Consider the following 72,089-nt stretch of genomic DNA (forward strand, 5'->3'; position numbering starts at 1 on the left):
GAAACATACGGTATGCACCCTGTCACCTTCACACCGTGGGACAAGGTGTCTCCGGAGATCACATAATAAAATCACTTGAGTAGCATAATAGCTGAAGAATAACATCTACTTATTCAACTAGATTACAAATTAAGCTTATGATCATATAAAGATAATACCATGGGAGAGAGAGATAGACCACATAGCTACCAATAAATCCCTCAGCCTCGGGGGGGAGGGGGAACTACTCCCTCCTCATCATGGGAGTTAGCAACAACAATGAAGATGGCGGTGGAGTCGATGGAGATGGCTTCAGGCGTAATTTCCCATCCCGGCAGGGTGTCGGAGCAGAGACTTCTGTCCCCTGAATCTTTTCTTCAATGGTGGCGGAGCTACAGAACTTTTCGTGGACGGAGGTTGGTTGATTTAGGATTTTTGCGTTGGGAGGCAATTTATAGGTGGAATGGCGAGGTCGGTGGGCGCCAGGGGGGCACACCACCCCTAGGCGCGGCCAGGGGTTGGGCCGCGCCCTGGTATGGTGTGGCCGCCTCCTGGCCCTCCTCTGTCAGCCCTCTGGACTCTGTCTCGTTACAGTAAAATAGGAACTTCGGCTTTTGTTTCGTCCAATTCCGAGAATATTTCCTGTACAACTTTAGCAACTACGTTACAACATGAGAAGTAACTCAAACAAAAGATCATGAATAATAGTGCACTGAAAGCAAATGTTTGTTTTTGAGCATAGAGAAAACATAGAAAAGTGGTATTCAACTTGTCCTTTATGAAGTAGCAAAACATAAATGACAAGACACCTTTAAAGTTCAAAGGGTGACTAGATACAAGTAATTTGAGAACAAGCAATAACATAATTATGAATCAATCAATAATAAATTTTGGGACTATGCACATTATACTCAGAATGATAACTATGCACTCTTAATTGGTGCATAAAGTAAGAAGATGAAGACTCAACATAAAAGTAAAAAAAGGCGTTGCGCAGAGGAAGCAAGATTACTCATGTGCTAGAGCTTTTTATTTTGAATGCAATAGAGGTGTTGAAAATATATTTTGAGAGCTATGTATATCTATGTCAACGAATGACATCAAATGATCTATCATCCTTTCATATTTAATGGCTTCAAGAGCGTCTCCCATAGAGAGAACAATAAAGTTCCTCTTCTCCTTTGTTTAAATAAGCTACGTTCATGATTTCTCAAGTACATAGTGTTAGGAGATTTAGATTATTGGTTCAATTTATATTTAGTGGGTGGGCATCCGCGCCTGCTCTTTTGTAATATTAAGGGCTAGCACATTGTGCATGCTAGTCAAAGTTTGAAGCCATAATAAACATGAAAGAGATGATAAAGCATTCAACACTTTCTCATGAGCTAAAACAAAACACAAAACATGTAATAATTTCTGAAGCTTTAAAGGTAGCACACAAGCAATTCACTTTGGAGTGGCGGTGAAATACCACATATAGGTAGGTATGGTGGAAACAATTGGCAAACTTTGGTTTTAGGGAGTTGGATGCACGAGTAGAGCTCATACTAAGTACAAGCGAAGGCTAGCAAAAGACTGGGAGCGACCAACTAAGAGAGCAATAATTGCCATAATCATGCATAGCGATAAAACATTATTAATCAAAGCGTAAAGTGATATTACAAGTAAAAAACTAAATGACCATAGAGGCTTTAGGTGACTGGTTTGTAGTCATAACATGATGTAAGCATGTGCCAAGTCAACCCAATAAAGCATCAAAGGAGAATACCATAATATTATGCTTTGTATGATGGAAACAACACATGATTCTTTTAATAACACATTAAGCACTCTCAGCTATTTGAGATAAGTCATGCTACAACAATAACTACTAAGCATATGATTAAAATAATATCTAACATGACATGCTAAAGTCTAAGCCAGAGTCTAAACAAGCTTCCTTTTGCATAACCATAAGCATGAAACATTTTACTCGTCTCCAACACCAATCAATTTATTTGAAACAACTCTCATAGATAATCATCAATAAACACTAGAGAGCTAATCATACCTAACTAAATAAAAATAACAAGCTCTGAACAAAATACAAGTGGAAAACCAGAGCTAAACGTAGTACTAACAAAAGAGAACACTCGCAGAGTAATAAGAGCAAAAACTAGATTGTTCTATGCAATGGAACGGAGTGTGTCTCTCTCCCACACAAGAATTCTAGGATCCAACCATATGCTACAGCAAACAAAACAAAAGAAAACTAAAAACAAAAATAAAGACCCTCCAAAAACAACACATAGTATATGAAGCAATAAAGATGACCTGCTATCTTTGTTGATGAAGAAGGGGAAGCCCAAGGCATCCCCAAGCTTTGATGCTTGTACCTCTTGGATATTTCTTGGGGTGACATAGGCATCCCCAAGTTTGAGCTTTTATCCATCCTTCATCTCATCACATCATTCTTCTCTCCCAACACTTGAAAACTTCCTTCATGCAAAACTTCACACAATTTTCATTAGCAGCATTAATGCAACCAAAATAACAAATCCACTTTGGTTCAGTTCTAACATAAGTCAAACATTCTTTAAAACATTAGCTACTGTAGCAACTTCTTTTAAAATCTCTTTCTCTCAAAAGAACTCAAAAATAAAAAGATTAAGAGGCAAATGCAAATAGTAGAAGAAATCTGTCAAAACAGAACAGCGGGTAAGGATCGATTTTTTCGAAAATCCTCTGTTTCTCAAATCGAAAAGTGCAAAATTAACGAAAGTTAGATAATAACTTGGGGCATATGCTCAAACATTATTAGCTCAATATGACGTTCTAGCTGAGAATACAAATGTTTTAGGTAACAGCACATAATCTGTTTCAGGATAGCAACTTCCTCAAATCTTACTTTCTTTCTATTGGAGGTTATTCTTGGCACAAAAACAAAATAAAAAGGATAAGGAGAGGTTATTACAGAGTTAACAATTTTTAAGAATTAAAAAAAATTACAAAAATAAAACATGGTGTATCTTCCAAAAGTGCTTTTTTTAACGTCTTTCAGCTAGGCACAGTAGTTTGAGAAGGTGCTCAGAGAAGAAATATTAATTGAAGTAAAAGAGAGCATCAAAAAGAAAATATAAATCAAATTTAAGTCCAGCCCACTTCCTATGAAAAATAATCTTGTAAATAAACAAGTTATTAAAGCATAAAGCAACAAGCATAGGAAAGCAAAACAAGTGCAACTTCAAAATTTTCAACATAAAGAGGTGAAACTTAATATTGTTGAGATACATAAAACCATGTTTCCCTCTCTCATAATAACTTTCAGTAGCATCATGAATAGAATTAATAATATAAATATCACATAAAACATTCTTATCATGAGCCACATGCATAAAATAATTATTACTCCCCACATAAGCATAGTCATCTTATATCTTATATATATATTTACTAATTGGAGACTTCCAACAAGATACCACGTTAATCCTAGAGATTAAGTAATTACATCCATCCGATAAGCCGATGATCCTTGCCTAGCCATTGGATGGAATCGTGCTTCCGCGCCGCGAGATTCCTGTGTATTTTGTACCCGCAGAAAATATAAGGAAGGAAACGCATCTGCCCTGAAAAAAAAGGGCAGCGCATGTAATCCTCGCGTCCTCGGTAATCTAGCGTTGACATCTTAAGAAAAAAGAACTCAACTAGCAATGGAACCCATTTCTGATCCGCTCGGCGCAACGCCAACATATGCTGGACATCAGCGATGGCCGAAGTGGCCGATGCAACCCCAATATCTACTGGACGGCAGGCTTTGTTCTGAAATCGCCAGTCCAGCGCAACCCTAATATGCGCTGGCGGCGCCGCTGATTTCTCGCTTATTACGGGAAGCGATTTTCTTTACTCTTCAGATGCTCTTTTTATTTTTGCGTGGAATCAGATCGGTTTTTGCTATCACGTTATTTGCAGCAATCAATTGTATTGTGCTTTCAGTGTGAATCGATGTAGAAGAGGCGGATTTAAGGTCCTTTGAATCTCCTCAACTTGCAGGTTGAGACCACAACGGAAATCATGATGGCTGATGCGACTAAAAGGAGGAGGACATCGACTGCAGTTTGAATCAGATTAGTTGTCCTCCATTGTTAGCACTGTTGCATCTACACCCCACTTAATCCTTCTCACACTTAGATTATATAACATCGATCAAGGTCAGTTTTTTTTATACAATACATATTTACTTTTAACATCTATATTAGAACCATAAAGCTTAACTTCTCAGATCGTATTTGTGTTTTAAATCTCAGACCAATCATATATATTAATCCAATGTAGCCTTTCCCTGTGATTGTACATAAAATAATTGGTGGTATCTAATATGACGTCCTAAACTTTTGACTCTTCCAGCTGATTAAAGTTACTGAGTTTAACTTTTAGTATTTGGATGGAAAAAATCATACATTAAATCCTCCATATATGTATTCAGAGAAAGAGTGTATATGTATAAAGTTCTAAATCCCCCTGCAGGCGTGCATATCTTTGAAGTTAGAAGGACAAGCTAATTAGCTCTGTTCTGGATGTTGTTTCTTTCTAATAAAGTTGTACGCTGAGATGGAGAGATATGCATTGAGGAGGTCAAGAAAGCGGCATCTTAGAACTACTAATTTGAAGCAATGAGGGAGATCGAAATGTGATGGTCAAACCAACCTCTTGGTGAGTTTTCTACATTGTTTCTACTTTGTTACCTTTGATGTCCTTCCTTCATTTTCTATTGATTTCCTACAAAATTAAAAACTTATTTGAGTTGATTTCTGTACAATTTATGGTTTCCGCTGCATGCTCAAGTTTTCTTAGTTAGAGCTGGTATTTGATCAACATTGCAACATTGACAATGAAACTTTGTAGAAACTTATATGTACTGACTGATTCCATGATGATTGACTATATGTTGTAGTACTCGATAGATATGTTGTACATGCATGATTACACTTATAATAACGGTACATGATGAGCAAATAAAATAATTTAACCTCTATTTGTTACTCTAAAATAGAAAAGATGGCCTTGGGCACATATATTTCCATTCTCAGATACTGATCTATGTCACACATATGGTAGACTATATACACATCGGTTCAAGAATTAACAATTTCTTATTTGCTAACATACGTGATGTTTGGATACATAGCTTTTGCTTTCACGCTTTGGCCCTTCTTCAGAAATGCAGATTGTATCACAAGGATCCAGCCCTATGTTATGGACTTCTGATAGCTGTTTTGATGTATATTTGCAAATCGAAATATGATGGTCAAACCAATCTCTTGGTGAGTTTTCTACATAGTTTCTATTTTGTTAGCTTTGATGTCCTTCCTTCATTTTCTATTGATTTCCTACAAAATCAAGAACTTATTTGAGTTGATTTATGTACAATTATGGTTTCCGCTGCATGTTCAAGTTTTCTTATTGAGCGCTGCTATTTGATCAACATTGCTCCATTGACGCTGAAACTTTGTAGAAACTTATATGTACTGACTGATTCCATGATGATTGACTATATGTTGTAGTAGTCGATATATATGTTGTACATACATGATTACACTATAATAACGGTACATGATGAGCCGATAAAATAGTTTGACGGTGAATGAGTTTTATTGTATTTGCTCATGTTTTCTGATCTCTCATCGTAGCCGGCAGGAGTGGGCATATTGCCTTAGCAACTTCATCCGTTCTATCTGTCAGATGTCATTCAGTCATGCTATAATATTAACACCATGATCTGAGTGGGTAAATAAAAGTGTACCCTCCGTTCACTGCAATTCTGATTTTTTTTCATGATTACGGTGATGTGAAAGGTGCTATACTGCTATAACAATACATGTCGCTACACCAGAAGCATGCAGTTACTATGCTTGCAAGAGACTAAAACGATGCAATATACACTGCTACATTGTGTGATACAACAACTTTCAAGGTACCTAAATATTTGGTAACTTGGTGTGCGTCTCTATCTTCAGCGTGCATCATAGTGATTCATCCCAAGACCCAGTGTTAATGTAATAGAATCAATCTAGAAGCTGGCATATGCATCGCTGCTGGATATTATTTTTCTAGATGGTTAAGTAAGTAATTCAGTTTTAGCATTAGTTGCACAATGTAAATTTATTCAAATCTCCTAACTTTTCAAAATAAGTAAGTGTTATATCTTTGGTTGATATACTATAATTGTTATGCCTAATTTTGATACAATGTTACGTAAAAGTATTTTATATACATGGTTCAGAACTACACAGATATAGTTTCACTATCCATGACCATTATGGAATACAATCTTTTTTAATTACTTTTTCTGTGATCTCTTTGTGAACCTATTAGCATACACACGAAAAAAATCATAACTAGCCCGTGAGCACCGCACGGGTTGAGGACTAGTTCTTATTAATTGTAGTGGGCGCAAATTCAATAAAATAGCTATCATTATTATTCTCATCACCATAATCATCAAGTATAGGAGGCATATTGTAACCATAATTAATTTTCTCCTCAATAGTAGGTGGACTAACATAATCATTATTGTAATCATCATATATTGGAGGCATAGTATCATCATAGCAAATTACCTCCTCTAAAGCTGGAGAACTAAAAAGATCATTTTCATAAAAGCCTACTGAAAATTGGTACTCTTTATTTATGTATTATTATTCTCTGGTCCATATTGTATTTCATCTCTGAGAGTTATTTCAAATAAGTTGATTGGTGTTGGATACGAGTAAAATATTTCATGACTATAGTGATGCAAATGGAAGCTTGTCTAGACTGTGGCATAGACTTCGGCATGTCATGTTGGTTGTTATTATTATCATATGCTTAGTATTTATTGTTTTAGCATGATTTGTTTCAAATAGCTGAGAATGCATAATGTGTCATTAAAAAAATCATGTGTTCTTTCTATCATAAAAGCATAGTATTGTGGTATTCTCCTGTGAAGCTTTATTGGGTTGACTTGGCGCATGCTTATAACATGTTTGACTATAACCAGTCAACTAAAACCTCTATGATCATTTAATTTTTATTTGTAATATCACTTTATGCTTTGATTGATAATGTTTTGTCATATGCATGATTATGGCCATTATTGCTCTCTTCGTTGGTCGCTTCCAGTCTTTTTGCTAGCCTTCACCTGTACTGATTATGAGCTCTACTCGTGCATCCAACCACCAAAAATCAAAGTTGCCAATTGTGTCCACCATATCTACCTATATGTGGTATTTCATCGCCACTCCAAAGTAAATTGCTTGTGTTCTACCTTTAAACCTTAAAAAATTACACATGTTTTGTGTAAATTATAGCTCATGGGAAAGTATTCTAAAAATATTGTGGCAAGTACTATGTTTTATGCAATTTTAGTTCTTATAAGTTGCTTGTTGTGTGATAACCATGCTGTCATGGGGAATACCATCAATATGCTTTTGTTGAATATCATGTGAATTACTATGGATGCTCATCTTGTTTGAAGTAAGGAAGATTTACCATGAGTTGCAAAGATTTGAGTATGCATATTATTAGAGAGGAACATTGGGCCGCCAACTAAAGCCATGTTCACATGGTGGAAGTTTCAGCTGGGCAAAAGTCCAAATATCTGTTGTCCTTGCTTTTCCTGTATGGATGTCCAAAAAAGTTGAGATTCATCAAAATTGAGAAATCAAATAAGATCCATCTCGTAAGGACATTTGTACAGGAGGCAAGGAGGTACCCCTTTGTGACACTTGGTTAAAACATATGTATGCGATGAAAATCCATGGAAGTCCAAACTAATTAGGACAAGGTGTGAGCACTATTGGTATATTATGCATGAGGCAAGCAAACTTATAGGAAGTAATTATGCATAAGTCATACTATTTATCACTACAGTTGACATAAGTAGCACCTCTCAAAATAAATATTTTAAACACTCTTTTGCTTTCAAAATAAAAAGCTCTAGCACATGGGTAATCTCTGCTTCCCTCTGCGAAGGGTCTTTCTTTTACTTTCATGTTCAGTCTTCATCTTTTACTTTATGCACCAATTAATAGAGCATAGTTGTCATTCTTAGTGCAATGTGATAGTTCCAAAATTATTATTGATTGATTCATGATTGTGATATTGCTTGCTCTCAAATTAGTTGTATCTAGTCACCCTTTAAACTTTGAAGGTGTCCTTGCGTTTATGTTTTGCTATTCCATAAGGACATGTTGAGTACCACTTTATTATGTTTACTCTATGATTATAAACGCACAGTTGCTTTCAATGCACTATTATTCATGATCCTTTGTTTGAATTACTCTTCATGTTATAACAAAGTTTCTAAGTTTCATTGAATTATATCTATCATGAATATGTTAGAGTACTTAGATCCCAACTCATAGTGCTTTACATGCTTGATCAAGATTGTGTTGGCTTCATGTCACCTCAAAAATTATTTTGTTATCACTTTCCTACTCGAGGAAGAGCAGGAGTTAAGCTTGTGGATGCTGATACGTCTCAAACGTATCTATAATTTTTGATGCTCCATGCTTATTTACACTAATTCATATGTGTTTTGTTTACACTTCGTTGCACTTTTACATGATTTCCGGCACTAACCTACTGACAAGATTCCATAGTGTCAGTTTTCTATTTTCTGTTGTTTTTGTATTTCAGAAAAGTTGTACTGGAAATATTCTCGGAATTGGACGAAACAAAAGCCGAGGTTAATATTTTACCGAAACAAAGACGAAGTCCGGAGGGAGGACGAACAGGCTCAACAGGGCGCCAACACACCCCCTAGGTGCGGCCTAGGGCTGGCCCGCGCCTAGGGCAGGTGTGGGGCCCACAGGCGCCCCACTGATCTCAATCCTTCGCCTATTTATACATCTTCTCGGGAAAACCCTGGAGACCGGAGCCAAATTCCACGAAAAGTTTTGTCGCGGCCGCCATCGCCAAACCCATCTCGGGGGGTTCTGAAGCTCTTCCTGGCACCCTGCCGAAGGGGGAAATCATCGTCGGAGGCATCTACATTGACATGCCCGCCTCCGAAGTGATCCTTCAGTAGTTCATCCCTGGACTATGGGTCCATAGCAGTAGCTAGATGGATGTCTTCTCAACTTTTTGCTTCATGTATCGATCTTGTGAGCTTCTCTACACTATCAAGATCATCTTTATGTAATGCTACATGTTGTGTTTGCTGCGACCGATGAATATTGAATACTATGTTGATATCGATTATGTATACTTGTCATGTTATTTGAGATCTTGCATGCTCTCCGGTGCTAGTAGTTGCTCTAGCCAAGTAAATGCTTGTGACTCCAAGAGGGAGTATTTATGCTCGATAGTAGGTTCATGCCTCTAGTTTTCTGGAAGAATGGCAATAAGTTCTAAGATTGTAGATGTGTTGTTGCTACTAGGGAGAAAACAATAATGTTTTATCCAAAATGTTTTATTTGTATCTAGTTTTGTTTTGTTTTGTTTTATGAGAGGACCGACATATTGAGTGTTTATAATGCATATGCATGAGATACTGTACCAAACTATTTATCTCTGAATGTACGAAGTAAAATAAGTTGCATGCTTTTAAAAGAAAAGTAGAAATGCCTAAAAGCTAAAATTTATTTTGTGTATTGTATCTCTAATGCTCTTTTGAGTGATGATTTGTGATATGCCTTATTATTCTTGCTAGTATACATAGATGTTTAAATTTAAGTATCGTTGTTTGATGATGAACGAATAGTCTATGGATACTATTGCATGCTTTTAGACCTCTTGCTAGCCATAAGATTTGAATTCGTACACAAGCATAGACTTGTTTCCAAGATCTACTCAAATCCAATGTCTATCATACCTACCTACCTATCACTTGCTATTCCAAGTATAATATGTATTTTTTTCCTCCAACCTTTTCAAAATTTTCTTTTTGTGTAATTTGAAGCTCATAAGAAAGTAATGTTCGGCAGGAAATACCACAATGCATGTTGTTGGTTTGACTAATTATGAGTAATGAGCTAGACCGTAACCATGTTTACTGGGGAAGTCTTTCAACGTTGCACTTTTGGGGTATTTCACATTGCGTTCATCATCATTTATTTTGTTTTGTTGATGGCTATCTCTTGTGAAATAAGTAAAGGTTATTTAACCAAGTAAACATACATTATTAGAGAAGAGCAATGGGCCGCTAACCGAAGCCATGCTTAATCATGGTCGAAGTTTCAGCAACGAGCATCCTCAATAGGAAGAGTGAAAAAAGAGTTGTGTGAAAAGAGAGTTGCGTGAAAAAAAAGAGTATGAGAAAAGAAACAAAAAAGAGTATGAGAAAAAAGTGAGAGAGAGAGAGAGTTAGAGAGGATGCTCAACGTCTATTGTTCATGTTGTCCCGGTATGGATGGCCTATAGTTGAGATGCACATCTCCTTTGGTCCTTTGTACAGGTGGCATGAAGGTATCCCATTGCGACATTTGGTTAAAACATGTATGTCCAAAGATCTTGGTAACCCGGAGTTGACTAGCAAGAGGTGTAGTCCTTAGCATTCAAGAAAATGAGTCAACACTTACTCATAAGAGGTCAAACTCATGACACATAGACATCTTTATACGTTAGATACTTGGTACCCCATCCTTATTATTATTTTTGACATGTTGCATAGCTTAAAACCATGTTTTATGCTCTCTACTTTTTATTTTGTTGGAGGTTTAGCACATGCATTTCCTGCTTAATTACTTTCTTGAGTTCAAGAGTCAAAAGAAATATTCTTGAAAAGAGAAGACAAAGAATCTTCCAACAATTTCATAGGATTTTCCTAAGCATGCTTTATGATTCATAATACTTGTCATTTATGCATGTTACTTACAATGCTATTTACTTTTATGCATGTTATGTAGAATGTAAGAGTTATCACTTTATGAGTTCATATTACTTATTGTTATTCTCTATTGATTGAACCTTGTGATACTTTGCATGATTATTTAGAAGCTATATATTATAAAACTCCAAAGTTCATGTTAGTTTTATCACCTTCATGCTTGGGAGGAGCATAGGTTAAGCTTGGGGATGTTGATGCATGTAAAACGCATACATGAACTTTGTCCTTTATAATATTGAATTCCAACATATTTGCAGCATATATGATGATAATACCATGTTTTACATTTATTTATGGGGATTTACCAATGATCCCCTTTATTTGGTTTATAACCCTGCAGAACAGGAAAACCCTATTTCGCCTATTTTTCACTTTTAGAGACCTACACGGAGTCAAATTGACCTGAGATTTTTGGAGCATCAATTTTTCATCGGGAGAAACAGCATGGACCCTGGAAGCACACCTGGAGAGGCCCGAGAGACAAACGAGCATAGGTGGTGCGGCCCAGAAGTCTGGCCGCGCCGTCCACCTCCGTTCAATCGTCGATCGCCCGTTTTCCCTAATTCTTTCGTGAACCGACGTATTTTGCCCTAAAAACCCCTATATATATGACCCCGAAGATTTCTCGGGAGAAGAGCGTCGTAGAAAGACAGAAACACCAAAACGGAGCCTACTGTAGAGAAGATTTGAGGGGAAACTCCGTCAGGATCACCGCTGGAGGGATCTCCACCTTCTCCAACGTCTTTATTGTCATCACCATGACCAAGAGGGAGTAGTCCACCTCTGGACTACGGGTTTGTGATAGTAGCTTAATCTATTTCTCTCATGTTCTTCATAGTACTTAGTGACATATGAGCTGCTTATCATGATTGTGGCCATATTTGTAATACCTATGTGGTGGATCCTTGTTCTATGCTATTGTTTTATGAGATCTGATCTTATTATATTGTGAGATGTATTGATAGATGTATATTATTTACCCCGTTCGTAAGTTTATATTCTGATCCAGCATCTATGCAAGAGCGTGTGTGGAGTGATGTGTATGTGTTAGATGGAGTAGCATGGTTTTAGTGATTGGATAGTGATAATATGTTTATTATCTATTATGGCTTTGCCTTTCTTTTGCTACCCCACTAGGGAGTAAGTGAATGCATGTGCTATGTTCATCATGTAACATCAATCATGATCTTGTTTGTTCAAGGTGGCATATTTGATATTTAAACTTCATGCCAAAGTACTTATTGGTATGCTCTGTTAATTCTTAGTACAAGATTGATGAAGTTTCTTTCTTGTGGAGCATAAGAGATGTGTGTTGCATCATCTCTATGTTAGGACGTGATGCTCATATTAATTCTGGTCTTACATATAATATTATTTGTACCTTTATATCTCATTGATGAATTATTTTTTGTCCACCACAACTTTACGAGAGAATAGTCAAGTGAACCCATGAACCCCGGTCCACTTTTTATCATAAGAAACACATTTATATTGCTTTTATATTTTTTTCTATTTGCTGCACTATTTTTTTCCAAAAATACAAAAATATTTACTTTTCTTATTTGCATCCAAAACACCAAAAACAATTAACTTGTTTTACAGTTTTTACTTAGTTGCTTTGTCTAGTTTAGTTTCTACTTGTTTTATTACTACTTGTGTTATTTACTTACGCGAAACCTTGTGCTTGAAAACCACACGGTGGAGTTCGGGATGCAAGGCATTTATTTTCTTTGCAGGATTGCTTGAAGAAGAGAGAAGATGATACTTTTCCATCCAGTTCCCCGAGAGTTCGATATAAACCCTCGAGTCATCCTTGTGGGGAAAATACTTCGCTGACGCAACTCTATGCACTTGGAGTCCCAACATCATCAATTGTCTCACCTAAAGGGACACTAAAGAACTGTAGAAGACATAGCTGCCTCGAGATTTAGGTGGTGTACCCGTGTTCTTATACCTGCACCAGCTAATAAGGGAAATCGTCACCAAGAGAGGATTTGGTTTGTAAATTGTAATTGTGGTTCAATTATTTGCTTATGTTTATCCTTTACTTCGCATTTTAATTTTATTTGGTTCTCCTCATTCTTCATGTTCGTCACCACCTAACAAGTCAATATGTGAATATCGGGCCAAACCATCATCTAGGGTGCGCCAAGATGTCCAAGCCTCACACAATCTAGTTAGGTTGTAATGGTTGAATTTGGCGATTGCGGTGCCTACGGTACACACACAAATTTATTCGTATTTTTTTAATATGTATGTATGCATGTACATAGAAACACTATTTGACACCGTCAGGGTGTAGAAAAGTTACTTTATACCAAACATATATTTATGTTGTTACATTCATAAATTTATGTTTTGTATACTAATAACGATGTTCGTATTGACTCACAAAAAAATGTGTTACAAAAATGCTGTGTATGAGTCATTACAATGTAAATACATAAAATACGTATTTTACGTCGTATTCTTGTATATCATGCAAACAACAAACGTTACTGCATGTAAATTTTTTCTTATGTCTTGCTCGACTACCGAAATAGAAAATTTACGTTCCCTGAAAATCATGTACGGTTAAAAAGATACCGGGTGGGTATGCGTGGATGAATTGAGTGCCGATGAACTAGACTGCATTTGATGAATCTGCGGCATAAACTTATTTTAAATATGCAGTATCGAGTTAGCGTATCTATTCTGCCAGAGCACTTTCGAAACCACAAAAATATTTTGCGGTAAACTGCAAACACTTTTGCGGTTTCATCATATGCAGTCCTTCCTAAGAAAAATGTGATGACTCAATTCATCTCTCCTTCACTGTTTCAAATCTCAGACCTTACATTTGAGAACTTCTTTTCTAGTACTCAGATCTTGTTGATATTTTTGCTGAAAGGTAGAGATCTAGATCTACGACTGTATTGTACCAAAGGATATTTAATTCTCTCCTTGTTTTTATTTTGTGGGTCTTGTTACTCTTGGGTGTTTAGGCAGCCTAGAAAGAAGGAGTTTGCCAAGGATCAATGCCTTGTATGGATTGACCTTTGGGAAAGGTTCGAGAGCCTCCAAGGTGTGTAGTAGCTCCAAACAAGTTTGTAAAGGTTTGGTGATCGCCTTCAAAATTACCACTAGTGGACCGCGGCACTTTCCTTGTGTGGAAGACTTGAGGAGAAGAAGGTGATCTCTCCAACAGAGATTAGCAACTTTTAAAGGTATGAACTTCTGAATACATCTTTGTCTCCCTCACGTGGCCATTTCACATCCTTGATTTTACTTGTTTTTTCACAAGCTTTATCATTTTCTTGTTATTTTTGTGAGCTAGTTGTATATTACCTACAGGTTGTTGTCACCTAGTTGCATATCTAAAAATTCTATATTAGTGTTATCACTATTTTTTTGCAAAAGAGTGTAAATATATTTGACCTCTTCGATCGTATCAAAAGAGGAAGTAATCAATCGAGCATATGGTGAAATCCACGAAATATATTTGTTGCAAGCTCGATATCGGAATTTTCCAAGTTCGGCACATAATATTTGTGAGCAGGTCACTTTTTTTTTTAGATTGAACACTTGCTTTATTCATTCATAATATCATCAGCTCAAGACGCGGGAAGCCCTAGGCGCTCTACGGGTGAAAGCCCAAGCGGAGATCAGTGGAGGTGCATCATGCACATGACATCACAGTTCGTGCATTCTTTAGAGATCAGAAGAACCAAGCATGCAAGATATGTGTGGCAAAACTTCTTTAGAATAATTTGGCGCATGTTTGGCTGCCTACATGAGGGACAAGTGATCCTTTAGAGCATCTCCAGTCGCGTCCCCCAAACCGTCCCCCAAAGCGATTTGGGGCGCGCCGGACAAAAAAAGCGTTCCAGCCGCGTCCCCCAAAGACCTTTTTTGTCCGGCGCGCCCCGATACGGTGTCCGGCGCCCCGAGCCCGTCCCCGTCCCACGGGGACGCTCCGGGGACGCCGGACACAACGAAAGCGAGGCGGGCTCCCACATGTCGGCGACTATTTGCATAAACCGTTGGTTCGCGCCTCTTTTCTCGTCGCTCCTTCCTTCCCGCGCCTCCCACCCCGCCGCCGCCGCTGGATTTCCCGGCCGTTTGGGCGTCTGATCTGTGCTGCGAGTCAGCACCGTTGTCGCGGCTGGGGCTCCCGCCGGTCGTGCCGCCGCCGCCGCGTCGCCAGCGCCTCCCAGAACGCGCCGTCAAATCCGCCCCACCTCCGCGCACAGAAGGTGCTCGACGACTTGCCAGGTAGGCGCGATTGGTCGTTGTTTGTTGCGTCGTCTGCCTCGGCGCAATTTTAACCATCGATTTTGCTTTAGCCATGGACAGCGACGATGAGATGGTTGCCCTGCTGCTGGAGGACGAGCAAGCGTTCGACGACGACCTGCGGGAGCATTTGCTGATCATCGCGTCCCTCCGGGACATGCTTGACGCTGAGGCGGAGAAGAGGAAGAGGCCGCGCCGCGGAGGATCAAGGCCGGGAAGAAGGAAGTCGAAGCCCCGGCAGAGGATGGAGGGGCATGCCATGCTGCACAACGACTACTTCGCCGACGAGGCAACACATGCCGACAATTTTCGGCGCCGGTACAGGATGAGCAAGGGCCTGTTCATGAATATCCTCCACGGCGTTCGAGAGTTCGACCCCTACTTCAAGCTCAAGCTCGACGATGTAGGCGTTCTCGGGTTCTCATCCATTCAGAAGTGCACCGCCGCCATGAGGATGCTTGCATACGGAGCACCTGCCGATACACAGGACGACTACCTTCGCATGAGTGAGTCTACTGCCATTGAGTGCATGTACAAGTTTTGCCGAGCTGTGGTGGGAAAGTTTGGCAAATACTACTTGAGAGGGCCAAGCGAGGAAGAGACTGCAAGGATCATGGCACAAAATGCTGCCGAGAGGATTTCCTGGAATGCTTGGAAGCATCGATTGCATGCACTCTGGGCATGGAAGAACTGCCCGTTTGCTTGGCAAGGTATATACAAAGGGCGTCATGGATATTGCGGTGTGGTGCTTGAAGCTGTGGCAGATTATGACCTGTGGATTTGGCATTCTTTCTTTGGCATGGCGGGATCACACAATGACATCAACGTGTTGCAGCGGTCTCCGGTGTTCAGCGAGACTAGTGGAAGGGCATACTCCACCATGCAACTATGAGATCAATGGCCACCAATATACCAAAGGCTATTATCTAGCCGATGGTATATATCCAAAATGGGCCACTTTTGTCAAAACAATCTCGAATCCATCAGGTCTGAAGAATTCTCACTTTGCTACACGACGGGAGGCTTGCAGGAAGGATGTCGAGCGGGCATTTGGTGTGCTTCAAGCACAATTTGCCATTGTCCGGTACCTGCTCTAAGCTGGTCTCACGACCAAATGTGGGAGGTGATGCAGGCTTGTGTGATCATGCACAACATGATCATCGAGGATGACCGCAAGAATCATGTTAGGTCACATGTTGGTCCCTATGAGTGTCAAGGCCCTCTCGCAGAGGTTGATCATGAGTTGCTCGCAGATTTTGCTGATTTTCTCGCCATGCACGCGAGAGATCCGTGACAGCAATGTGCATGAGCAACTTCAAGCTGATCTCGTTGAGCATTTGTGGAGGATCAAAGGAAATACCGTGGCACCTTGATGTATCATCTAGCCCTTTTTATTATATTTGATTACTTGTTTTATTGTAATTTAATTTGAAAACAATCCTCGAAAACATTTTTTTCATATGCTACATTTGATATAAATGGTTTATGTGTTCAAAAAATTATTTTAAATGTTTGGGGGCGGCGTTTGGGGGACGCGGCTGGGGAGCGACGTCCCCCAAACGCGGCACGAACAAAACACGTCCCCCAAACGCTCAATCCGGCGCGGTTTGGGGGACGGTTTGGGGGACGCGACTGGAGATGCTCTTAGATGAAGTTTATGGAGAATGTGGTACCTATATGACGGTTCGGTCCAATATCTCCCTGCCGAGCGGAGGAGCATATCAATTTGTGAGTATAAATAGTAGAGTAAAATATCTCTATGATATCCATCCATCCCATCTATTGATAAGAATATTGAAAACACATGTGAAATGTCTATTTTTAGCTATAGCCATTTGCGAGTATAAATTGCAAACGACATCCATATAGCAAGAGCACCGTTAAGCTTTTTATAGAAGTCCTACACATATTGTCTATATATACCGATGTACATGTAGTTGTATTCTTTCTCTTTCCTTCACATCACTAAAAGAAATATGTGGTCGACAAACCTTGCAAATAGCTGAGATACACCTATTATACATGCCATGTACCATTGGTTTGCTGCCACATATGTCCATCTCTCTAAGCCAATGGGGTATCTGTATATCCAGGCTCAATACAGATACAGCTGCCCAACCCCGTTCCCCGCCATCAAAAAAATAGGCACGGCGATTGAAGGGGAGAAACGAACTATTGGTTGTAACACATATCTATCAATTTTTCAGTTTTCAAGAAAATATGAAATCTTTGTGCATGCATTCTTTGATAGAAAATCATACGTACAAGCATATGAGGGGCAATACCTAGATTAGACTATACCCGACACCCCCCAAGTGGTAGGCACCACTAGAAGTAGCACTGCGATCTCCACCGTCATCGCCCATGAGCGGGCTTCGACAACTATCCTGTTGAGCGGGCTAGCGATGACAATCTGCTTATTGTCGAAGATGATCATGTTTTGCTGCTTCTAGATCCATCGTGTTTCGACGCTTCCAGATCCACCAATTGGTGAGCATAATCACCAAAGTGGTGCCTCATTGCGACACCGATGATAAAGAGGGTTGTCTGCCAGCCACTAGTCCACAAAATCTTCCCCAACAGAGGGGTAGAAGCTCTGTCATTTATTGTAACTTCGAAAATCAACATGCCCGTTTAATTGTTAGACAATTATATTAAAGGATTTCAAAGACGAAATCAGCTTTCAACACCCATGAAACAAGTGGCCAGGGGTGCTTTGATCATCATGTGGTCCAGCTAGCTAGCTAGCTAGGCCGGTTCAAATTAAAGAAGACCGAAGTACATTTTGCGTGAGCAATATACACATTGTGAGCATGCCTATGCAAATTCAGTCAATGCAAATGGGAAAATATGGTGCATGCGTGTTCAAGGTGCACTAGCAAGAAGAGAAGAGGAAGGCTGGCTGCTTTAACCAACTTTGTTCTAGGTATGCTGGCCACCATGCGTTGCATTTCTACTGATTTTAAGCGGGAAAATTAGGTAGGAACATCAGGTGCCCCTTCCGTGCAATCCAAGGGCCAAAGGTACCTTAGATATTCTCTTCATGGCTCGGGCGCAACCAGGGTCGGCTCCGTACGTGGCCGACTGCACGGCAAACCAGCTCTCTCTCTCTCTCTCTCTCCCTCTGACTCTGACTGACTTTCATTCTCACGCACACGCTCACCTTTTTCTGGAAACATTCTCTCACTCACTTTAGAAAAACAGCAATATATGCACCATGTAAAGCTGGCTAGCTAGAGATCAAAGTGGAATTCTTACAGACCGATATATACATACTCGATCGTGGGCTTTGCAAGGCGAGCTCTAGCCTACTTTTAACCCTTCTTCCATTTCAACCTTTCATGGCCTCCTGAGGCCACTCTGTCCCTGTTAAGTTCGGTCACTAACAATCTAGAATAACCTAGTCGCCACATCTCAGATCGATCATGCTCTCTCCAGCTTATTGGTTTGATACGTCAAACATTGCAGAAAAAGAAGATGGAATCCACTTATATATGTTCCCTCCCTCCATGTTGAGGTGGAACGCATTGATTCCTGTCATCGACTAACTATAGTACGTACCCCTTCAGCATTACCAAGCGGGCATGCATGCATGTATGCATATCAACCAAGCATTAATCTAAACATGCATATGCTAGTACTTATAATTATATTAAACCTTCAGGATATTGATCTCCTTTTTAGCCGCAATATATATACAAGTTCTCTTCAGGACATTGATGTGATCCTTACGTTGATTATCGGTGTTTTGTTTGAAATAAAACGTATACATTACTTCAAATAAATTGAAAAATCATTATGAAAGTGTTTTTTTGTCATGGATTCTATAGTAGAGTAGTAATATGGAAATTTTATGCATTATATTAAAAAAATACGTATAGCTCCACGAATTTATCTCCTCTACGGGAATAAAGATATTCTTAGTTTATTCTCCCTCTATCCCATAGTATAATATGTTATACAACCAATTAAATCGTGTATTGGTTTTTAATAACATTTTATATTATGAGACGGAGGGAGCATATTGCAACACATTTTAATTTTAATTCAAATACTTAACTATATATTACATGATCTGATGTATCACAGTATTAAGATTCACAAACAATCATGACAAATTTTTCCCTGGTGTAAAGCATAATGTAAGCATGATGTGAAGAGATTATTTTGCAATTTCTAAAAAATCACACATTTATTAAGTTAGTAGGTGTGTAATGAAGTATGTCTGACAATCGTAACAGACCAGTTAAACCAATACATATGTATACTTTGTTAATTTGGTTACAATTATATGCTTCTCTGCTAATATTGAGATTCCACCACACAGCATAGAGTTGAGTGGCTGTGGTTGTAAACGAATGGCATCTCAATATGTTAAGCTAATGGTCCCCTAGCTAGGCTGAATTAGTACTAATCATTTCCTCTTCCGTTGTTGAGGACACATATCGCTCCTTATTCAGCCAGTTGAGTCCCAGATCGGGTGTACTATATAGATCTAGTTTAATTAACATTATGTTAGACCTCCGCCATCTCTTTGTTATATATTGATTGTATATGGATTGGCTGTGTTTTCATGCATCACTCTTTCACTCTTTCATATGCGTGGAGATTGAGAATAACTGTACATATGTGATACCCGGTAAGGAGTACAGTGTTAGATCAATTAACCCGTCCGACTATGCAGCCATGTCAATATTGATGTTTTGTTTATATATACCTAACTATGGAGTGTGATGCAAGTTAATCTCATGAATGAACTTTAAGTAATATATGTAAGTATTCATAACTAAGAATTTACCTAGGTTTGAAAAGGAATTTCTCTGTCGCAACTTGAAGGCATCTTCTAGTACATATAGAATTAGGTTCTTTCTTTGGCCTTTCGATCCTGCAATCGAGGGTTCCTTCAATTGATCAGGTGGAAAGGTTTTTCTTGGTGACACTATGCCTAGTATATTTGATTCAAAGGAATACCGCAAGGAAATGGGGGAGAGGGAGACCACTACTATCTGATCTCAGTCATAGATATTTTTCATCCTCGTTGGCACTATTTGATCCGAAAGAAAATGCATGGAGCCAAGGAGAGGGAACACACTTCTCTTTGATCTCAGTTGCACAGAAAAGACATTCTACAATTATTCTCCTGGTCATTTTGCAGAATTCCAATATATATAAATAGTTCTACACGGACCTAATTTGGTGGCACTAGTGACATCTTATTTCATTTTTACGCGTGATTTTATTTTCAATGACTGTTCTTATTAGGAGTCCTATGCTAATTTACCCTGTTTATGCTAACTAAACAGTAAAGTTTGCATGCATGTTTTGTAACATTCTTGTTAAAAAACAACTAATGTCATTGTTTCTAAAATTCTGTGAATCTAGGAGATTCTCATAATGAGGGGATTGGATAGGTTAACTAGAAAAGCTCTCTCTGCTTTATACACATAAATATTAAAAAAAAACTGATTCCGGTTGTAAACCCTTTTGCTTGTATCGGTTTGATGAGAGATAACAAAACTTTTCTTATATAGAAAATAATACTCGCTCTGTTCCATATTAACTAGAGAAGATTTGTGTAGATACACATGTATTTATATATACTCGGTTTAGTGTAGATATGTCCGAATCTAGATAACCTGTAACAGTTTATATATAACGGAGGCAGTATATAAAAGGCTAATTAATTTTCATATTTGACATCACAGTATATCATCCATGCATGTGTCGATCCATGTATACTAGGTAGAAGCATGTGTCACATCAATCGCTGACGTCTCCATACTGAAAGGCGGTGGAGCAACCAGAATGGCCACTAACACCAAGCACCTACTTTGCAGACAATATACAATGACGATAGCACGCATTTTTTTGGTTTGTAGCTATATCTATATAAGCACATGCATACGATCTAGTACTACACCCCAAGCTAGCTCCATCTGTCGTCTTCTCCCGCTTGCATGCGACTGATCAAATCGCGGAACCCTGCATTGATCGAGCATGGGCGTGGCTGCAACCATCAACGACAACGTTAGCGCTATGGCACCGTCGAAGATGAAACCGACGAATACTAGTACGAGCCGACGCTGGCGTTCGTCCCTGGCGTCGGGCCTCCGGGCCGCGCTGGCGTGCACCATCGTCGGCGTTGTCTCCGTCTACGCGCCGCCCGCCCTCCAGCGCCACCTCACCTTCCCGGCTTTCTCCTACGTGGTTACCGTCATCATCGTCACGGACGCCACCGTCGGCACCGCCCTGCGCGCAGCGGCCAGCGCGCTCCATGCCACCGTCATGGGCGCCGTCCCTTCCGTGGTGGCGCTGTGGCTGGCGCACCGCATGGGCGTCGCGGAGTCCGTGTGGGTCACGTCGGCGGTGGTGGCGCTGAGCACGTTCGCGGTGGCGCTGCCGGAGTCGCCGGGGCCAGTGGCGAAACGGATCGCGCTGGGGCAGATCATCATCATCTACGTGGCCAAGTTCAGGCGCGGGGAGCACCCGAGCCACGAGCTGGTGCTGGAGCACCCGGCCAACGTGGTGCTGTGCACGGCGCTGGGAGTGGCGGCCGCCCTGCTGGCCGTGCTGCTCCCTTGCCCGCGGTTCGCCACGCGGGAGGTGGAGGACAAGAGCAGGGCGTACATGGAGACCGCGGCGGAGCGGGTGAGGGTGCTCGTCGACGCGTTCCTCCTCACTGCCAACCACGACGACGAAGACATGGACGAACAAGAAGGAGAAGCGGTAGCAGACCGTGGTAGACGGCGGCGATGGTGCATGGCAGCGTGCATGTCACAAGCCCACCGCCTGGCGTCAGCGAGCGCCGCCCTCCTCCGCCGGATAAGCTCCGTCAAGGTACACTAGCAAGCTACCTATAACAATTAACAACTAGCTATAGCATGATGATCATGCCGCTGGAGAATATAATCTTGATTAACAAAGCAATCGTGCGCGCGTATCTAGTTCTCCAAAATTCCTGCTTGCGTAAGATGCAGTCGCTAGGGCGTATGCATGCCCGAAAGAGCCAGTAGATGCCAAAGCAAACTAGAGCTCTGCGATGCAGCGCTAGTGCTACTACTGGAGTCCTCGTCGGAAACCATGCATGCAAATATGCAATGCAAAACACCAGTGTTTGACCTTGGTCTCCAACTCTCCATACCGTCCATACACTCATGCATGCATAATCGCAGTTAACTAACTTATCAAAACTTGCATCTTGAAATATAATATGACATGCATGTCGTCAGACGAGCAGTACTTGCTAGTATTATTGTTGATCCATCTCTTCTTTTTGAGACATAGCAAATCCGTTTCTTTTTTATCGTCTAGTTTAGATATGATTTAAATACTGATGGCTCCATGCATGCTATTGCTTGCACACAGGGCGATTTGCAGTGGGAGCGAGTGCCCGGAGTCCTGCGGCGGTGGATACCACAGCCGCCGGTGGCAGACCACGGCCGCATCGAGATGCCCATCAAAGGAATGGAGATCGCACTCACCAGTACCACCACCGCAACCGGCACCAATCCTATGATCTGCAGCAGCAGCTGGCTGGAGCAGATGACAGACCAAATACGCCTCGCCATGCTCACCACACATCACCACAGCTGCGGTAGCAGCAGCGCCATGACGAAGAAGATGACCAAATCAGCATCAATGTTAACTGCTAGAACGATGACGACGTTGCCTGAGAGGCACGAGGAGCTGTCTCCTTTCCTCTTTCTCTTCTCCATGCATCTCCTCCATCGTGGCACCCTGCATTTGTCCTCCTCGCACCCGGACCAGACGACGACTGCTACCAGCTGCAAGGTAACGCCGGCAGCAGCATCTGCAGCCCAAGAATCAGACGACGATGACAACGACTACTTGTCCGAAGAAGATGAAGAAGTGCAAGGTAGCGGATCAGAAGAAGACGAGGAACCCAGCAAGACAAGCAGCTTAGAGACGACAAAGAAGCAGGGCGAGGGGAAGAAGAAGAGCATCTTGTCCGTACTAAGGCGGGGACTGGAATGGGAGAGGGTGGTGACGGCGGCCAAGTGCGCCGTGTCGCTGGGGCTTGCCGTCCTTCTGGGCCTCATCTTCAACAACGACCACGGATTCTGGTCGGGTCTCATCGTCGCCACCACCATGACGGCCGGCCGCGACTCCACATGGGCCGTGGCCATCGCGCGCGCACACGGCACCGCCATCGGCTCCGTCTACGGCGTGCTGGGCTGCCTCCTCTCGCAGCAGCCGCACCTCATGGAGCTCCGCTTCCTGGCACTCCTTCCCTGGATCGTCCTCTCCACCTTCCTCAAGCGCAGCCGCGCGTACGGCCCCGCAGGTGGCATCGCGGCAGCGCTGTCGGGCATCATCATCGTCGGAAGGCGGTACGACGAGGTGCCCATGACATTCACCATCACCCGGCTGGTGGAGACCTTCATCGGGCTATCCTGCACCGTCGCCACGGACCTCGTGTTCCAGCGTAAGGCCAGGCCGACCGCCAGGGCCAGGGCACAGCTCCACCGCTGCATCGCCATGCTGCAGGAGTGCGTCGATGGACTTGCATCAACGTCGTCAGCGAACCAGCAGCTCAAGATGTTGCTGGAGCAGGTGGCGGTGTTGAAGAAGTACGCAGCAGAGGCTGCTAGCGAACCGAATTTTCTGTGGCTTGCGCCATTCCCAGCGAGCTGCTACGACAAGGTCCATGCCAACTTGAGCAGGATGACGCAACTGATAGGGCTGTACCAGCACGCACGAGCCATCGTCGTCGACACCACCGGCAGCAGCCAGGTGCTAGGCTCCAACATGAAGCGCTTCCACAGCCTCCTCTCCGCATCCCTGGAGGCACTGCTGGAGGACAACGAAGCCGACCTCGAGGCTGGCAAAGGGATCTTCTGCCAGGACATGGTGGTGGTCAAGTCCTTCCTTGGCCATGCAAGGGAGGCATTATCACAGCAGCAACATGGGGAAGAAGAAGAGCAATTAGCTGCTGTTTGCTTGGGTTCCATTGGATTCTGTATGGGAGAGATGATGAAGGAGGCACAGCAACTGGAGTCTCACATGCTGGACCTCAGCCTCCAACCTAGTCGCTGATGCTGCCAGACTAAAATGTTCATGTAAATCTTACTATCAGTGCATTGCATTGTTCAGAGAAAGAAAGAAGAACATACTGATTTGATAACTACACAACACTTGGCAGCAAATCTGAAACTTGCAATTGCACATCATAAAATCTCATCCAGTTCTCTCAACTGATACAACTGATGACAGTCTCCCCTACAAGGACCAACACCATCGATGGATATATGCTTGTATTCCTCCGAAAACATGCTCACAAATCACATTCTAATACATGCCTGCATCTATTCCTACACAAAGCTATACTGGCTGCCAGAAGATTTAGCTGGTCTGCATCGCTTGCGAGTGGTACTTGTCCAGATCAGCGTCTAGATCATTGACGGAAACTGGCTGACTGCCACGCCCTCCCCTACCCCTCCCACGCACAACAGCAGCGCGCCCTCGCCCACGCTCGCCAAATCCACCTCCGCCCCGAGGCCATCCTCGACCACGACCACCCCCGACAAATCCACCTCTGCCACGAGGCCATCCTCGACCACCAACATCTCCCCCAGGTGCGCTGCAAATTGAGAGGAGGAGGATTGTGTCACTTGCTCCAAATCTTGTGAATAATCCAGCGCAGCACAGTTGAACTCATATATGGCAATGCAATTTGAACTTAGCGACTAACAATACTCAATTTTGTTACGACTTATACCTGTCAGACTCTCTAATAGCATGTGAATCTATGTGACAAGAACATTTGGTTCCTTGGGCTAGCCCAAGCAATTGGCAATGCAATTTGAACTTAGCGACTAACAATACTCAATTTTGTTACGACTTATACCTGTCAGACTCTCTAATAGCATGTGAATCAATGTGACAAGAACATTTGGTTCCTTGGGCTAGCCCAAGCAATTGGCAAGGCTTTGGTGTTTGGTGGAGCTAAAAAAAAAAGATCTTTCCTAGCTCATGGGAAAGGATATCTCTGCCAGATTGGCTCTCCCTGTGGGCATAGTCTGCTTGCTCTCACCCTAGTACTAATGTTGAGATCGACTAAATAAATATTGCACAATATTTTGGGCAGTGCTTATATTTCCTAGAAGCAAACACATGCATACACACTCATATTATGATTCCAAGCAACAGGACAAAACACGTACCATGCTACCCTTGCTTCTTAAAGCTATTACTCACGTAGGCTAGTTTCGTTGGCTCGCACAACAAGTTGGGCAAACAAGCCAAGCATGCTAAATATCAAGACAGTGTACTGCATTCGCAGTACTACTACAACATAAAAAAAAATCCAGATTATCCTACTAGAAATGTGGTAGACAAATGCAATCCATGCCTAACCTTGAATTTTTAACACTGGAGATGGTAGGATCCCGCAAAAGGTAAAATTAAGAACACACTCAGTTCGTAACTAAGTGTCTCCACTTGTGTCGTGGAGGTCCTGGGTTCAAATCAGCCTCCTTGCATAATAAAATGCAAGGGAAAGGCTGCCTACAAATACCCTTCCCCAGACCCCACAATGTGTGGGAGCTTTCAGCACTGGGTACACCCTTACTTAGTTCGTAACTAACTACACAATACTAACCGTGCTGATGAACCTATAACAGAAAGTATCTCAGCTGCTTCCTAATTGTTCAAATGATAATCAACCCCAAGGGTAAGGACTTTACTTAGAGTGTTAGCTTGACAGCAATTCTGAGAAGAAATGTTCCATAGGTCACAGTTTTATGGGTAAAGAAGATCAGTAAATGTGATAGCTGGTACCAACCTTCTGGGCGGAAAATTGAAGTTTCCCAATGCTGGGGTATTCAAAGTAAAGATAGCAGGTGCTTGTGCTGCAATATTTGTTCCGATGAACTCAATTTTCATTGGTTTGCCATCAAGCTGCACATTGTTGTATCTCTTAAGAGCAGCTAGAGCATCCGATCTTCTTGCGAATACAACCTCTGCAGTTCCCTGGCAGAGCATAGTTACAGCAATGAGATGATCTGTGAGCAACTGAACAAAGTGAAAGGTGCTGGAAGGCAGATACTGGAACGAAATTAAGAGGTGCAGGGGTTGAAACCTTTGATCTGCCACTCTTGTCATAGTTGATGGAGTAACGCTCGACGTCGCCCACCTCAGAAAAGAGTTCCTGGGAGCAGTAAGAAGCACATTGCAGGGTAAATTTGATGGGACGATAAATACACAGAATTCACTTGCAGATCAAAGGCAGGAAACTAAATAATCTAGTGCAGTCGGACAGTTAACGAACACGCTAGAATAATGACAATTCTATGAGTTGATCTTGATGAAACTGTGGATGGCTTGCTATGTTGTCCTAGTTGTTGAAACCAATTAAAGGTATGGTGAGTTAGCAACAAAAATGAGATTTTTCTGTCTGGTATCAGAGCATAGAGAGACTAGTATTCCTAGGGTTCTAGGAGTTGGAGGGTCTACTGGCTTATTACCTTGATATCCTCGTTGGAGACGTTGTAGTCGAGGTTGGAGATGTAGAGCTTGCCCGACTCGGCCACGGCCGGCGCCGCCACCACGGGCATCTGCTGGGCCTGGGCAGCATACGCATAAGCCGGCGGCGCCTGCGCTCCCAGCACCACACACAAACAAATCAAGATTAGTAAAACTGAGGACCCCTTAGCCGACCAGAAGCAGGAGGAATTCACCATACCTGGTGCCGGAAGTTGGCTTGGTGGTAGGGCGCGGCGGCAGCGCGGGTGGCGGCGCGCGCCTGGAAGCGGCGGCCCGCGGGCGCGGGCCCTCCGGAGGCGGAGGCCGGGGCGGATGCCGGGTTGCGGCGGCCGCGGCGGCTCTGGGACTGGGACGAGGACTTGTTCTTGGTGATGAGGTCGTCGAGGGACATGTCCAGGGCGTCCGCCATCTCCGGCAGCCGAGGTAGATTCGAAGGGCGGCGGCGGGTCGGCGGCGGGGGAGGAGGACGGAGGAGTGGACTGGGAGACGGCAGCAGTAATAATTGGCGAGAGAAGAAGTAGGAGCCCAGCTTGCATTTCTTCTAGCTGGGCCCAGCCACTGCTGGGCCCAGCCACTGCTGGGCCGTAATGGGCCGGGCTGGGACAGTCTTGGCCCACCGACTTTCCGTATTGTCATCGTCTTCCTCTTCCCCTGTTCTTCCACAAGACCACAAAGGAAAGCAAGAGAGGGGATAACTTCACAGAGTTCGCCATTGCCGACCGCCTGCCGTCCCCCAACAACAAGCGAAGCCAGCAAGGAAGCAAGCGATTGAGGATGAAATCCTTCAAGAAGGAATTCACCTTGGGTCAGTATCCTACTACCTGACTCCGCATCGTTTCTTCTAGATATATTTCTTGTTTTGTTTGGGTGCTGAGTTTGCTGATGGATGGACGGATGCAGAGGAGAGGGCCAACGAGTCGGCCTCCATGATCGCCAACTACCCAGGCAGGATCCCCGTATGTATATCCCCCTCTACTTCGCCGCTCCAGAACTTAATATACTTGCTGATTTAGGATTAGGGTTCCCTAGCATACTAGATTCGCACCCAACCTCTTCGATTGATTGAATGTTGTTGAATTGTAACTCATGTACATAGTGTGGTCCAGCTCATATGAGTTTGGCAAGAGATTAAAATAGGAATACTCTTACCAGATCAGCTTCTACTTATGAAGGTTTTCAGCTGCGCTTCATTCCAGCGGTGGAGAGCCTATGCAAACTACTACTTCCTCCAATCCATAATAAGTATCGGGGATTTTTTGTACTAATCTAGTACAAAGTTTGTATCAAGTCACTGACACTTATTTTGGATCGGAGGGAGTAGCTAAATTGTTTAATTTGAGAAGCCGAAACGGATATTCGGCTACATATCACATAGACACATAGTGAATTACCAAAGTTGAGAACCACAAATCCATGACAGCTACAACATTAAAGACTTCATGTACTCCCTCCGTTCCAAAAAGAAGCTTCTTGACGTTTTCTAGATATTGATGTATCTATAACTAAAATGTGTCTATATACATCCGAATCTAGACAAAGTTGAGAAGCTTTTTTAGGAACGGAGGGAGTATATGACATAATTGTAGATGTCCATAGGTGGTAGCATTAAAAGTGGTATCGCTCGGATTTGAACCTTGGCAGCATCGTAGGTGTTTTGGGCATTTGATTTCCTTGTTAATATGATTGGTTCAGCCGAAGCTGGACATGTGTTACCAATTCTTTTGCCATTTGGATTCCTTTCAGAAGCCGTTGTTTTTCAACGTTGGTGCATGTTCCATCATTTGGAATAAATTGTAAGATGTTTGCATCATTCAATGCAGAGGCCGGGGGTGATCCTATATTACCTTTGCATTTCTGAAATTTACTGATTAAGATTGTAGTTCAAAAATCCATGTGGATTAAACCGGTTCAGTATGTTCAAACTAACTAATCACCCCCAGCATGCCCAAATCCATGAATGAGATATCACCATACAATAAGAGCAACTCCCAAGCTAACAAGTTAACTCTCAGAGCAGCAGTAACCATACTTCAAAGATGACTAGAATTGCGGCTACCAGAGTAAGAGATGCCCTGTGGCCTGTTCTGCAGCTTGCATGGATTGCACCCTGCCCATGAAGAAACCCCTGAAACGGTTATCTTTTGCCTGGGCAAAGTAGAACTCACGGGCCCATGTGTGGTTGATAACGCCATCACCGCTCGATGCAGTACACCGGGGAACCCTGACAGCTTCCCCGGGTCGGCAGATGCTGGCTCTGCCCCTCCTTGATTTGTTGTTGGTTGTCTCCAGATTTTGTAGTTATTCTTCCATTTATGCACAGATACCACTCTGCTATCGTAGAAAACATAAACTTAGAAACTGCAGAGATAGCTGAACAATTATATAGTCCCACGAATCTTTGTTCGCATAGCTATGCACTGTGTGTGTGCTGGTCTTTTATTTGTGTTTATTGCTGTCAGAAGAGTCTATTTTCATATTGAAATCTGACGTTAGGATGTATTTTTTGTTGGTTGTCAGGAATGTGGTCATGTTTTTAATCCATCGCCAGTTTGTCACCTTGCGTGTTGTATACCCCTTATGTCTGTGTGTTCCTGTTAGTTGTCCTGTTCAACTCAATTGTGTTCTTCTGAACCATTGGATACACTGGCCTTAAAGAGATGAATCTCAAGAACTCAAACAAAGTCTCAATTATTCACCTTTTCCACCGAGGCATTCTACTCTCGAGAAATTTACTCAAATTGATGAGATTTGAGGCTAGATTATCAATTTTTATACTCCATTTATGGTTCTCCAAAAAAAATCCACATTTCTCTCTATCCGTTTATTTCTTCATCCAATGTGTTGTTTGTGTTCATGTTGCTTCATCATTATGCTCATGTTTGCATTTGCAGGTCATAGTTGAAAGGTTCTCGAGGAGTAATCTTCCTGAAATGGAAAAGAGGAAGTAGGCAAATCTCCATACCAGATTTATGTGCATAATGTTTGTCTGTTATATGTAGGATTAATTAACTTAGCCGATTGTGATTGCAGGTACCTGGTTCCATGTGATATGCCAGTTGGGCAGTTCATTTTTATACTGCGTTCCAGGTTGCATCTGTCTCAAGGAACGGCTCTTTTCGTCTTTGTGAACAACACTTTGCCCCAAACAGGTGTGCTCTCAGTTACTCACATTGGTATTGCACGTATATCCTTCTGTTAAAAGTTGTTTGTTACTTGGATTTAATTTGTTAGCATTTTTGCAGCTAACCTGATGGGGAGTGTGTATGATTCCTACAAAGATAAGGATGATGGCTTCCTGTACATGTGCTACAGCAGCGAGAAGACATTTGGGTGATCCATCATAGATATGCAAGTCAACACGTTTACTAGTAGTGTAGTCCATCCAATGTACATATTGTGCTCTCGTTCTCTTATCGTTTAGTTGATCAGTAGCCTGCTGATCTCGTAATTTATTTTAGTTGTCTTGTATCTATACTGTTGTACTCTGTGATTGATAATGTTACTGTTGTGTCATGAAAATAAACTTGTCTCCTTGATAATATTACGGTTGTATAGACACGCAGATACTAGTAGATGCTACCTGGATTATACAGTTTGAGTATCATGGGGAAAAAAACTTGTCGCCTGCAAAGTCCTTGGCAAGGATGTGGGCATATATGTAAAAAGTATAGGTGATGATGTTTGATGAAAACAGAACAGTTAGAGCATCTCCACTCGTCTCTCCGACGAGGCCCCCGAACGACGTTTTTTCCATCCGGACGGCGAAATTCGGTCCAGTCGCGCCCCCGGTTCCTCGATTTCGTCCGGATATGGGCCTAAATTCATCCGGCGATCCCACGCCATCCCCGGCCCCCCGGGGAGCTCTCGGGGACTCCGGACGAAGAAAAAGCGCGCGAAACTTCCCGCGCGTCTGGTGGCCTTAACTTGTCGGCGAGAGACACCGATCGTCGTCCTCATCGCATCGTCTTCCACGCGCTGTAAAAGCCTGCCGCCGGTCAGCATTCACCGGCCGCGTAGCTTCCACGCGGCGAGTTAATGCCGTCGCATCGTCTTCCGCGCACACATCGTCTTCCACGCGGCATTAATCGCCGGCGCCCGCCGTGCCCGCCGCGCCTATTTAAAGTCACTCCGCTCGCCGCGACGCCCCTGCTCCACTCTTCCTCCATTCTCCCTCCACTCACCCTCCACCTCCACCTCCAACGATGGCGTTCTACGACGACGACGGCGCATCCAACAACGGGTTCCCCCGCCGATCTCTCCACACGTGTGAGGGGCACCTCCTCCACCAGGCGGGGTACCCCTGCCCGCTGGACACGAGGCCCCTCGGCGGTGGGTGGCGGCTAAGCGCTGGTGGCGTGCCAATCCCGCCGCCGCCCCAGGGCCACGCCCTCGACGTCGTCATCGAGGAGGCGCGGATGGGGATGACGGAGGAAGAACGCGCCGACCCGCGCCACCACCCCGAGAACTACACTCGGTGGAATTCGTTCTTCCTCCGGCGGTGGGAGCGCGAACTGGCGTCCTACGACGGCCCACCACCTCCGCCTGCGCGCAACAACGCCGCGGGTCGCCGGCGTTGGTGGAGCGCGCCGGATAGGACGCTCCACAACGTCCTCGAGAACATCGACGGCGGCAACTCGCCGAGGCTAACGATGCCCCCTCCATCGAACAGCCGCCAACGGGGAAACAGCTGGCAGCCACGGCGTATGGCTGCCAGTTCCTCGTCGTCCGGTTCGGCGGCGAGGTCGATCTCCAGGTCGGCGCCATCCTTGGCGCCGGTGAAAAAGGAGCCGGCTTCCCCGGCGAGCCACCGCACGCGCGGCGGCGGCATCGTCATCCGCGAACCATCGACGGAACAAGGACGGCGCCGCCCCAAGCGCGACCACGACACCTCCGGCGAGCGGAAGCGCAAACCGGCGAAGGTGAAGGTCGAGGAGGAAGAAAGCGCCGAGGACGCCGCCATCCTCGAAGCCGTCATCGCGAGGTCCCTCCAGGACCTCGTACCCGCCGACAACGCCATGCCGCTCGACCAGGCCTGCGCCTGGTCGAGGGAGCACCGGAGCAGTGGGAGAAGGAGGAAGCGGAGCGGCAGGCGAGGCACCTCCAGGACGCCGCTCGCTTCCGGCGGCCTGCGACTCCTCCATCCGGCGATGTCGTCCCCGTCATCGACCTCGAAGCCTCCGACGACGAGCTGTACAAGCCATCGCCGTCCCCGCCTCGCACCAGCAGCCGGTGGGGAGACGTCGGCCAAGACAGCAGCCAGGCGGCTTCGGCGCCGCCACAGTTCGACGGCGACAGCTCCGACGACGATGGCGGCGACTACACGGTGTTCTACCGCCATTTCGGCATGTAGAGCGCCGTGTTTTCATATTTACAGTTGTATTCCCTAGCCGAATTCGAAATATAGTCGAATTCGGTCTCTTTGTATGAACTTCGCCCTCTATATAGTAAATATCATTAAATTTAGTCTAAATTCGACCGTTTTATGCCGTAGTTTATCAAGTTTCCGTTTTTCAAATTTAAATCGCCGTCTTCGCCTGAGATCGCGGCTGGGAAACTACTCCTCCCCACGCCAAATTTACGTCCAATCCGGACGTAAATTTCCCCGGATTTCGGCGTGAGGAGGGCAAACGAGTGGAGATGCTCTTAGATTTCATATCTAGTCTACCTCAATTTGCTTGGGAAAAAGAATTTTTTTTTTTGCCAAATTATCTTTTAGTTATGAAGGTTTTCATCTGTGTTTAATTTCAGTGGTGGAGCCAGGAATAGGGTTCCCTCACATACGAAAGGTTGAAACAACAGTGTCTCTGTTACATTGTAAATGATTGATAATTGTTAGATTCGTACCGGAAAAAACATTTCTAATGCTTTATCCGTTCTATAAAAGTTGTCTGAGATTTTTTTTTTATTTAGATGTATTTAGATAGTAAATAGCATCCAGATACATTGAAATTTTGATAAATCTCAGACAAGTTTCGTAAGTTTATCAATTTTATATTTAATATTTCTGATATAATGCCGTGTTGACATACAAAGTCCACGCGCATATACGTCATTGCTTAGCTAAACTGTCGGCATTCCAAGTCCATGTGCTGATGCGCATATGCGTCATTGCTTAGCTGATGAAGAGTAACGCCATTGTCATCGTCATTTTTCTGAGTAGTCCAGCTATTTAGGAATAGTGATCTTGAGATGTTACATCGGAGACGCCGCCAATGCTAACACCGGTCGTCGGATAGATCGGAATCATCTGCAGTACGTGGCAGGCAGTATGCATGTGACCGGAAGAGGACAGAGAACGAAATCAGTAGAGAAGACACGCGATCGATGGAGGGGTACCATCATCATCGATTAAATTAATTTCTGTGGGGAGTGAGCGATTGACTTTTCTTCAGCCACAAATGGCCGAATCGATATTAAGATAAAGAGGAAACCTCTTACAAAGTAAGCCAAAAGAAATGTTAAAAGAGAAGGTGGGAAGCCACCATCTCGAAATCGAGTATGAAAACCGGAGAAGCTACACCTAGCACTAGGCAACCTAGACTACCAAATGAGCCGAAGAAGCTTCATGCTAGGTAAGACACACTTGAAGCTGCAGCCAACAGAACGTGAGCTCCATGGCAGCACCCTCAAGAGGGTTACGATGCGTCACGACAAAGCTGCCGAGTTCAAAATGAACTAGGGTTTTCACCTGGAACCCTGACACAGGAAGGGGACCCGCAACGGCGCCCCCAAGAGGGAGAACGACACCCGCATTCATCGATGCCGCCGGCGCTGTAGCGCGGAACTTTCACTCGGACCCTCAGCCATGTCACTTGATGGTCGCCGAAACAAACAACCGACAAGAACACCAACACCACATCAAGGCCTCCAAATCTAGCCAGAGTACTACCACCACGAAGACGACGGCACCAGGATCACCCACCGCCCCTCACCTTGCTACCAAGAAGCCAAGAAGAGACGCCACCACCGCTGCAACGCTGCCCGTCGCTAAGAAAACGTGCAACCTCTCCATCTCAGGCCGCCGTCCTGGCATCCATGTCCCTGCGCAACATGACCGGTCTCAAGAGCAACAACCATGCCCACCGAGACGTGAGGGTGCCGCCAGATCCGAGCCCGCCTGGACCAGATTTGGCCCGACCGCACACAAAGGCCAATGGCACCGTGATACGTTGCAAACGTATCTATAATTTGTGATGCTTCATGCTTGTTTTACACCAATTTCTATATGTTTTGTTTACACTTCGTTGCACTTTTATGCATTTTCCGAAACTAACCTATTGACAAGGGGCCACATTGCCGGTTCCATGTTTTCTGTTGTTTTGTATTTTAGAAAAATTGTACAGGAAATATTCTCGAAATTGGACGAAACAAAAGCCGAAGTTAAGTTCCTATTTTACTGTAACGAAGACGGAGTCCAGAGAAGAGACGAAGAAGTACCACGAGGCGGACACACCCGCCTGGGCGCGGGCCATCCCCTAGCCGCGCCTAGGGGTGGTGTGGGCCCTCGGGCTCCCACCGACCTCGCCCTTCCGCCTATTTATTCACCTGTTCGGGAAAAACCTAAATACCTGAGCCTCCATCCACGAAAAGTTTCGTCACGGCCACCATGCCGACCCTAGCTCGGGAGGGTTCTGAAGCTCTTCCCGGCACCCTGCCGGAGAGGTAGATCATCACCGGAGGCCTCTACATCACCATTCCCGCCTCTGAAGTGGTGCGTGATCTAGTTCATCTCTAGACTACGGGTCCATAGCAGTAGCTAGATGGTTGTCTTCTCCAATTTATGCTTCATGTTTAGATCTTGTGAGCTGCCTATCATGATCAAGATCACCTTTATGTAATGCTACATGTTGTGTTTTCTGGGATCCAATGAATATTGAATACTATGGTTGAGATTGATTATATACTTTTCATATGTTATTTGTGATCTTGCATGCTCTCCATTGCTAGTAGATTCTCTCGCCAAGTATGTGTTTGTGACTCCAAGAGGGAGTATTTATGCTCGATAGTGGGTTCATGTCTTAATCTGGGAGAGTGACAATAACTTCTAAGATTGTAGATGTGATGTTGCTACTCGGGAGAAAACAACAATGTTTTATCTAAGGATAATTCTATTGTTTACTTTACACACTTTGCTTAATGCAATAATATGTTGCTTGCAACTTAATACTGAAAGGGGTGTGGACGCTAACCGAAAGGTGGATTATTAGTCATAGATGCAGTTGGATTATGGTCTATGTATTATGTTGTAATGCCCAAATGAATCTCATAGTAATCATCTTGTCTTGTATGGTCTTTATTCTATCAATTTCCCATCTGTAATTTGTTCACCCAACATGTTATTTATTTTTATGGAGAGACACCTCTAGTGAACTGTGGATCCCGGTCCTTTCTTTTACACTGATAAAATCATCTACTGCAAACACCTGTTAAATTTACTTACTGCAAGCACTGTTCTCTTTAATTCTACAGCAAACAAACATCTATTTCCACATTATACGGTTAATCCTTTGTTTTCAGCAAAACCGGCGAGATTGATAACCTCATTGTAAGTTGTGACAAAGTATTTTGTTTGTGTTGTGTGCAGGTTCCACGGTTTTGCTAATGCCGGTAGTGCGCCCTGTCAAAAGTCAACCATCAACACCTTCATAAGTCATTTCTTTCTCCTACTGGTCGATTCAACCTTGGTTTCTTACTGAGGGAAAACTTGCTATTGTGCTCATCATACCTTCCTCTTGGGGTTTCCCAGCGGTGTGCTCTGCACGCATCAAGGCTTTTTTGGCGATGTTGCCGGGGAGAAAGAAGATTTATGCAAGGGAAGTCTCTCATCTCCAATCTCTTTACTTTGTTATTGTTTTGTTTGGTTTATTTTACTTTGTCTTGTTTGCTTCTTTATATCAAAAACACACAAAAAATAGTTTCTATTATAGCTTTTATTTATGTTGCTTTGTTTTAATTTTACGAAAATGGGTACTCCTGAGAACACTAAGTTGTGTGACTTTACTAGCACAAACAGCAATAATTTTATTTGTACACCTATTGCTCCACCTACTTCTGAAGTAGCTTTCTATAAAATTAAACCTGCTTTGTTAAATCTTGTTATGAAAGAGCAATTTTATAGTGTTAGTATTGATGATGTTGCTTCTTACCTTTATAATTTTGTTGAACTTTGTGAGATACAAAAGTATAAGGATGTATATGGTGATATTATTAAACTGAAATTGTTTCCTTTCTATTTAAGAGGGAGAGCTAAAGATTGGTTGATATCTTTGCCTAGAAATAGTATTGATTCTTGGGTTAAATACGAAGATGCTTTCCTTGGAAAATATTATCCTCCTGCTAAGATTATATCCTTGAGAAGTGACATAATGAAATTTAGACAATTTCATAATTAATGAACAGGTTTCTCAAGCATGGGAAAGAATTAAATCTTTGGTAAAGAATTGTCTCACTCATGGATTGACTACTTGGATAATCATCCAAAAAAATTATGCAGGGATGAATTTTTCTTCAAAAAACCTTCTGGCTTCAGCTGCTGGAGGTAACTTTATGTAAATTACTTTGGGGGCTTCAACAAAACTCCTTGATGATATCATGATAAATTATTTTGAATGGCACACCGAGAGGACTCCACAAGGTAAGAACGTAAATTCTGTTGAAGAAATCTCCTCCTTGAGTGATAAAATTGATACAATTATGATGCTTGTTAATGGTAAAGCTCATGTTGATCCGAATAATGCTCCTTTAGCTTCTTTGGTTGCTCAAGAAGAGCATGTTGATGTGAACTTCATTAAAAACAATAATTTTAACAATGCTTATAGGAATAATTTTGGTAGTAACAATTATAGGCAATATCCTTCTAATAATGCTAATTCTTATGGTAATTCCTACAGCAATAATAGAAGTGCACCATCTGATCTTGAAGTCATGCTTAAGGACTTTATTAGTGCACAAACTGCTTTTAATAATCTATTGAGGAAAAGTTTGGCAAAATTGATGTTCTTGCTTCTAAAGTTGATAGCCTTGTTCTTGATGTTGAACTCCTTAAATTAAAGTTTATGCCTCATGATGTTAAATAAAGCAAAACTTTAAATTCCATTCAAGTTAGAATTGATGATAATGTTAGAATGTTGGTGAAATTGCATGCTAGGTGGGAAAGGGAAGATGAAATTGCTAGAAATAATAATTTGACTAAAATTTGTACCATTACCACCACCAGTAGTGCTGAAGTCTCAAATTCTAGCAAACCTCCTACTATTAATGGTAAAATAATTGGTGTAGGAAAAGTCCCCACTCATTTTACAAAATTGCGTAGAACCACTGAAATTGTTTCTGATAAGAGTGCTGAAATTTTTCGAAATATAGGAGACAATAGTCCTTTTACCTTTGATAATATTGACTTTGATTTTGATGATTGCAATATCTCTCAATTAATTGTATTCTTACAAAATCTTGCTAGAAGTCCTAATGCTAGTGCTATAAGTATGGTTTTTACAAAACATATTACAAATGATGTCATGCAAATTAGAGAAGAGAAATTAAAACATGAAGCTTCTATTCCTAGGAAGTTAGAAGATGGTTGGGAGCATATCATTAAGATGAAATTATGTGACTTTGATTTCAATGCTTTATGTGATCTTGGCTCGAGCATCTCTGTTATGCCTAAAAAAAATTATGATATGTTTGATTTGCCACCGTTGGAACAATGTTATTTCGATGTTCATCTTGCTGATATTGCTAAGAAGAAACCTTTGGAGATAGTTAATAATGTTCTTATTATGGTTAATAATAACTTTGTCCCTATTGATTTTGTTGTTTTGGATATTGAATGCAATGTTTCTTGTCCTATTATTTTGGGAAGAGTTTTCTTACAATTCTTAGTGCTCCTATTGATACGAGAGATGGGATTATTAAATATTAATTCCCACTCAAGAAAGGTATGGAACACTTCCCTAAAAAAGAAAGAAGTCACCTTTGGATTCTATTATTAGGATAAGTTATGATGTTGATGTTTCTTCACTTGAAAATACTTGATGCGAACTCTTTTTATGCGTCTAGCTCAAAGACGTTAAAAACACTCTTGGAAGATAACTCATGTTTTATTTCTGTAAATTTTTTTTGTTAAGTCTTGGAAGTTATTACCTCTGTAATAACCTCTCCTTATCATTTTTATTTCATTTTTGTGCCAAGAATAGCCTCTAATAGGAAGAAAGTAAGATTTGGGGAAGTTGCTGTCCTGAAATAGATTACGTGCTGTCACCAAAGAAATTCGTATTCCCAGCAAGAATGTCATTTTGAGATGATATTTTTTATGCATATGCCTCAGGTTTTTATCTAAGTTTCGTTAGTTTTGCACTTTTCGATTTGAGGAACAGAGGATTTTCGAAAAAAAACGATCTTTACCTGCTTTTCAGCTTTGAAAGATTTCTGCCACTATTTACTTTTGCCTCTTAATATCTTTCTTTTTTAGATCTTTTGAGAGAATGAGATTTTTGAAGAAGTTGCTACAGTAGCTAATATTTTAATGGATGTTGGACATATGTTAGAACTGGACCAAGTGGATTTGTTATTTTGATTGCACTAGTGCTTCTAATGAGAATTGTGTGATGTTTTGTATGAAGAAAGTTTTCAAGTGTAGGGAGAGAACAATGATGTAATGAGATGAAGTATGGATAAAATATCAAGCTTGGGGATGCCCATGTCTCCCCAAGAAATATCCAAGAGGTGCAAGCGTCAAAGCTTGGGGATTCCCAAGGCATCCCCTTCTTCATCAACAAGTTAGGTCATCTTTATAGACGATATATTTTTATTGCTTCATATGCTATGTGTTGTTCTTGGAGCGTATTTATTTTTGTTTTTAGTTTTATTTTGTTTTGTTTGTTGTATCATATGGTTGGATCCCAGCATATTTGTTTTGGAGAATGACACACTCCGTTTTAATTGCATAGAACACTCTAGTTTTCACTCCTATTATTCTGCGAGTGTTCTATTTTGCTAGTTGTGCGTTTCATTCTTGTTTTCCACTCGTATTTTGTTCAGATCTTGTTAGTTTTATTTAGTAAGGTATGATTATATCTCTAGTATTTATTGATTATTATCTATGAGAGTTGTTTCAAATAAGTTGATTGGTGTTGTAGACGAGTAAAATATTTCATGCTTATAGTGATGCAAAAGGAAGCTTATTTGGAGTGTGGCCTAGACTTTGGCATATCATGTTGGATGTTATTCTTATCATATGCTTAGTAGTTATTGTTGTAGCATGACTTGTCTCAAATACCTGAGAGTGATTAATGTGTCATTGAAAGAATCATGTGTTGTTTCCATCATAAAAGCATAATATTGTGGTATTCTCCTTTGATGTTTTATTGGGTTCACTTGGCACATGTTTACATCATGTTATGACTACAAACCAGTCACCTAAATCCTATATAATCATTTATTTTTTGACTTGTAATATCACTTTATGCTTTGATTAATAATGTTTTGTCGCTATGCATGATTATGATCATTATTTCTCTCTTAGTTGGTCGCTTCCAGTATCTTGCTAGCCTTCACCTGTACTGAGTATGAGCTCTACTCGTGCATCCAACTACCAAAAACAAAAGTTTACCAATTGTGTCCACCATACCTACCTGTATGTGGTATTTCACCGCCACTCCAAAGTGAAGTGCTTGTGTGCTACCTTTAAACCTTCAAACATTATTATGCGTTTTGTGTTCTTGTTTTAGCTTATGAGTGAGTACTGAATGTTTTATTGTCTTTTCATGAATTCACACCTTGACTATCATGCATAATGTGATAGTCCCTAATATTACAAAAAGAGCAAGGTAACTGGGTGCCCAGCCCACAAAAAATATAAAATAAACAAATAACCAAATAAAGCTTGATGGCGTGTGATGCACACGTCCGTTGGGAACCCCGAGAGGAAGGTGTGATGCGCACAGCAGTAAGTTTTCCCTCAGAAAGAAACCAAGGTTATCGAACCAGTAGGAGATGAAGGCCACGTGAAGGTTGTTGGTGAAGGAGTGTAGTGCGGCGCAACACCAGGGATTCCGGCGCCAACGTGAAACCTGCACAACACAATCAAAATACTTTGCCCCAACTTAACAGTGAGGTTGTCAATCTCACCGGCTTGTTGTAAACAAAGGATTAAACGTATGGTGTGGAGAATGATGTTTGTTTGCAATGAGCAGCAGAGAACAATGATTGCAGTAGATTGTATTCAGATGTAAAAGAATGGACCGGGGTCCACAGTTCACTAGTGGTGTCTCTCCAATAAGATAAATAGCATGTTGGGTGAACAAATTACAGTTGGTCAATTGACAAATAGAGAGGGCATAACAATGCACATACATATCATGATGACTACTATGAGATTTACTTAGGGCATTACGACAAAGTACATAGACCGCTATCCAGCATGCATCTATGCCTAAAAAGTCCACCTTTGGGTTAGCATCCGCACCCCTTCCAGTATTAAGTTGCAAACAACAGACAATTGCATTAAGTATGGTGCGTAATGTAATCAACACAAATATCCTTATACAAAGCATTGATGTTTTATCCCTAGTGGCAACAACACATCCACAATCTTAGAACTTTCTGTCACTGTCCCAGATTCAATGGAGGCATGAACACAGTATCGAGCATAAATACTCCCTCTTGGAGTCACAAGTATCAACTTGGCCAGAGCCTCTACTAGCAACGGAGAGCATGCAACATCATAAACAACACATATATGATAGATCAATAATGAACTTGACATAGTATTCCATATTCATCGGATCCCAACAAACACAACATGTAACATTACAAATAGACGATCTTGATCATGATAGGCAGCTCACAAGATCTAAACATGATAGCACAAGAGGAGAAGACAACCATCTAGCTACTTCTATGGACCCATAGTCCAAGGATGAACTACTCACACATCAGTCCGGAGGCGATCATGGTGATGTAGAGTCCTCCGGGTGATGATTCCCCTCTCCGGCAGGGTGCCGGAGGCGATCTCCTGAATCCCCCGAGATGGGATTGGCGGCGGCGGCGTCTCCGGAACTTTTTCCGTATCGTGGCTCTCGGTAATAGGGTTTTCGCGACGGAGAGTATAAGTAGGCGGAAGGGCAGAGTCGGAGGAGGCACGGGGGCCCCAAACCATAGGGCGGCGCGGCCCCCCCTTGGCCGCGCGGCCTTGTGGTGTCGGCGCCCCGTGGCCCCACTTCGTTTCCTCTTCGGTCTTCTGGAAGCTCCGTGGAAAAATAAGACCCTGGGCGTTCGTTTCGTCCAATTCAAAGAATATTTCCTGTGTAGCATTTCTGAAACCAAAAACAGCACAAAACAGGAACTGGCGCTTCGGCATCTCGTTAATAGGTTAGTGCCGGAAAATGCGTATAAATGATGTAAAGTGTGTATAAAACATGTGAGTATTATCATAAAACTAGCATGGAACATAAGAAATTATAGATACGTTTGAGACGTATCAAGCATCCCCAAGCTTAGTTCCTACTCGCCCTCGAGTAGGTAAACGATAACAAGGATAATTTCTGAAGTGACATGCTATCATAATCTTGATCAATACTATTGTAAAGCATATGAGACGAATGAAGTGATTCGAAGCAATGGTAAAGACAATGACTAAACAACTGAATCATATAGCAAAAAAAATTCATGAATAGTACTTTCAAGACAAGCATCAATAAGACTTGCATAGGGGTTAACTCATAAAGCAATAAATTCTTAGTAGAAAGTTTTGAAGCAACACAAAGGAAGATATAAGTTTCAGCAGTTGCTTTCAACTTCAACATGTTTATCTCATGGATAATTGTCAACACAAAGTAATATGATGAATGCAAATAAGCAAGTATGCAAGAATCAATGCACACAGTTGACACAAGTGTTTGCTTCTAAGATAGAAGGAAGTAGGTAAACTGACTCAACATAAAGTAAAAGAATGGCCCTTCGCAGAGGGAAGCATGGATTACTATTTTTGTGCTAGAGCTTTTCATTTTCAAAACATAGAAACAATTTTGTTAACGGTAGTAATAATTCATATGTGTTATGCATAAGACATCCTATAAGTTGCAAGCCTCATGCATAGAATACCAATAGTGCTCGCACTTTGTCCTAATTAGCTTGGATTTACATGGATTATCATTGCATAACATATGTTTCAACCAAGTGTCACAAAGGGGTACCTCTATGCCGCCTGTACAAAGGTCCAAGGAGATAGATCGCATTTGATTTCTCGTTTTTGATAGATCTCAACTAAGGACATCCATACCGGGACAACATAGAAAACAGATAATGGACTCCTCTTTAATGCATAAGCATTCAACAACAGATAATATTCTCATAAGAGATTGAGGATTAATGTCCAAATTGAAACTTCCACCATGATTCATGGCTTTAGTTAGCAGCCCAATGTTCTTCTCTAACAATATGCATACTCAAACCATTTGATCATGATAAATCACCCTTACTTCAGACAAGACGAACATGCATAGCAACTCACATGATATTCAACAAAGGTATAATAGTTGATGGCGTCCCCAGAAACATGGTTACCGCTCAACAAGCAACTTATGAGAAATAAGATACATAAGTAACATATTCAATACCACAATAGTTTTTAAGCTATTTTCCCATGAGCTATGTATTGCAAAGACAAAGAATGAAATTTTAAAGGTAGCACTCAAGTAATTTACTTTGGAATGGCAGAGAAATACCACATAGTAGGTAGTTATGGTGGACACAAATGGCATAGGTTTTGGCTCAAGGATTTGGATGCACGAGAAGCATTCCCTCTCAGTACAAGGCTTTGGCTAGCAAGGTTGTTTGAAGCAAACACAAGTATGAACCGGTACAGCAAAACTTACATAAGAACATATTGCAAGCATTATAAGACTCTACACTGTCTTCCTTGTTGTTCAAACACTTCACCGAGAAAATATCTAGACTTTAGAGAGACCAATCATGCAAACCAAATTTCAACAAGCTCTATGGTTGTTCTTCATTAATAGGTGCAAAGTACATGATGCAAGAGCTTAAACATGATCTATTTGAGCACAACAATTTCCAAGTATCAAATTATTCAAGACAATATACCAATTACCACATGAAGCATTTTCTGTTTCCAACCAAATAGCAATGAACGAAGCAGTTTCAACCTTCGCCATGAACATTAAAAGTAAAGCTAAGAACACCAGTGTTCATATGAACGAGCGGAGCGTGTCTCTCTCCCAAACAAAGAATGCTAGGATCTGATTTATTCAAACACAATCAAAAACAAAAACATACAGACGCTCCAAGTAAAGCACATAAGATGTGACGGAATAAAAATATAGTTTCACTAGAGGTGACCTGATAAGTTGTCGATGAAGAAGGGGATGCCTCGGGCATCCCCAAGCTTAGATGCTTGAGTCTTCTTTAAATATGCAGGGATGAACCACGGGGGCATCCCCAAGCTTAGAATTTTCACTCTTCTTGATCATATTGTATCATCCTCCTCTCTTGATCCTTGAAAACTTCCTCCACACCAAACTCATTAGAGGGTTAGTGCATAATCAAAAATTCACATATTCAGAGGTGACACAATTATTCCTAACACTTCTGGACATTGCCCAAAGCTACTGAAAGTTAATGGAACAAAGAAATCCATTCAACATAGCGCAAGAGGCAATGCGAAATAAAAGGCAGAGTCTATCAAAACAGAACAGTCCGTAAAGACGAATTTTTTAGAGGCACTTAACTTGCTCAGATGAAAAAGCTCAAATTGAATGAAAGTTGCGTACATATCTGAGGATCACACACAAAAATTGGCAGATTTTTCTGAGTTACCTACAGAGAGGCCTACTCAAATTCGTGACAGCAAGAAATCTGTTTCTGCGCAGTAACCCAAATCCAGTATCAACCTTACTATCAAAGACCTTACTTGGCACAACAATGCAATAAAATAAAGATAAGGAGAGGTTGCTACAGTAATAACAACTTCCAAGACTCAAATATAAAACAAAAGTGCAGAAGTAAAATAATGGGTTGTCTCCCATAAGCGCTTTTCTTTAACGCCTTTCAGCTAGGCGCAGACAGTGTGAATCAAGTATTATCGAGAGATGAAACATCAACATCATAATTTGTTCTAATAATGGAATCAAAAGGTAACTTCATTCTCTTTCTAGGGAAATGTTCCATACCTTTCTTGAGAGGAAATTGATACTTAATATTCCCTTCCTTCATATCAATAATAGCACCAACAGTTCGAAGAAAAGGTCTTCCCAAAATAATGGGACAAGATGCATTGAATTCAATATCCAAGACAACAAAATCAACGGGGACAAGGTTATTGTTAACCGTAATGCGGACATTATCAATCCTCCCCAAAGGTTTCTTTATAGAATTATCAGCTAGATTAACTTCCAAATAACAATTTTTCAATGGTGGCAAGTCAAGCATATCATAGAGTTTCTTTGGCATAACAGAAATACTTGCACCAAGATCACATAAAGCATTACAATCAAAATCATTGACCTTCATCTTAATGATGGGCTCCCAACCATCTTCCAACTTCCTAGGAATAGAAGTTTCAAGTTTTAATTTCTCTTCTCTAGCTTTAATGAGAGCATTTGTAATATGTTTTGTAAAGGCCAAATTTATAGCACTAGCATTGGGACTTCTAGCAAGTTTTTGTAAGAACTTAATAACTTCAGAGATATGACAATCATAAAAATCTAAACCATTATGATCTACATCAATGGGATCATTGTCCCCAATATTCTGAAAAATTTCAGCACTTTTATCACAAGCAGTTTCAGCAGTTTTAGCAGTTTCAGGCAATTTTGCACGCTTTGCACTAGGAGTAGAAACATTGCCAACACCAATTACTTTACCATTAATAGTAGTAGGTTTAGCAACATGTGAAACATCATCATTACTAGTGGTGGTAATAGTCCAAACTTTAGCTACATTATTCTCTTTAGCTAGTTTTTCTTCTCTTTCCCACCTAGCATGCAATTCAGCCATCAATCTAATATTTTCATTAATTCGAACTTGTATGGCGTTTGCTGTAGAAAATGACTTAATATCTTTAGTTTCATTATGCATAGCTTTTAATTTTAAAAGATCAACATCAGCAGCAAGACTATCAACCTTAGAAGCAAGAACATCAATTTTACCAAGCTTTTCCTCAACAGATTTGTTCAAAGCAGTTTGTGTACTAATGAATTCTTTAAGAATGACTTCAAGACCAGAGGGTACACTCCTACTATTGTTGTAAGAATTACCATAAGAATTACCATAACCATTACCATTATTAGAAGGATATGGCCTATAGTTGTTACCAGAATTATTCCTATAAGCATTGTTGTTGACATTATTATTTTTAATGAAGTTCACATCAACATGCTCTTCTTGAGCAACCAATGAAGCTAAAGGAACATTATTAGGATCAACATTAGATCTACCATTAACAAGCATAGACATAATAACATCAATCTTATCACTCAAGGAGGAGGTTTCTTCAACGAGAATTTACCTTCTTACCTTGTGGAGCCCTTTCGAGTGTGCCATTCAGAGTAATTGATCATCATATTATCAAGAAGCTTTGTTGCCGCCCCCAAAGTAATGGACATAAAGGTACCTCCAGCAGCTGAATCCAATAGGTTCCGCGAAGAAAAATTCAGTCCTGCATAAAAGGTTTGGATGATCATCCAAGTAGTTAGTCCATGGGTAGGGAAATTCTTCACCAAAGATTTCATTCTCTCCCATGCTTGAGCAACATGTTCATTATCCAATTGCTTAAAATTCATTATGCTACTTCTCAAAGATATAATTTTAGCGGGAGGATAATATCTACCAATAAAGCATCCTTACATTTAGTCCATGAATCAATACTATTTCTAGGCAAAGATAGCAACCAATCTTTAGCTCTTCCTCTTAAGGAGAAAGGAAACAATTTTAATTTTATAATGTCACCATCTACATCCTTATACTTTTGCATTTCACATAGTTCAACAAAATTATTAAGATGGGCAGCAGCATCATCAGAACTAACACCAGAAAATTGCTCTCTCATAACAAGATTTAGTAAAGCAGGTTTAATTTCAAAGAATTCTGCTGTAGTAGTAGGTTGATGACCCAAAAGTATAGGGGATCGCAGCAGTCTTCGCGGGTAGTAAAACCCAATTTATTGATTCGACACAAGGGGAGACAAAGAATACTTGAAAGCCTTAACAGCGGAGTTGTCAATTCAGCTGCACCTGGAAAGAGACTTGCTCGCAAAAGTTTATCAGTAGTAACAGTTTTATGGCGATAGCGGTAGTGAAATAACGACGAGCGAGTAACGAGAGACAGCAGTAGTGATTATAGTAAACAGCGGGATTAAAATACTGTAGGCACGGGGACGGATAACGGGCGTTGCATGGATGAGAGAAACTCATGTAACAATCAAGCAGGGCATTTGCAGATAATAATAAAACGGTGTCTAAGTACAAAGCAATCAATAGGCATGTGTTCCAATTATAGTCGTAAGTGCTCGCAATGAGAAACTTGCACGACATCTTTTGTCCTACCAGCCGGTGGCAGCCGGGCCTCAAGGGAATCTACTGGATATTAAGGTACTCCTTTTAATAGAGTACCGGAGCAAAGCATTAACACTCCGTGAACACATGTGATCCTCACATCACTACCATCCCCTCCGGTTGTCCCGATTTATGTCACTTCGGGTCCATTGGTTCCGGACAGCGACATGTGTATACAACTTGCAGGTAAGACCATAAACAATGAATATCATGATGAAATAATAACATGTTCAGATCTGAGATCATGGCACTCGGGCCCTAGTGACAAGCATTAAGCATAACAAGTTGCAACAATATCATCAAAGTACCAATTACGGACACTAGGCACTATGCCCTAACAATATTATACTATTACATGACCAATCTCATCCAATCCCTACCATCCCCTTCAGCCTACAGCGGGGGAATTACTCACACATGGATGGGGGAAACATGGCTGGTCGATGGAGAGGCGTCGGTGGTGATGATGGTGATGATCTCCTCCAATTCCCCGTCCGGCGAGTGCCGGAACGGAGACTTCGGCTCCCGAGACGGAGTTTCACGATGTGGCGGCGTTGCGGAGGGTTTACGGCGACTTCGACTTCTCCCCGTACATTTTTAGGTCGAGGGCGATAAGTAGTCCGAAGGAGGGCGTCGGAGGCCTGCCGAGGGGGCCACACGCTAGGGCCGCGCGCCCCCCTCCTAGGCCGCGCCGCCCTAGGGTGTGGGGCCCTCGGGCCTCCACCTGACTTGCCCTTCTAGCTCCGTGAGTCTTCTGGGAAAATAGGGCCTTCTCTATAAATTCCGAGGTTTTTCCTGAAAGTTGGATTTCTGCACAAAAACGAGACACCAGAACAGTTCTGCTGAAAACAGCGTTAGTCCGTGTTAGTTGCATCCAAAATACACAAATTAGAGGCAAAACAATAGCAAAAGTGTTCGAGAAAGTAGATACGTTTTGGACGTATCAACTCCCCCCAAGCTTAGCTTATTGCTTGTCCTCAAGCAATTCGATTAACAAGCGAGCGATAAAAGAACTTTCACGAACACATTTGTTCATATGATGTAAATATTCTCATGCTATGGCTAACACTTACGCAGTTCATAATAAGATACATGCAAATAAGATCATCTAATAGCTATGTCAATCATGGAAAGGTACCAACAATTAATAACAAACATCATGAATCATGTATATAAGAAGGATTGCAATGTTCATAAATGAGTATGATAGAGTGGTATCTCGCTTGCCCATATTTGATCAGCAAAACATAAATGCTCAGGCACCTCTGAAGTTCATAGAAAGACTAGAAATAGTGATTGTCAAAGATAAAAGCATCAAAGTTATACCACAATTAATCATATTTTGAGACAAGCATATTACCCTAAGAATGACAGTTGTGCTCTCAAGAAAGTGCTCAAAGAAAGGATGGAGACACAACATAAAAGTAAAAGATTGACCCTTCGCGAGAGGAAGCGAGGGATTAACATGCGCTAGAGCTTTTCATTTTTAAAACAGGAGTAAAATTGTTTTGAGAGGTGTTTGTTGTTGTCAACGAATGGTAATGGGTAGACCAACTACCTCGCCAACCGGACTTTTGATACGTCGAAAACGTATCTACTTTCCCGAACACTTTTGCTATTGTTTTGCCTCTAATTTGTGTATTTTGGATGCAACTAACACGGACTAACGCTGTTTTCAGCGAGAGCTGCTCACGGTGTCTCGTTTTTGTGCAGAAATCCAACTTTCGGGAAAAACCTCGGAATTTATACGAGAAGGCCCTATTTTCCCGGGAAACTAACGGAGCCGAGAAGGGCAATTGAAGTGGAGGCCGAGGGCCCCACACTACATGGCGGCGCGGCCCGGGGGGCCCGCGCGGCCTGTGGTGTGGCCCCCTCGGCCGGCCTCCGACGCCCTCCTTCGGACTACTTATTCACCTCGACCTAAAAACACCAGGGGAGAAGTCGAAGTCGCCAGAAACCCTCCAGAACGCCGCCACATCGCGAAACTCCGTCGCGGGAGCCAGAAGTCTCCGTTCTGGCACTCCGCCGGGACGGGGAATTGGAGGAGATCATCACCGCCATCACCGCCAACGCCTCTCCATCAACCAGCAATGTTTCCCCCATCCATGTGTGAGTAATTCCCCCGCTGTAGGCCGAAGGGGATGGTAGGGATTGGATGAGATTGGTCATGTAATAGCATAAGATTGTTAGGGCATAGTGCCTAGTGTCGGTAGATGGTACTTTTATGATATTGTTGCGACTTGTTATGCTTAATGCTTGTCACTAGGGCCGAGTGCCATGATCTCAGATCTGAACATGTTATTATTTCATCATGATATTCGTTGTTTATGATCTTACCTGCAAGTTGTATACACATGTCGTTGTCCGGAACCAATGGCCCCGAAGTGACGAAATCGGGACAACCGGAGGGAATGGCGGTGATGTGAGGATCACATGTGTTCACGGAGTGTTAATGCTTTGCTCCGGTACTCTATTAAAAGGAGTACCTTAATATCCGATAGTTTCCCTTGAGGCCCGGCTGCCACTGGCTGGTAGGACAAAAGATGTTGTGCAAGTTTCTCATTGCGAGCACGTACGACTATAATTGGAACACATGCCTATTGATTGATTAGTACTTGGATACCGTTTTATTATTATCTGCAAATGCCCTGCTATGATTGTTACATGAGTTTCTCTCATCCATGCAACGCCCGTCATCCGTCCCCGTGCCTACAGTATTTTAATCCTGTTGTTTACTAAAATCACTACTGCTGTCTTTGTTACTCTGCTCTTCGTTATTTCACTACTGCTACTTTGCTATAAAGCTGTTACCTACTTGATAAACTCTTGCGAGCAAGTACTGTTTCCGAGTGCAGCTGAATTGACAACTCCGTTGTTAAGGCTTTCAAATATTCTTTGTCTCCCCTTGTGTCGAATCAATAAATTGGGTAATACTTCCCTCGAAGACTCGTTGCGATCCCCTATACTTGTGGGTCATCAAGACTATTTTACGGCGCCGTTGCCGGGGAGCATAGCTTTATTTGGAAGTTCACTTGGATTGATATTGTTCGCTGCAAATTCTCCATCATGGGTAAACCTCGCGATACTAAGATCGCCATATTACCATCCACTACAAGAAAAGGTACAATTCGAGTACCTCCGCTACACTTGATTCACCATCCGTGATTGATAAACTTGTTTCACCGCCACATGCTTCGCTTGCGGGTACATCTGCTGAATCTGAACACTCTCATAATATTGATAATTTTTCTGCTGTGCTTGATGATAGTGGTTCATTGGGATCTTTTCTAGATGCTACAATTGCTAGGTCTAGACAAATTGAAAATACTGAAATTCCTAATGTTACTACACCTGAACTTGAATACTCTAGTGATGATCTTGATGAAGATTATGTGGAACTTGATGATGATTTTATTGAAAAATGCAATGCTACTACTGATGCAAGAAAAATTAAAAAGTTGCTTGCAGAACATACTTGTTAGATATAAAGCTGTCTCCTGATCCTAAATTTGCCACATCTCCTATAAACATTAGGGATAAAGATTATGATTTTTCTCTTGATCTATCTCATATAGCTATTGTTGAGAAAACACCTTTACGTGGTACCGAAAAAGAAAGTCTTTGTTGAACACATGATTGAGTTATCTACCTTGAGTAGCTTGTTTTCTGATGATGTTAAGAAGCGTACTTACTTTGTTGCTAAAATATTTCCATTCTCATTGAAAGATGACGCTAAAACTTGGTATAATAATTTGCCACCTAGTTCTATTAAAAGTCCAAAAGAATTGCTTGCTGTTTTCTTTCGGAAATATTTTCCTGCTAGTGCTCAACATGCTGCTTTGCAAAGAGTTTATAGTTTTGATCAGGGAGATGAAGAGAAATTGCCTGAGGCTTGGGCAAGATTTTGCTCTCTTATTAGAGCTTTGCCTGACCATGATTTAGAAAAGCATGAATTACTTGATATATTTTATAGTGGACTAACCATTGATTCTAGGGCATACCTGGATAGTTGTGCTGGTTGTGTTTTCGGGAAAAGAACTCCGGACGACGCCTGAAGAATTATTGGCTAAAATAGGCCGGAATTATGATGATTGGAATACGCCTGAACCAACTCCAACGCCAATAGTGAAGAAGAGGGTTTAATTAAATTGAATGATGAAGATATGAGGGAAGCCAAGAAGTCTCTCAAGGAGAAAGGTATTAAATCTGAAGATGTGAAAAATCTACCTCCTATAGAAGATATATGTGAGATAATTCCCCCTTCATCCATGATTGAGGTAAACTCCCTTCAACGCTTTACTAGGGAAGATATTCCGTATTCGAAACCTCCTGCACAATGCTTAGATGAGTTTGATAATTATATTGTTAAGCAAGAAAATTTTAATATGAGAGTAGAGAATCATTTAATGGAAAATTCTCAAGCTATTAGTGAATTGCATGGTATTGTGGAGAGAACCTCCAATGATGTTAAGATGCTTGTTAAACATTTTCAAATGATTCAAACTCAAATTGATCAACTCACTAAAGTGCAAAATGACTTGTTAGGGAATAATTCTAAAGAGAAACATGCTTATGAAGTAACAACTAGAGGTGGTGTCTCTACCCAGGATCCTCTATATCCTGAAGGGCATCCCAAAAGAATTGAACAAGATTCTCAACGCATTGAACCTAGTGCTCATTCTAAGAAGAAAAAGAAAAAGAAACATAAAAATGTTATAGAATCCTACTGAACCTGTTAATGATCCTAATAGTATTTCTATTTCGATGCTGAAGCCGAAAGTGGTAATGAACATGATAATGATAAAGATAATGATAAGAATGATACTCCGATAAAGAAGAGGTAGAAGAAGAACTCGAAAAGCATGCTAAGAATAAAAAGTACACTAAAGAAGATTTTATTGCTGAGAAACATGGTAATGAAAGAGAACCTTGGGTGCAAAAGCAAATGCCTTTTCCTGCTAAGAAACTAAAATCAAAGGAAGAAGAACACTATAATAAATTTTGCGATTGGATGAAACCTTTATTCTTGCAAATCCCTTTGGTGATGCTATTAAATTGCCACCTTATTCAAAGTATATGAAAGATATTGTTACTAACAAAAGGAAAATCCCCAATGAGGAAATTTCCACTATGCTTGCTAATTACTCTTTCAATGGCAAAATTCCAAAGAAGTTGGGCGACCCAGGTATACCTACTATTCCTTGTTCTATCAAGAATAATTATGTTAAAGCTGCTCTATGTGACTTGGGAGCCGGTGTTAGTGTTATGCCTTTTTCTCTTTATAAGAGACTTTATCTAGATAAGTTGATACCTACTGATATATCTTTGCAAATGGCTGATAAATCTACTTGCTATTCCTGTTGGTATATGTGAGAATGTTCCTGTTCAAGTTACTAATAACTGCTTGATATTAATTGATTTTGTTGTGTTGGAAATGCCTGAAGATGATAATATGTCTATTATTCTTGGGAGACCTTTTCTTAACACCGCAGGGGCTGTTATTGATTGCAACAAAGGAAAGGTTACTTTCAATGTTGATGATAGGGAACATACCGTTTATTTCCCTAAGAGGATTGAGAAAGCGTGTGGAGTTAATACTATTTCTAATGTGAGAACTATCAAAGTGGGAACTATTGATTGTCCTATATATGAGCCTAAAGAAGAATATCAAACTCTCGTGATTGGATCCATATCAATACAATTCAAGGTAACATGATTGATTTGAGGTTTATTTCTTCTTATGCTATGTAAAATTTATTTGGTGGCAAGACTTGATCAACCTTGTTAACAAATACTTTTTATATGCATAGAGGAGGTAAACAACATATCTTTCTTCTTCCACTTGCTCTAGTTGCTGTAGCATTTTTAATTTGCAAAGTTCTTTAGTTATTTGAAGATTTCAAAATTTTTCCTGGCCGGTAATAATAAACTTAATACCCGGAAAATGTGCATTTTTCAAAGTTTTCAAAAATTCGCGAAAATTATACCGTTGGTCCTATTTTTCGACGAGCCACCAGGAGTACCGAGAGGATGACCTGTGGGGCACCGAGAGGCGCCACACCACGCGGCGGCGCGGCCAAGGAGGTGGCCGCGCCACCATGTGGTGTGGGCTCCCCTCGCCCCACTTCGTCATCTCTTTCGCCCGAACAGTCTCTCTCCCGAAAAAACTCGTACCAAGTTCATCTCTCTCGCGTTTTTGCTCCAGAGCTCCAGATTTTTCGATCTCTTTGCTCAGCCCAGATTACGTACGAAATTTGGCACATTTGCTCTTCGGTATGTGACTCCTCCACCCATCCAAGTAGAATTTCATTTGGTTGAGTATATCTTGAATATTTTGCTGCTGTAGGTAACATGTTTAGTGAGCTTGCATGCTTGTTCTAAGTGATAGAAACCAGTTTTGATGCATGATTAGTACTCTAGCAAGTTTCTATGGTAGTTTCCCTCAATTATATGTTACCAAATCAAATTTTTATGTCATTTGTTGAAAATTTCAGAGAAGCTATGAAGAAGTTTAGCTTTGGAGAGTTGTTCAAGAAGGGGACAACCAGCACCGGGAGGCCTTCTAGGGCCGCCACCCGGATTAGGCAATCATACAATGAAGACATCCTCGCGCCTAGCTTCGCGCCCGAAGAGGACCACGGTCCCCCTAATGCTTCTACTTTTCCATGTTATGATTTTCTAAGGAATGCAGGGATACTGGAGGATTTCTTGACCCTTGTCAACAGGGCAGGGTTAACCACCTATATGAATGATGAAAGGGAGCAATACCACATGCTCACCAAGATTTTTGTCGAGAGTTTCAAGCTCGACAACAAACAATATGAGCCAACGGTTGCATTCAGAATCTATGGTAAGGCTGTGACTATGCCATTGAAGGATTTTTGTTGTGCCTTGGACATTGCCCTGTAGGTACAGCAAGTAGGATTGATGACAACCCCGGGACTTGCTGGAGCTCTACCGAGGGATCACCGATGACGACTGTCGCACCATTCGGCGGGGCAAGATAAGGAACATCCAACTTCCCGCCATTAAGTATTTTGCATACTACATTGCTACTAGCATTCTTGGTAGGGAAAACACTAGTAATATTTCTAGCTACCATCTTGCTTTCTTGAACATTGCACTTACTGGTGACACCACCTATCATCTTGGTGCTCTTATTGCTCGCCGCTCGACTACCAGGGGGCCTATTTTTGGAGGAACTACCGCATTGCGTGTTTTAACATATCTTAATCTTCCTCTTGATCCTAATGATGTGCCATTGGCCCCTAGGAGACTCGATATTACTGCTATGAAGAGTCATCATTTCGTTACCACCGACTCTACTTTAGATAATATGGTGTATAGAATGTTGTTTTATGACGGGGAGGAGAAGGAAATCCCTCTTCCCCAACCTGGTTTGTTAAGTATTGACAGGCAGTCATGGTCGTGCACTAAGGAGGAGGTGGATGAACATATGAAGATACAAGAATTCCACCAGCAACATGACTCCGAGGACGTCGGGACCTCCTACGACCACACCGTCACATATCCGGGTGCTTCTTCTAGCACATACCCGAAATACGACCCATCTTCATATTACGGAGACACTACTTCATGGGATCGATGGGATTGAACTCCACTTAGGCCAAAAGCCTAAGATTGGGGGGAGGTATACCGGCATCACTCATTCTTTGCATATTATGGTTGCTGGATACTTGTACATACTTGTTTTGTTCGTTTGAGTGGTTTTCTAATGAGAGGAAGATGATATTTGGGGAAGTGCTGCCTGAAAACAGATTCTGGAACGTTACTGTAAAAATCGTCAAAAATAGCCAGGGCGTCATTTTGAGCTGCCAATTTTTGTGCAGGTTCCCCAGGTTGTTATCTAACTTTCATTAGTTGAACACTTTTCGATCTGAGCAACGTAAGATTTTTGTTAAAATCGATTTCTGTACTGCTGTCAGGTTTTGGCAGATTTCTGCCATCTCGTTTTTCTGTGTTTCTTTTAGTTTGTTATTTCTTGTTTTTGCTTTGTTTCCTTTCCAAAACACAAAAAGACCAAAAATATTTCTGTTGTTTCTCTTCACCATTTGTTTGCTTTGGTTTCTTGCATTTGTTTCACTTTATTTTCTATTGCTAGTTTGCTATAAGAAAACCCAAAAAGATTTTGCTTTGTTTGCTTGTTTCCTCTTGTTCTTATTTGCAATTTGAAAACACCAAAAATATTTGCTGTTCTTCTTTGGTTTGTAAAGTTCATCTTGAGTTCAATGGTCTTCGGTGGCTGGAGCGTGGTTTTCATTTCATATTATCCAAGATGCACAAGTGAAAAGGCAATAATGACGATCTACGACAATGCGATTGTGGTGAGAGGCTGGTATGAACTCTATTTGTTTTCATTTTTGTACATATACTCATCCATGTGAGCATGCTTAGTTGGTTCATGTGAGGTATATGTTATTTGAGAAAGTCTAGTAGTTTATGATCTCTCATGTTTAGCTCCAACCTATTAATATGAGTAGCATGTCATGGATGTTTGCTTGCATTGTTTTATTCATAAGTAAGTATGGCATTGTGGTATCCTCCTCTGAATAATTCATTTATATCGACTTGGCACATGCTCACGCATGCTATGACTGAACAAAAAGTCAATTAAGCCTCGATGATCTATATTGCTTCAGAGTTCTTGTATCACTTTTATGCCTCCGTTAATTTATTTTGCCGCAAGCATGATTATGACAGTTACTGCTCTCTTGATTTGTCGCTCCCTAGTCTTTTGCTAGCCTTCACTTGTACTGAGCGGGAACGCTGCTCGTGCTTCCAAACACCTGAAAACCAAGTTGTTCCAAAAGTGTCCACCATAAATACCTATGCATGGCATTTCAAACCATTCCAAGTAAATTCTCATGCGCTACCTTTAAAACCTTCAAAATGCTTCTCAATTTGTGTTCATGTTTCATAGCTCATGAGGAAGTATGTGGTGTTTAGCTTTCAACCTTGTCATTTACTTTTGACGGACTCTCATATGGACTAGTGGCACATCCGCTTATCCAATAATTTTGCAAAAAGAGCTGGCAATGGGATTCCCATTCCCGAATTAATTAACTTAAATAGACACTCCTCCATGGTTTGTGATGGTTGGACGGCACCCGAAGGATTCGGTTAGCCATGGCTTGTGTAAGCAAAGGTTGGGGGGAGTGTCATCATCATAATAAAGATAAAATAAAAAGGGCACTCCTTCATGGTATGAGATTGTTGGCGAGGCACCCGAGGATTCGGTTAGCCATGGTTTGTGTAAGAAAGGTTGGAAGGAGTGCCACATAAATATGCAATAATTCATGGGAGCCGCTCTTGAAAGTCCGGTTGGCGAGGTAGTTAGTGTACCCATTACCATTCGTTGACAACAACAAACACCTCTCAAAATAATTTTACTTCTGATTTATAAAAATGAAAAGCTCTAGCGCATGTTAATCCCTGCTTCCCTCTGCGAAGGGTCAATCTTTTACTTTTATGTTGTGTCTCCATTATTTCTTTGAGTACTATCTTGAGAGCACAGCTGTCATTCTTAGTACAATATGCTTGTCTCAAAATATGATTGATTGTGGTATAACTTTGATGCATTTATCTTTTGACAATCACTACTTCTAGTCTTTCTATGAACTCAAGAGGTGCCCGGGCATTTATGTTTTGCCAACCAAATACGGGCAAGCGAGATACCACTTTATCATACTCTCTTATGAACATTGCAATCCTGCTTATATACATGATTCATGATGCTTATTATTAATTGTTGGTACCTCTCCATGATTGACATAGCTGTTAGATGATCTTATTTGCATGTATCTCATTATGAGCTGCTTAAGTATTAGCCATAGCATGAGAATATATACATCATATGAGCAAATGTGTTCGTGAAAGTTCTTTTATCGCTCAGTTGTTAACTGAATTGCTTGAGGACAAGCAATAAGCTAAGCTTGGGGGAGTTGATACGTCGAAAACGTATCTACTTTCCCGAACACTTTTGCTATTGTTTTGCCTCTAATTTGTGTATTTTGGATGCAACTAACACGGACTAACGCTGTTTTCAGCGGAAGCTGCTCCGGTGTCTCGTTTTTGTGCGGAAATCCAACTTTCGGGAAAAACCTCGGAATTTATACAGAAGGCCCTATTTTCCCAGGAAACTAACGGAGCCAGAAGGGCAATTGAAGTGGAGGCCCGAGGGCCCCACACTACATGGCGGCGCGGCCCAGGGGGGGCCCGCGCGGCCATGTAGTGTGGCCCCCTCGGCCGGCCTCCGACGCCCTCCTTCGGACTACTTATTCACCTCGACCTAAAAACACCAGGGGAGAAGTCGAAGTCGCCAGAAACCCTCCAGAACGCCGCCACATCGCGAAACTCCGTCGCGGGAGCCGAGAAGTCTCCGTTCGGCACTCCGCCGGGACGGGGAATTGGAGGAGATCATCACCGCCATCACCGCCAACGCCTCTCCATCAACCAGCAATGTTTCCCCCATCCATGTGTGAGTAATTCCCCCGTTGTAGGCCGAAGGGGATGGTAGGGATTGGATGAGATTGGTCATGTAATAGCATAAGATTGTTAGGGCATAGTGCCTAGTGTCACGTAGATGGTACTTTTATGATATTGTTGCAACTTGTTATGCTTAATGCTTGTCACTAGGGCCCGAGTGCCATGATCTCAGATCTGAACATGTTATTATTTCATCATGATATTCGTTGTTTATGATCTTACCTGCAAGTTGTATACACATGTCGTTGTCCGGAACCAATGGCCCCGAAGTGACGAAATCGGGACAACCGGAGGGAATGGCGAGTGATGTGAGGATCACATGTGTTCACGGAGTGTTAATGCTTTGCTCCGGTACTCTATTAAAAGGAGTACCTTAATATCCGAGTAGTTTCCCTTGAGGCCCGGCTGCCACCGGTCTGGTAGGACAAAAGATGTTGTGCAAGTTTCTCATTGCGAGCACGTACGACTATAATTGGAACACATGCCTATTGATTGATTAGTACTTGGATACCGTTTTATTATTATCCGCAAATGCCCTGCTATGATTGTTACATGAGTTTCTCTCATCCATGCAACGCCCGTCATCCGTCCCCGTGCCTACGGTATTTTAATCCTGCTTGTTTACTAAAATCACTACTGCTGTCTTTGTTACTCTGCTCATTGTTATTTCACTACTTGCTATCGCTATAAAGCTGTTACTACTTGATAAACTCTTGCGAGCAAGTACTGTTTCCGAGTGCGGCTGAATTGACAACTCCGCTGTTAAGGCTTTCAAATATTCTTTGTCTCCCCTTGTGTCGAATCAATAAATTGGGTAATACTTCCCTCGAAGACTGTTGCGATCCCCTATACTTGTGGGTCATCAACTTTCAAGAGCGGCTCCCATGAAGGACGTTATCTCTACCAGCAAGGTAGACCATCCCTCTTCTCTTTTGTTTACACATGTATTTTAGTTTCATTATTTATGGATGACACTCCTCCCAACCTTTTGCTTTCACAAGCCATGGCTAACCGAATCCTCGGGTGCCTTCCAACATTCACATACCATGAAGGTGTGTCTATTTGCAAAATTAAGTTGCTTACTGATAGATCAGGGCAAAACATGTGAAGAGAATTATTAATGAAGGTTGATTAATTGGGGGCAGGAACCCCGTCGCCAGCTCTTTTTGCAAAATTATTGGATAAGCGGATGAAGCCACTAGTCCATTGGTGAAAGCTGCCCAACAAGATTGAAAGATAAAACACCACATACTTCCTCATGAGCTATAAAACATCAACACAAATTGAGAAGCATTTTGAAGGTTTAAAGGTAGCACATGAAGTATTTACTTGGAATGGCAGAGAAATACCATGTAGTAGGTAGGTATGGTGGACACAAATGGCATAGTGGTTGGCTCAAGGTTTTGGATGCACGAGAAGCATTCCCGCTCAGTATAAGTGAAGGCTAGCAAAAGACTAGGGAGCGACAAATCAAGAGAGCAGTAACTGTCATAATCATGCTTGCGGCAAAATAAATTAACTAAGGCATAAAAGTGATACCAGAACTCTGAAGCAATGTAAATCATTGAGGCTTAATTGACTCTTGTTCAGTCATATGCATGCGTGAGCATGTGCCAAGTTAATTCAAACGAATTATTCAGAGGAGGATACCACAATATCATACCTATCTATGAATAAAACAATGCAAGCAAACATCCATGACATGCTACTCATATTAATAAATTGGAGCTAAACATGAGAGATCATGAACTAATAGACTTTCTTAAATGACATATACCTCACATGAACCAACTAAGCATGCTCACATGGATGAGTATATTACAAAAATGAAAACAAATAGAGTTCATACCGGCCTCTCACCACAATCAGATTGTCGTAGATCGTCATTATTGCCTTTTCACTTGTGTAGCTTGGATAATATGAAATGAAAACCACGCTCCAGCCACCGAAGACCATTGAACTCATAATGAACTTTACAAACCAAAGAAGAACAGCAAATATTTTTGGTGTTTTCGAATTTGACAACAAGAACAAAAGGAAACAAGCAAACAAAGCAAAATCTTTTTGGGTTTTCTTATAGCAAACTAGCAATAGCAAATAAAGCGAAACAAATGCAAGAATCAAAATAAACAAATGGTGAAGAGAAACAACAGAAATATTTTTGGTCTTTTTGTGTTTTAGAAATGAAACAAAGCAAGAATAAGAAAATGAAAACTAAAAGAAACACGAGAAAAACAAGATGGCACAAATCTGCCAAAACTTGACAGCGATACAGAAATCGATTTTTACAAAAATCTTCCGTTGCTCAGCTCGAAAAGTGTTCAACTAATGAAAGTTAGATAACAACCTGGGGAACATGCACAAAAATTGGCAGCTCAAAATAACATTCTGGCTGTGCGCACGATTTTTTTAGTAACAGTCCAGAATCTGTTTTCAGGCAGCACTTCCCCAAATATCATCTCCCTCACATTAGAAAACCACTCAAAGAAACTAAACAAGTATGTACAAGTATCCAGCAACCATAATATGCAAAGAATGAGTGATGCCGGTATACCTCCCCCCAAGCTTAGGGTTTTGGCCTAAGTGGAGATCAACCCCATGGTGCCCATGAAGAAGCACCCTCGTAGTACGAAGATGGATCATATTCCGGGTATGTGCTAGAGGAAGCACCCGGATACGTGACGGTGTAGTCGTAGGAGGGCTCGGCGTCCTCGGAGTCATGCTGCTGGTGGAAGTTGTGTATCTTCAGCTTCTCATCCACCTCCTCCTTAGAGTGCGACCATGGTTTCCTGTTGATACTGAACAAATCTGGTTGGGGCAAAGGGACTTCCCTCTCTTCCCCGTCAGCAAACAACACTCTATAGACAATATTATCTAACCTAGAGTCAGTTGTAACAAATTGATGACTCTTCATAGCAGCAATATCGAGCCTCATAGGAGCTATTTTTACGTCATTAGGGTCAAGAGGAAGCTCTAAATATGCTAAAACGCGCGAAGCAATAATTCCTCCAAATATAGGCCCCTTGTTAGACAAGCGGCGAGCAACAAGAGCACCAAGATGGTAAGGTCTGTCCCCAGTGAGTGCAACAATTAAGAAACCAAGGTGATAGCTAGATATGTTGCTAGTGTTCTCCCTACCAAGAATGCTAGTACCAATGTAGTAAGCAAAATACTTAATGGCGGGGAGTTGAATGTTTCTTATCTTGCCACGCTGAATGGTGCGACAATCATCATTGGTGATCCCTCGATAGAGCTCCAACAATTCCCTTGGGTTGTCCTCGATCTTCCTTCTTTGTACCTACAGGGACAATACCCAATGCAGCACAAATTTTTTCCAACTTCATAGTAATAGGTTTATCATAGATCTTGAATGAAACTGTCGGGTGAAAGTGCTTATTGTTGAACTTGAAGCTCTCCACAAAGATTTTAGTGAGCGTGTAGTATTGCTCACTCTCATCTCCCACATTGGTGGTTAAACTTGCCTTACCGACGAGGGTAAAGAAATCATCCAACAACCCTGCATTACTCAAAAAGTCATAACATGGAAAGGATGCGGCGTTGGGGACTCCATTGTCCTCCTCGGGTGCGAAGCTTGGTGCGATGAGGTCCTCATTATAGGATGGCCTGCACCGGGTGGATGACCTAGAGGGCCTCCCCGTGCTTGTTGTCTCCCCTTGGAACACTTCTCCAAAGTTAAAGTTGTCCATCCCCCTTTTCTGAAAATTTTCAACAAACAATATAAAACTTGATTTGGTGACATATAATCGAGGGAAACTACCATAGGAACTTGCTACAGTACTAATCATGCATCAAAACTAGTTTCTACCACTTAGAACAAGCATGCAAGCTCACTAAACATGTTACCTACAACAGAAAAATATGCAAGATATACTCCACCAAACAAAATTCTACTTGGATAATCGAAGGAGTCACATACCGAAGAGCAAATGTGCCAAATTTCGGACGAAATGCGAGGTAGAGCAAAGAGATCGAGAAATCTGGAGTTCTTGAGCAAAAACACGAGTGAGAGGAAGCTGGTGTCAATTTTTCGGGAGAGAGAAGAGTGTGGGAGGAAGAGATGCTAAAGTGGGGTAAAGGGGGGCCCACACACCAGGGTGGCGCGCCCCCCTTGCTGGCCGCGCCAGCCTGTGTGGGTGCCACCACGGGGTGCCCCACTGGTCATCCCAGTGCTCCCAGGTGCCTCGTCGAAAAATAGGACCAACGGTATAATTTTTGTGGATTTTTGAAAACTTTGAAAAATGCACATTTACGAGGTATTAAGTTTATTATTACTGGCCGGGAAATTTTTGAAATCTCTAATTAACTAAGGAACTTTGCAAAATAAAAGTGCTACAGCAACTAGAGCAAGTGGAGGAAGAAAGAGATGTTGTTTACCTCCTCTATGCATATAAAAAGTATTTGTTAACAAGGTTGATCAAGTCTTGCCACCAAATAAATTTTACATAGCATAAGAAGAAATAAACCTCAAATCAATCATGTTACCTTGAATTGTATTGATATGGATCCAATCATAAGAGTTTGATATTCTTCTTTAGGCTCATATATGGGACAATCAATAGTTCTCACTTTGATAGTTCTCACATTAGAAATAGTATTTACTCCACACGCTTTTTCAATCCTCTTGGGGAAATAGACGGTGTGCTCCTTATCATCAACATTGAAAGTAACCTTTCCTTTATTGCAATCAATAACAGCCCCTGCGGTGTTAAGAAAAGGTCTCCCAAGAATAATAGACATATTATCATCTTCGAGCATTTCCAACACAACAAAATCGAGTTAATATCAAGCGGTTATTAGTAACTTGAACAGGAACATCCTCACATATACCAATAGGAATAGCGAGTAGACTTATCAGCCATTTGCAAAGATATATCAGTAGGTATCAACTTATCTAAGTAAAGTCTCTTATAAAGAGAAAAAGGCATAACACTAACACCGGCTCCCAAGTCACATAGAGCAGTTTTAACATAATTATTCTTAATAGAACAAGGAATAGTCGGTATACCTGGGTCGCCAAGCTTCTTTGGAACCTTACCATTAAAAGAGTAATTAGCAAGCATAGTGGAAATTTCCTCATTGGGGATTTTCCTTTTGTTAGTAACGATATCTTTCATATACTTTGAATAAGGAGGCAATTTAATAGCATCGGTCAAAGGGATTTGCAAGAATAAAGGTTTCATCCAATCACAAAATTTATTATAGTGTTCTTCTTCCTTTGATTTTAGTTTCTTAGCAGGAAAAGGCATTTGCTTTTGCACCCAAGGTTCCCTTTCATTACCATGTTTCTTAGCAATAAAATCTTCTTTAGTATACTTTTTATTTTTATCTTGCTTTTCGGGTTCTTCTTCAACTTCTTCTTTATCGAAACATCATTCTTATCATTACCATTATTATTATCATGTTCATTACCACTTTCGGTTTCAGCATCGGAGATAGAAATACTATTAGGATCATTAACGGGTTCGGAGGATTCTACAACATTTTTATGTTTCTTCTTCTTTTTCTTAGAAGGAGCACTAGGTTCAATGCATTGAGAATCTTGTTCAATTCTTTTGGGATGCCCTTCGGGATATAGAGGATCCTGGGTAGAGACACCACCTCTAGTTGTTACTTCATAAGCATGTTTCTCTTTAGAATTATTTTGTAATAAGTCATTTTGCACTTTAGTGAGTTGATCAATTTGAGTTTGAACCATTTGAAAATGTTTAACAAGCATCTTAACATCATTGGAGGTTCTCTCCACAATATCATGCAAATTGCTAATAGCTTGAGAATTTTCCATTAGATGATTCTCTACTCTCATATTAAAATTTTCTTGCTTAACAATATAATTATCAAACTCATCTAAGCATTGCGCGAGGAGGTTTTGAATACGGAATATCTTCCCTAGTAAAGCGGCGAAGGGAGTTTACCTCAATCATGGATGAAGGGGGAATTATCTCACATATATCTTCTATGGGAGGTAGATTCTTCACATCTTCAGATTTAATACCTTTCTCTTTGAGAGACTTCTTGGCTTCCCTCATATCTTCATCATTCAATTTAATTAAACCCCTCTTCTTCAATATTGGCGTTGGAATTGGTTCAGGCGTAGTCCAATCATCATGATTCCGGCCTATTTTAGCCAATAATTCTTCGAGCTTCGTCTGGAGTTCTTTTCCTGAAAACACAACCAGCACAACTATCCAAATATGCCCTAGACTCAATGGTTAGTCCACTATAAAATATATCAAGTAAATCATGCTTTTCCAAATCATGTCCAGGTCGAGCTCTGATAAGAGAACAAAATCTTGCCCAAGCCTCAGGCAATTTCTCTTCATCTCCCTGGTCAAATCTATAAATTCTCTGTAAAGCAATATGTTGAGCACTAGCAGGAAAGTATTTTCGAAAGAAAACATCACGCAAATCAGTTGGATTTTTAATAGAACCGGGAGGCAAATTATTATACCAAGTTTTAGCATCATCCTTTAATGAGAAAGGAAAAATTTTAGCGACAAAATAAGTACGCATCTTGATATCATCGAGAAAACAAACTAGTCATAGAAGAAAGTTCAATCATGTGTTCTACGGACACTTTCTTTTTCAGTACCACAAAAGGGTGCTTTCTCTACAATAGCTATATGAGATAGATCAAGAGAAAAATCATAATCTTTATCCTTAATGCATATAGGAGATGTGGCAAATTTAGGATCGGGAGATAACTTATGTCTAACGAGTATATTGTGTGAGAAACTTTTTAATTTTACTTGCATCAGCAGTAGCATTGCATCTATTAATAAGATCATCATTAAGCTCCACATAATCTTCATCAGGATCATCACTAGAATAATCAAGTTCAGGTGAATTAACAGGTGTACTAGAATCAGGAGTTTCAGTGTTTTCAATTTGTCTAGACCTAGCAATTGTAGCATCTAGAAAAGATCCCAATGAACCACTATCATCAAGCACAGCAGAAGCATCATCAATATTATAAGAATTTTTAGATTCAGCAGAAGTACCAGCAAGTGAAGCGTGTGGCGGTGAAACAAGTTTATCAATCACAGATGGTGAATCAAGAGCGACGAGAGGTACTCGAGTTGTACCTTTTCTTGTAGTGGATGGTAATATGGCGACTTTAGGATCGCGAGTTTTACCCATGATGGAGAATTTGCAGCGAACAATATCAATCCAAGTGAACTTCCAAATAAAGCTATGCTCCCCGGCAACGGCGCCGGAAAACAGATCTTGATGACCCACAAGTATAGGGGATCGCGGCGGTCTTCGCGGGTAGTAAAACCCAATTTATTGATTCGACACAAGGGGAGACAAAGAATACTTGAAAGCCTTAACGGCGGAGTTGTCAATTCAGCTGCACACTGGAAATAGACTTGCTCACAAAAGTTTATCGGTAGTAACGGTTTTATAGCGATAGCGGTAGTGAAATAACGACGACGGAGTAACGAGAGACAGCGGTAGTGATTATAGTAAACATCGGGATTAAAATACGTAGGCACGGGGACGGATAATGGGCGTTGCATGGATGAGAGAAACTCATGTAACAATCAAGCGAGGGCATTTGCGGATAATAATAAAACGGTGTCTAAGTACAAAGCAATCAATAGGCATGTGTTCCAATTATAGTCGTACGTGCTCGCAATGAGAAACTTGCACGACATCTTTTGTCCTACCAGCAGGTGGCAGCGGGCCTCAAGGGAATCTCTTGGATATTAAGGTACTCCTTTTAATAGAGTACCGGAGCAAAGCATTAATACTCCGTGAACACATGTGATCCTCACATCACTACCATCCCCTCCGGTTGTCCCGAATTCGTCACTTCGGGGCCATTGGTTCCGGACGGCGACATGTGTATACAACTTGCGAGGTAAGACCATAAACAATGAATATCATGATGAAATAATAACATGTTCAGATCTGAGATCATGGCACTCGGGCCCTAGTGACAAGCATTAAGCATAACAAGTTGCAACAATATCATCAAAGTACCAATTACGGACACTAGGCACTATGCCCTAACAATCTTATACTATTACATGACCAATCTCATCCAATCCCTACCATCCCCTTCAGCCTACAGCGGGGGAATTACTCACACATGGATGGGGGAAACATGGCTGGTCGATGGAGAGGCGTCGGTGGTGATGATGGCGATAATCTCCTCCAATTCCCCGTCCCGGCGGAGTGCCAGAACGGAGACTTCTGGCTCCCGAGACGGAGTTTCGCGATGTGGCGGCGTTCTGGAGGGTTTCTAGCGACTTCGACTTCTCCCCGTGCGTTTTTAGGTCGAGGGCGATAAGTAGTCCGAAGGAGGGCGTCGGAGGCCTGCCGAGGGGGACACACGCTAGGGCCGCGCCGCCCTAGGGTGTGGGGCCCTCGGGCCTCCACCGACTTGCCCTTCGGCTCCGTGAGTCTTACGGGAAAATAGGGCCTTACGTGTAAATTCCGAGGTTTTTCACGAAAGTTGGATTTACTGCACAAAACGAGACACCAAAACAGTTCTGCTGAAAACAGCGTTAGTCCGTGTTAGTTGCATCCAAAATACACAAATTAGAGGCAAAACAATAGCAAAAGTGTTCGGGAAAGTAGATACGTTTTGGACGTATCACAGGTGCAGCAATAGGTGTGCATAAGAAATCATTATTATTTGTGCTAGTGAAGTCACACAACTTAGTATTCTCAACAGTGCCCATTTTAGCAGTAGTAAATAAAGCAAACTAAACAAAGTAAATGCAAATAACTAATTTTTTTGTGTTTTTAATATGAGAACAAGACAGTAAATATAGTAAAACTAGCAACTAATTTTTTTGTGTTTTTGATATAAGAGCAAACAAAGCAGTAAATAAAGTAAAATAAAGCAAGACAAAAACAAAGTAAAGAGATTGGATGTGGGAGACTCCCCTTGCAGCGTGTCTTGATCTCCCCGGCAATGGCGCCGTAAATTTAGCTTGATACGCGTAAAGCACACGCCCGTTGGGAACCCCAAGTGGAAGGTGTGATGCGTGTAGCAGCAAGTTTCCCTCAGTAAGAAACCAAGGTTTATCGAACCAGTAGGAGTCAAGGATCACGTGAAGGTCGTTGGTGACGGAGTGTAGTGCGGCGCAACACCAGGGATTCCGGCGCCAACGTGGAACATGCACAACACAATCAAAGTACTTTGCCCCAACATAACAATGAGGTTGTCAATCTCACCGGCTTGCTGTAAACAAAGGATTAGATGTATAGTGTGGATGATGATGTTTGTTTGCGAAGAACAGTAAAGAACAAGTATTGCAGTAGATTGTATTTCAGATGTAAAGAATGGACCGGGGTCCACAATTCACTAGTGGTGTCTCTCCGATAAGAAATAGCATGTTGGGTGAACAAATTACAGTTGGGAAATTGACAAATAAAGAAGGCATAACAATGCACATACATATATCATGATGAGTACTATGAGATTTAATCAGGGCATTACGACAAAGTACATAGACCGCTATCCGGCATGCATCTATGCCTAAAAAGTCCACCTTCGAGGTTATCATCCGAACCCCTTCCGGTATTAAGTTGCAAACAACGAGACAATTGCATTAAGTATGGTGCGTAATGTAATCAACACAAATATCCTTAGACAAAGCATTGATGTTTTATCCCTAGTGGCAACAAGACATCCACAACCTTAGAGGTTCTTTGTCACTCCCCAGATTTAATGGAGGCATGAACCCACTATCGAGCATAAATACTCCCTCTTGGAGTTACAAGTATCAACTTGGCCAGAGCCTCTACTAGCAACGGAGAGCATGCAAGAACATAAACAACATATATGATAGATTGATAATCAACTTGACATAGTATTCAATATTAATCGGATCCCAACAAACACAACATGTACCATTACAAATAGATGATCTTGATCATGATAGGCAGCTCACAAGATCTAACATGATAGCACAATGAGGAGAAGACAACCATCTAGCTACTGCTATGGACCCATAGTCTAGGGGTGAACTACTCACACATCGATCCGGAGGCGATCATGGTGATGAAGAGACCTCCGGGAGATGATTCCCCTCTCACGGCGAGGTGCCGGAGGCGATCTCCTGAATCCCCCGAGATGGGATTGGCGGCGGCGGCGTCTCTGGAAGGTTTTCCGTATCGTGGCTCTCGGTACTGGGGGTTTCGCGACGAAGGCTTTAAGTAGGCGGAAGGGCAGGTTTAGGGGCGGCACGAGGGCCCCACACGCCAGGGCCGCGCGGCCAGGGCCTAGGCCGCGCCGCCCTGTTGTGTCGGTGCCTCGTCGCCCCACTTCGTTTCCCTTTCGGTCTTCTGGAAGCTTCGTGGAAAAATAAGACCCTGGGCGTTGATTTCGTCCAATTCCGAGAATATTTCCTTTGTAGGATTTCTGAAACCAAAAACAGCAGAAAACAACAACTGGCTCTTCGGCATCTCGTCAATAGGTTAGTGCCGGAAAATGCATAAATATGACATATAATGTGTATAAAACATGTGAGTATCATCATAAAAGTAGCATGGAACATAAGAAATTATAGATACGTTTGAGACGTATCAGACGCTCGCAGACGCCGATGGATCCGCGGCGATCTTTGCCGATCTGCTCTTCCTCGCCACTCCCGGGTGTTCGCCGCCTACTCTGGTGCCGTGTGTGGTCTGGCACGGGCTTGGCCGCGGTTTGGCGCCGCCGTGGCCGGCCTGTGCCACCGTGCCGCCATTGCTTCCGCCTCCTACGCCACCAGGTACACCTCCCTGCTTCTCCTTCCTTCTCTAATCTCTCTATCTCTGCTCGATCTGTGCCTGGAGCTCTACCGCGTATGATGCTACGCTGCTGCTGTGTTGCTCTGCTTACCTATGTTGTGCTGTTACCCATGCTATGCTCTATCATATGCCTACTGATGCCATTCCTATGCCTACTGGCTCTCTGTGTTGTGCTCAATCCATGGATTCATGCCTATATGCTATGCAATTGGTCACTGGTCCTTGTCTATATGCCTAATGGCCTTGCTCATATGCTTGCTGACTTGTTCATAGGCTTACTGGTTGATTCATATGCTCAATGAATTGTTACTTGGCCTAGGTTTGCTTCAGTGACACTTGTGGTGTCAGTGATGCTCACTCATGCCCTGTGTAGGCTTCAGTTGATCCATTTCTTGGACCCCTGCTTGTCTCTGATTCTATGCTATGCCTTGTGCTTGCTCTAATTGATCCATTTGATCAATTAAATGCTAGTGGCTAGTTACTGATGGATTCCTTTGCTAAATGGATGGTTTGCTTGATGATGCTGCTACTCATGCATGCCTATGCTCCTGTGTGCGTGCTGCTGCCATCCATAGCTCCCTGGACTTGATCCAGTAGCTAGGATGCAATGGTACATGCTTATGTTGCCTCACAGTGATGCTACTTTACAATTAATGCATGGATTTGTTATGTAATCATGCCTGGATGGATTAATTATTGATGAACTGCTTATGCAGTGCTGATTAAATGACTTGCTAAGCATGAATTGATATTTCCATGATCATTTGGAAATGAATGAAGTCTGAATCCATTACTGGATCATGATGACTTAACGTTTTGATTCAATTGGATGGATTTGTGTTTGATGTGACCTCAGTAGCATGGCTACTGACTGGTTGCTCACACAGTTGGTTATATTTGATTGGCTACTCATCTTTGCTTGCATAATTGGGAATCATAATAAATATGAAAGCCATTATGCTTGCCTGTTAAGAAAATCTAGGGTTTCCTGATGGTTATTTGCTTAGGTTTCACTGGGTGGTTGTTGGTAATTGCTATTCCTTGTAATTCATCTACTGGTGCTATATGTGCATGTGTGCTTGCTTGTGTGCACATATGTGCATGTGTTCTAGTTTATATGCACAGGATTTGTATCTGGATGGTTCTAGCTCTAGTGGGTTCCTCTTCTGCCAGTGATCCTTGGTGAAAACCAAATGATGATCACCCCTTGATCATCTGCTCAATCCCATGACCTGTGTTATGCATAAATGATGGATTGGATCCATTGGATCCACTCCAGGAACTTGGTATACCTTGTTCCAGCTGCTAGAAAGAAATATTGTATTGATGCAGTGCTTCTGGTTGGTTTATGTTCATAGCCCTTCACCTCCTAGCTCCTGGTTGATCTCCTTCTTAGGTCACCATGCTATTTGGTTGATTGGTTGGTGGTTTTGGATGATTGGTTGGGTTCTGTGATGGTTGGTGTTGTTCTTGAGCAAGAACATGATGAACTCTATCCTATTTCACTCTCTAGTTTCCTGGTGAATGTTTATCTGTCGACTGTGCACCATTTCTAGGGTTTGTGCTCTTTTTATACCCCTGATACTTCTTCTCTGGCCATGCCACACAAGCCTGGCTTGGCCTGGTGACTAGGCTTTGCCTTGCCTTGCTGTTTCTTGCACAACAACACATGAGCTGTGGGCTCAAATGGTGAAACTTGAGCCCCTGTACAGGCTCAGGTTTGGTTTGCTCCATCTTATCCTTGGGCTGTCCAGGATTTTGGACAAGCACAAGTGTCTGTGACACTTGGTTCATTCCAAAACAGAATACTGACTTTCTATTTACCCCTGTATAGTATTTCTCTTTGTTCTTGCAGGTTTTGAAGGTGAATATGACTAAATAAGCATTTCTTCCAAGTCATAAATTTAGTATTTTAGTTTAGGATCAAATAATGTAATCTTCTTTTTATTTTTGTTTATTTTTCATTAAATTCTTGTATCAAGAATATTGTAAAGACAATGTATGTGTGTATGTCTATCAATAAAGCTCAAGGTTTAACTATGAGCTCATTTGTATTTGTAGAATTCAATTTTAAATGTTTGTTATATTTATATTTCAATTTACAATTCAAAGTCATTTGAATTATGAGCTGTATTTGAATGATGAATTCATATTTCATTTTCAATAATGCTTATTGTTTATTCTTTGAGTTATAAATTCAATTTAACTTATTAAATGAAATCAATTGCCAAAATCAACAAGATACAAAAGAGTTCATGTCAAAATTCATAACTCAACTTGCCTAACCCTAATTGCAATTGAGAGAGAACCTCGACCCCTCTTAGGTTTAGTTGCAATAAGGCGCAGAAATTTCCCTTGTTTTGCGATGAAATGCACATCCCGTCCTAAATCTACCCTTCGATGTTCCTATGTTCTGGGTTATTACACCAGCTGCGGCCAGGCCAGGCGTCACCGAAGCGCATGCAATCCATCACAACCACGGCGAGCCTCACAACCGCACCACCGCGACCAGGAGCATCGGCGAACGGTGAATCGCCGTGACCACCTTGCAACCCTAGTTGCAGAAGGGTTGGGGGCGAGCGTAGGAAGCCACCAATCCCAGATCGACGCGGACCATCTGGTGCACCGTTGAGAGGTGAGGCGAACGCGCCAGATCCCGTCGCTGGGGACGGCCGGAGATGGCCGGATTTAATCGGCGACGGTGGAGGCGACCATGGCGTCGCGGGAGCTGAGGCTAGGGTTAGGTGCGGGGAGGAGACGAAGTGGCGAGCGACCGAGTGGGTCAGTCTGACTCGAGCGGGTTTAGCCCAACCCACTCAGGTTCACCTTGACAGGTGGGCCCAAGGGCAAAATGGACATTTTCCTATTCCATTTTAATAGAAACCTTGACAAAATTCTATAAATAAAATATAACTCTAAAAAATAGAGAAAAATATGCAAACCACTCAAAATAAAATTCTCTATCATAATTAAATATGAAATGGAATTTTTGAGACAAATAAATGTAAACCATCATTAAATTCATAGAATAAAGATTTAATAAAAGATCATTAAAAATAACCCCATATTTTTAATGATCAAATAAGTCCATCAATTACTTTTGACTTAAACAAATCTTGGCAATATTCCAAGATATTATTTTCACTCTTAAGAAGTAATTCTAAATTATTCTTATTCGACACCTCTGACATTAAATCACGAAGCATCGGGAAGGGGGAACCAAACCCTAAAAACCGAAAGCATGCATATTTGAATCTTTAACCATTGCCCTTATCGCACAATGATGCTATCTTTCAGAAACAGAGGACCAGGGTCAGTCCAAACAATCCAACTGCACTACATTGCAGTCGCCACGCATGTTCATCGCTTGCTCATGTTACCTTGAGTATTTTTTTTCAAATTACTTGCAAAGTACTATGCTTATCACTCTTGCATGAACAACAAAGATGCTAATTTCATAACTATGAATATGACTATGTGGTGGGCAATGGAACCATGGCATGAGTATGGTGGAGGTTCCATTGCAAGGGTTTGTATCCATCTAGGATTAACAACAAATGCCGTCTAGTGATTCTTGTGCTGTAATACCCATATTAACCATAAGATCTGGAGTGGGACGGAGTAGTCAAGTGTGTTCCTTCCTCTCGTACATCAACGGATGTGCTTACCGTAGCAGTTGTATCTCAAGAGAACAACCGGTGGGTGGGGATCCCATGCTAATTCCCGACGGTAATTCGGTCTATGAGGGGTTGCAACGACCGGCGAAGGTATCAAGGTCGCGAAACCTGATAGTTCTCGAGGTCGGAAGGTATCCAAGTGATATAGACCGGCGAGGACCCAAGGTCGGAATTGCAACAAAGTCTGGGTGTGCGAGGTCGCGGAGGAATGCAATATTGACTAGGACCTTATAACCGGTGAAGGTTGACGGACATAGTTCTTCCGAATAAAATCAACCTTTTGAAGAAATGATTATGAAAACCTGCATTGGTATTAGACTTTCTGGTCTAATGCCGTAGCTAGTGCATTAAACACCTCTTTCCTATAATGAACTTGTTGAGTACGCTCGTACTCATACCTCTTATAATCCCCTGCTTAGATTGTGTGAATCACCTTGAGGAAGCCAACGAAGGACAAGACGGAGCAGGTGGGATCTGCTACGAAGAACCAGACCTCTTTGGAGGAGTAGAGGGGGTCAACTACCTGATAGTGTATGGAACCTGAGAGCTTCTAGAAGGAGAACAAGTTTAAGCACCAGAAGTACTAGTAGTTGTCGAGCAACACGAACGCTATAGTAATTAGCTCATCGAATGAAATAATGTTTAGCCTGCTAAGACCTATATTGTATAAGTTGAGTAAGGTTCACCTAGAACCTAGGAGTAAACCTCTATGGACCCAGGAGGAGCTCCAATATTATGTAATTATATGGCTTGTAATATTATATGACTGAAATAAAGACCAGCTATGCTTCTGCTGTACTACTCTGAGGGATGTAATATTTGTGAATTGGTACTTCGCACATGTTATGTCAACGGCTGGCATACTACAACATGCAGTGGTATGCAGGGTCACCATAGTTGGTATCAGAGCAAAAGTTTTGACCTTAGGTTGGAACCTAGTTAATGGGACGAGACCTGTAGGAGTCAAAT

The 72,089-nt window shown here is 41.8% G+C and overlaps 3 protein-coding genes across 3 annotated transcripts; 2 read left to right on the forward strand and 1 right to left on the reverse strand.

The window, feature by feature from the left end:
* The first annotated feature begins 17,169 nt into the window (after positions 1-17,169).
* On the forward strand, positions 17,170-24,156 carry LOC124656497. The gene is made up of 3 exons (XM_047195229.1): positions 17,170-17,174; positions 21,094-21,934; positions 22,463-24,156. The coding sequence occupies exons 1-3, from the start codon at positions 17,170-17,172 to the stop codon at positions 24,152-24,154; spliced, it is 2,538 nt and encodes an 845-aa protein (XP_047051185.1). The 3' UTR covers positions 24,155-24,156.
* On the reverse strand, positions 24,149-27,082 carry LOC124653247 (THO complex subunit 4B-like). Its single transcript, XM_047192318.1, has 5 exons — positions 26,802-27,082; positions 26,584-26,712; positions 26,199-26,267; positions 25,902-26,089; positions 24,149-24,698 (listed from the first exon to the last, which is right to left on the reverse strand). Exons 1-5 carry the CDS (start codon positions 27,009-27,011, stop codon positions 24,461-24,463), a joined length of 834 nt encoding a protein of 277 aa, XP_047048274.1. The 5' UTR covers positions 27,012-27,082; the 3' UTR covers positions 24,149-24,460.
* A 196-nt stretch (positions 27,083-27,278) lies between these two features.
* Positions 27,279-30,141, forward strand: LOC124653248 (autophagy-related protein 8D). Its single transcript, XM_047192319.1, has 5 exons — positions 27,279-27,407; positions 27,503-27,558; positions 29,494-29,546; positions 29,633-29,751; positions 29,845-30,141. The coding sequence occupies exons 1-5, from the start codon at positions 27,377-27,379 to the stop codon at positions 29,934-29,936; spliced, it is 351 nt and encodes a 116-aa protein (XP_047048275.1). The 5' UTR covers positions 27,279-27,376; the 3' UTR covers positions 29,937-30,141.
* The last annotated feature ends 41,948 nt before the right edge of the window (positions 30,142-72,089 follow it).

The sequence above is a fragment of the Lolium rigidum genome, chromosome 5 (genome assembly GCF_022539505.1).
Source record: "Lolium rigidum isolate FL_2022 chromosome 5, APGP_CSIRO_Lrig_0.1, whole genome shotgun sequence".
Lineage (NCBI taxonomy): Eukaryota > Viridiplantae > Streptophyta > Magnoliopsida > Poales > Poaceae > Lolium > Lolium rigidum.

Excerpts from the sequence above, each read along its gene's own strand:
- LOC124656497 (XM_047195229.1), top strand. Across the intron at positions 21,935-22,462 it reads GCCGGATAAGCTCCGTCAAG|GGCGATTTGCAGTGGGAGCG; the intron begins GTACACTAGCAA and ends GCTTGCACACAG.
- LOC124653247 (XM_047192318.1), bottom strand. The coding sequence starts at position 27,011 with ATGGCGGACGCCCTGGACATGTCCCTCGACGACCTCATCACCAAGAAC. Across the intron at positions 26,713-26,801 it reads AAGCCAACTTCCGGCACCAG|GCGCCGCCGGCTTATGCGTA; the intron begins GTATGGTGAATT and ends CTGGGAGCGCAG. Across the intron at positions 24,699-25,901 it reads TTCAATTTTCCGCCCAGAAG|CGCACCTGGGGGAGATGTTG; the intron begins GTTGGTACCAGC and ends CTCAATTTGCAG.
- LOC124653248 (XM_047192319.1), top strand. The coding sequence starts at position 27,377 with ATGAAATCCTTCAAGAAGGAATTCACCTTGG. Across the intron at positions 27,408-27,502 it reads CAAGAAGGAATTCACCTTGG|AGGAGAGGGCCAACGAGTCG; the intron begins GTCAGTATCCTA and ends GGACGGATGCAG. Across the intron at positions 27,559-29,493 it reads ACTACCCAGGCAGGATCCCC|GTCATAGTTGAAAGGTTCTC; the intron begins GTATGTATATCC and ends TTGCATTTGCAG.